The following is a 72,089-nucleotide window of genomic DNA, read 5'->3' as shown; positions in this document are numbered from 1 at the left end:
CAGTATGAGAGAGTGAGAGCAATAACACCAACTTTAATACACCTGCTCCCCATTCACACCTGAGACCTTGTAACACTAACGAGTCACATGACACCGGGGAGGGAAAATGGCTAACTGGACCCAATTTGGACATTTTCACTTAAGGGTGTACTGACTTTTGTTGCCAGTGGTTTAGACATTAATGGCTGTGTGTTGAGTTATTTTGAGGGAACAGCAAATTTACACTGTTATACAAGCTGTACACTCACTACTTTACATTGTAGCAAAGTGTAATTTCTTCAGTGTTGTCACAGGAAAAGATATAATAAAATATTTACAAAAATGTGAGGGGTGTACTCAGTTTCGTGAGATACTGTATATATACTATATTACCAAAAGTATAGGGATGACTGCCTTTACAAAGCAAGGTCCATAAAGACTTGGATGAGTGAGTTTGGAGTTAAGGAACTTGACTGGCCTGCAAAGAGTCCAGAACTCAATCCAATAGAACATCTTTGGTATGAATTAGAGTGGAGACTGTGAGCCAGACCTTTTCGTCCACATCAGCACCTTACCTCACAAATGCATTTTTGAAAGAATGGGCAAACATTCCCATAGACACACTCCTAAACCTTGTGGACAGCCTTCCCAGAAGAGTTGAAGCTGGTATAACTGCAAAGGGTGGGCCAACTCAATCTTTAACCCTACGAACTAGAACTGGGATGCCTTTAAAGTTCATGTGCGAGTAAAGTGTATTGTAAAAGTGTATAGTACTGTATATACAGTATCTCACAAAAGTGAGTACACCCCTCAATTTTTTGTAAAGATTTTATTATATCTTTTCATGTGACAACACTGAAGAAATGACACTGCTACAATGTAAAGTAGTGAGTATACAGCTTGTATAACAGTGTAAATTTGCTGTCAAATATAACTCAACACACAGCCATTAATGTGAGTACACACCTAAGTGACAATGTCCAAATTGGACCCAAAGTGTAAAAAATGTGAAGGGTGTACTCACTTTTGTGAGATACTGTACGTATTAGCTTAGCATATTCCTATAAAAAGAACACAGGATTCTCAAAGGTCCAGTTTGAATGGTGTCAGTAGAGCATTTTTATTATTTAATTTAATTTTTTATAATCTATTTTTTTTTCCATCGGAGAACCGTTGGGGGGCTTTGATGAAATATCAGGGGTCCAAACAGACCCCTGATGGCTCACTTATTAGACAGAGAAAGGTGCTGAAGACAAAGATTCTCCAGTTCCCTTTCTGCAACCTCAGTTGCAGTGAACAGTGAATGAGTGGGAAGTAATTTGTGCTGAGTGCCTTCCTATTTATTCACAAACTGAAGCATACTAAACACAATTTACTATGCTTCGTTTATGAATGAACATAGTGAGCAATCCCCCTGTGCGCCTGCAGCAGCTGGCAGGAGAGGAGGGGGATGTTGAAGGGGGGGGGGGATTGTAAGCAGCAGCAGCAATCTGCACTGCACAAGGTTATTAGGGTGTGCCCAGGCCCATCTGGCACGCCTGTGCATGCAACCTATTTTTCTATCACTCCTACTTCACTAATCTTTCTAGTTTACCCTCTTCCAGTCTCTAAACCAACACCTACTAGCATCACTTCTCCACCTCCCTTTGGAATGTGGATACCTCCCAGAAAGAATGATCCATAAATTGTGCATACAACCTCCCTCCTGCTTAGACCTGATCACAAATACAATAACTGACTACAATGTACAAATAAATGTAACTATTGTTTTGCAGTCTTTTTGTCCAGGTTGGCTTATATATTGTGTTTCATTATCCTGCAACTGGACAACTGTGTTATTTCTATGTTCTTTTCTGCTTTGTATGTTTTGTACTTTGCTGTCCAAATTGTATAACTCAATAAATATTATAAATATTATAATATTTAAAAAAAAAAATGTTTGGGGTTTAGATCCGCTTTACTGGCAGATTAATTTTAAATGAATAGCCCTCCCCCAACCTAAACACCAAAGCAGAGGCCATGAAAGCTTTTGTGTGCGGCCAAGCCGTATGATCTGTTTCCAGCACTTGTTCAGTACTGTATATCCAGGCTATCAGATTTAGATTATTCTGTGTGAAAGAACCATTCATTATAAAGGATCTAAAAAGATTTTTCATCAAAAGTGATATAATCGCAATGTGTGTGCAGGAGCCTTTCACCTCTGTGAACACCATCTGTTTCTTGCATTCCCTCTAGTATAATAGTGCAAGGTGGTCCGCAGTGGTCAAACCGGCTTGACAAAAAAATTGTATTTGTATTATCCATTTACTGATTATGTTTTTCAAGTGTTACATGAGAATTTAGTGTTGCTTTCAACAACAAAGGGTCCTGCACCATTTTTGTCCGAATGCAATGCAAATTCAGCCATACAATCTGTCATCGCACTACTTTTCATTTTTTACTTTTTTTTTTATAGGTCTCCTTATATGCTTAAAACATTTTTGGTTTATGTTTTATTTATTTTTACATAACTTTTATTGCTGTCCCATAGTGGATCAATAGCCTTTTCTGTGATAGCATATAGGTAATAGGTTCTCTTTATGGAGACATTCGAGGTCTTTTAGACCCTGGATGTCTCCTCTCTACTCCACTGCAGCTGTTGGAACACAGACCATGTTTCATCAGCTGCTTCCCCCAGCACTGATCCCAGAGAATGACAGCCCAGGAAGTGACATCATACACGTCACTTCCTCATCTATGTACAGGAGGGAGGCTGAGTGGACGGAGGTTGCATGGGGTGGGGGAACAATGTCACCAACGCTGTTATGAATGAATTAATTCATCCAAGCTGTGTTGCTTATGCTGTGATTGGCCCACAGCTATCACATTGTACCTGGGTCAATTACAGCACCCTGTACCATTGGCTGTAGCCAATCACAGATCACTAGTAATCACAGCTGTTCTAAATGTAACCCATTCACGACAGCACAAAACATTGCTGTTACAATGATCATCATTGTAACAGCAATCAAAGTGTAAAGAAAAGAAGAAAATCCCTGATCATTCCTCTAGAGTAGCAGTTTTTTTTTTCCTTCAACATTCTGTCACCAGTCATATGATTACGTTTGCTCTGGTAACAGTTTGTAAAAAAAAAAAAAAAAAAAAAAAAAAAAAGGTTGGCCGATTTTGCCAATATTTCGGGAAAGTGCTTGTACCGGAGTGATGCCTGCAGCTAGAGGCATCACCCCGGTACCGGCGTCCATAGCCGATGGTCAGCTGTCTTGTATTGACAACCGATACGGCTGAGAAGCCGCTCGGCTGTCATTACAAGGAGCGGGAGGGGAAGTCCCCCTCTCCCGCCACCTTCCGTGGCTCGCCCAGGTCTCCCATCCTACCAGGAGACAACCAGCCTGCATGGCCGCCGAAGACCCGATCAAAGCCGCATTCAGTTCTGATCGGGTCTCCATGCAAACACCCGGAAGTGATGTCATGACATCACTTCCGGGTACTCGCGCCAGATTAAAAAAATGACAGCATTCAAAACAGCCAAACTTGGCGTTTTGAATGCTTTTAAGTGCAGAGGAGGGGTTTGGGGTCTTTTAGACCCCCAGATCCCTCCACAAGAGTACCTGTCAAAGAAAAAAAAAAATTTTTAATGTACGAAAAATATTGGCCCATATCGGCTGATACCGATATGCATTGACAAAAATATCGGTATAGGCAACGAAAAATCAATATCGGTCAATCACTATTATAGACTACCCGCAACAGAGACAAAGGGTTAGGATTAGGCATCAGTGAGACGGGAACCGTCAACCTTGCTGTCTGTGTAACTAATGGAACTAAAGATGATGGATTTATAGCCATGATTTGGGGTGTGCGCTTATCCATTCTAATCATGTGTAGGGATCCGCTGCTCTCTACTGTCAACTGCTAGAATCACACTATAATGTATATTTATGTATGTCACTTCCTGGCTGAAATTGTTGGGGAAAAGATCCTGGAAAGAGGAAGTGGAGGGAGAGATAGTCTCAGCCACATGTCCTGTCTATGCTACTAAACCAGATCAGAAGAAGGGATTATTGCCAGATAACTAGGAATGTGTTCCAGGTAGGTTGGGTAACGACTGGAGGGTCTCATCATCCCAGATTTTGTGTTCAGGTCTCCAAAACAAAGACAGACACCACATCATCTCCAGGCTCCTGCAACAGGACTTTGCTGCAACATTCATCTTGGGGTTTCTCTATAAACAACTATACGTACCTGGGTATATGTGCACAACTCCACCTGGACTCCTATCAGGCCCTTACTGATAATATCTGTTTATATATTGAATATACTATATGTACTGTTATTTTCTTATATAAAGCTTGTGTTATTTCTATACTGGTGTGGATCCTTAAACGTATGGGTAATATTATATGCTGGTTGCAGTAGTTCTGCTTCCAAATACTTTGATTAGATTATTGATTCATTTTCCAAGAAGGGAATCCTTTTTGCTCAAAGAGGCCCTATCCTGGGTGGCGGCACCTACTTTATTATCAGTTCCACTCTTCCACTTAGCAAAGGTTCTGGTTCTCTTATTTACCTACAAGTTTTACGCAATATCCTGTTTGGGGAGCACCATAACTCACCCCTCCCCCCCCCCCCAAAAAAAAGAGGTCTACATTTGGCGGCACTGCTGAGACCACAGTGGCAGTATCAGTTGTATGGAGATGCAATAAAACCCAGAGTGAATCCCTCAACCTGCTCCTTAAGGGCATAACCTTCTCCTTGATGCATTGGTGGACTTACCCTGTACATTTCCTAAACAAAACTGTATCAGCTAGCTATTCCCATGGAATGGATAATGATAGTGAACACCCTAGTGACAATGCAAGTGATATTTTAGGTTTATGGGGACCAAAGAACACACTCTTCAATGTTTAAGGGAGTTGTCCTGTTCAGAAGATGGCAAACGACATTATGTCAATTAAAGTCTGTGGTTCTCAGTTGCGGAATCCGCCTGTATCAAGACACTCATGATTGAGTATGTGCAATGGACTACATACAGGTACTATCTAATCGCTTTGAGCCATACTATGATCACAATCAGATGGTTGCTGACGACCATATGTCTCATCATACAGAAGGCGAAGACGTTTCCACTTTTATTAATCAATTACAGCTTTTGTTGTCATGTTTAGTGTATCATACTGCTATTCTTCCTATTACAGTGGCTCATCATTCTCTTAAGATGGCCATAGATCATATGGGTCAGTTTTTGTTCATGCAACCAGCTGGTTGAACAAAAAAACTGATCCATACACAGCCATTTATACAGGAACATACAGTATGCATTGGGAATAGTGTGTTGGATTTTTTATGCTAGGATGGGAGATTTTTGTTGGGGGGAGGGGGGGGGGATTAGTGCTGGTAAAGAAGGGATTTGGAGTGGGGGGGGGGGATGTTTACTTGGAGGAAAAATTTTAGGGGTGGAGGATTTGTGCAGAGGGGGATTTCAGTAGGGGGGGGGGGGTGGATTTGTACTGGGAGGAGGAGGAAATGATGCTTAGTGGATAAGCATGCAGATTAGTTGACACATAATGCTCATACATCTTGCTTGGGGGCGCAGTTTGGCATGTTTGCCCTGGGCTCTAGATGGCCTTATTCTGGTACTGAGTGTGATGGTGTGAACAAGGCCAAAAGATAAATGGGCCCTTTAGGGATCATTCAGAAGGGTAATCAGACTGAGTCACTGTCTATTGTCTGAATCCACCTCAGAGCTGCGTGTAGGCTGCCCATAGAAGTGGATGCAGAGGCTGCACAGACAGTCACATGTCAAAATATGACATGCAGGCAGGAGCGGGTGCAGGGATCCAAATGCAGATACTGTGAGTTCAGATCCTCGCACCCACTCCAGTCCACATGTCCTGCATCTGCACCCACTTCTGTGGCCTGCCCGAAGACCCGAGGTGGATTCACATGCAGCAGACAGCGGCTCAGATGGCATGACGGGTCTGATCACCCATCTGAAGGAGCCTTTAAAAGTGTATCTAAACAGCTAAAACTTGTTTTTTGTTTTTGATTTTGGTGAGTGTTTGTTACAACCGATACACCACAAAAGAAAAGATGGGGCTTTAAATAGGCCGGTGGGAAAGGGAGGATCACAACTCTGACACAATTGTTTCAATAAAAAACAACATATTTATTAAATAAAAAAAATTATAAAATCACATAACAAGCATATGATAAAAGACGCAAAGAACACATGTGTAGAAATATACTCCCATTGGGAGTGCCGATACTTCTGTACCAGTAGATGATAGTGGTCTCTATAATTGTACGGTCTAGGGGTCCCCACCCAGCCGACGCGTTTCGCAGCAAGGCTTGCTGAGCTAGGGACAGCTTTGTGGCCATTTTCACTGTCCTGTTGACACAACAGGAAGGAAGAGCTTGTACACAGTAGTCTGCCACACTATATGCATGCGCACTGGTTTGCGTTGTGTAGTTGCTGATCGATGCATTATTTACTCCCCCCCCCCCCTTTTATACTTTATGTACTGCAGAGTCTAACAATGTGGTATATTGCAACACAAAACTCCACAATGGGTAAAAATGCAAAACATTCTATCCTACTTTTTTCAATGCTTGTCTGTGTGTTGAGAATGCATTTGTCAAAGCTGCCCCCATTGACATCTAAACATTTTCTTGCACAATATTCAGGGTGAATACCATTATTCTCAATGGGCCTATTCATACCTGAGCATTGTGCTGCCTGTAACCTGAAGCATCCAAAAGTACATGAGCTTCTTTAGGGCAGAGTTGCGTAACTTTGGCCCCATGGATTTTAACCACTTGCGGACCACCCACCTACATATACCGTACTTACGTGATCTTATAAACACTAACAAGGGAAAAAGTGATTACACCCGATAGGTGAACACTGCACATTTATCTGTATCCCCCAACCACTTTGCACTTTAATGTGTATAATTTTGAGGTGAGCACTACACACCTAGCATAATATTTATATGGAATAAAATATTTTATAGGTTTGATTATTTATTCACTAATGTCACTTTGTCTAATATATTTATTATGTCATTGTGTTTATATGTGTGGATACATATAATTTACTAACTATAACCTTTCGCACAATACCACATCACCCTTATTGCACTTTTTATCACTAGGCACTTTATATTTATATTTATTTATTCGTACTGTGAATGCATTGGAGATTTTATAATTTTGATATTTTAAGTGTATATGTACCATCTATTTATGTACCTTCTATTTATTTGAGTTATCCATTATAGTGACGCCATCACACTATCCCTATTGGGCAGCGCCAATTCCCTACCCCTTTATACACTCATTACTCAGATATAGCTTTTGCTATATTCTAGGGAGGCTGCAGCCCCTTCATCCCCTTACATCTCCATAGCGCGGGATTTTTTCTATTATTTAAATTCCGCCAAAAGAAAGCTCTATTTGTAGGAAAAAAAGGATATACATTTTATTTGTGTACAGCATTGCATGACCATGAAATTGTCAATTAAAATAACTCAGTGCCATATCGCCAAAAATGGCCAGGTCATGAAGGGGGTTAAATCTTCCGGAGGTCAAGTGGGTCATGAAAATGAATTTAATACTGGTCCCCTTCACAGAGATTATTATATTTGAATGGCCCTTTATAACTTCGACTCTTCTATATATCGCCGTGACATCTAGGAGACATTGATAGTATTTCCTGTTGTTGGGTTGTATATTTCACTAACAGGATGTCCATTTTTAAGTGTAGTAGGTATGATGATAAAGTTGTGAATACACTTTCTTTCCTATAAGAGCCATTGTATGGACATAGCACTGTTCCAAAATGGCCGATCTAAGTGAATGACTGCTTGATGCTTAGACCAAGGTGTGGTTGGTTTTTACTTTGTATATATAGTGGTGAGTCAGTACCCCAGGACGACGCCAATGTGTGACGAAACGCGTTGGGTAGAGTGACGTACTGACGTCACTGCGTTGTGTAGGTCCCAGAAGGACAGGCGTTTGTATTTCAGGCTTGTTTATCTATGCCTGTTTTTACAGCATTTCTTGTAAGTGTGATCTATTTTATTTAATAAAAAATGTTATGCTGTGGTGAGTTTTTGTCTTTTTGGGGTTTTCGTATGTCTAAATCAGCTCATGAGTGGCAGATACCTTTCCCTTCAACCCAAGTCCTGTTTGAATGGACAGAGGCCCTGGCTGGGTTTAGAGCCACAAGCGAGAGTGACCTTTTGTAACAGGATGTCAACACCAGCTGGTAAGCAGGCAATCTAAATGGTGGAGGCTTTCACTCAGGATCATGCACTTTTTTGGGTGATGAATAGTGTACATATCTAAATTGATTTTGGTTCATCACCGCTTGGACTTGTTTTCTAATTTTTCTAATTAAGGGCAACGCTATTGGACTATATGGTTCATGAGAATGCCTGAAATCAGTGGCAGAGTTGCGTAACATTGGCTCTATAGACTTTAATGAGAATGCCTGAAATCAGTGGCAGAGTTGTGTAACAATGGCCCTATAGACTTTAATGAGAATGCCTGAAATCAGTGGCAAAGCTAGATATTCTTTCACTGGGGGCAAAAACTCAGTTCAATCCTAAATTTCATTGTTTTCCAATTCCATCGAATTACATATTGATTGGATAAAAAAATAGATGTGTGCATTGTCCCTCTACTCTCCTAATGATCAGATTTATTCAAACCAGGGTGGAAAATTATCAATCATAGTTTGGCAACACTGAGATGTTTTGTTCATAAATTAGATTGTATTTTGATTGATCGCGTTATAAAGCCTAGTAAACACTATGAGAAAACTGGATGAACAGTTTCCACGAAGGTGCGTATCATGATGAAACTGCAAAATTATATAAACCACTTGCGGACTGCCCGCCTGTAATGTACTGTGGATGGGTGACCCATGCAGGCAAAGCAATGTACTGGTACGTCACTGCCTGCTTTAGGGTTTAGGGCGCACGTATGCGCACCCCTGCCGACATCTGCTGTGGTTGTACAGACCCGGTGTCTGTCAGCAAAGTACCGGCCAGTGATTAATGGCCGTGATCTGCTGATCAGCTGTGTCCAATCACAGCCCGGTGTCCTGTGTTGACAATAAACACAGGGCTCTGTACAGAGGGAACAATCTCTCTGTTTCTTATCCCTGCAAAGGATCTCTCTCCTGATGTTAACTCCTTCCCAGTCAGCGTTATTAGTACAGTGAATGTATATTTTTAGCAATGATCACTGTATTCGTGTCACTGGTGATGTCAGTTTCCCCCCCAGCATCAGTTAGTGTCAGAATTCCTGCCGCACTATTACAGTCTCATTATAAGTCGCTCATCACCGCCATAAGTAGTAAAAAATAAAAAATCCCACTATCAGTATACAGTGCCTGCGAAAGTATTCAGCCCCTTTGAACTTTGCGACCTTTTGCAACATTTCAGGCTTCAAACATATAGATATAAAACTGTAACTTTTTTGTGAAGAATCATTTTTTGTGGGACACATTTATGAAGTGGAACGAAATTTATTGGATATTTCAAACTTTGTTAACAAATAAAAAACTGAAAAATTGGGCGTGCAAAATTATTCAGCCCCTTTACTTTCAGTGCAACAAACTCTCTACAGAAGTTCAGTGAGGATCTCTGAATGATCCAATGTTGACCTAAATGACTAATGATGATAAATAGAATCCACCTGTGTGTAATCAAGTCTCCGTATAAATGCACCTGCACTGTGATAGTCTCAGAGGTCCGTTTAAAGCGCAGAGAGCATCATGAAGAACAAGGAACACACCAGGCAGGTCCGAGATACTGTTGTGGAGAAGTTTAAAGCCGGATTTGGATACAAAAAGATTTCCCAAGCTTTAAACATCCCAAGGAGCACTGTGCAAGTGATAATTTTGAAATGGAAGGAGTATCAGACCACTGCAAATCTAAGAAGACCTGGCCGTCCCTCTAAACTTTCAGCTCATACAAGGAGAAGACTGATCAGAGATGCAGCCAAGAAGCCCATGATCACTCTGGATGAACTGCAGAAATCTACAGCTGAGGTGGGAGACTCTGTCCATAGGACAACAATCAGTCGTATACTGCACAAATCTGGCCTTTATGGAAGAGTGGCAAGAAGAAAGCCATTTCTTAAAGATATCCATAAAAAGTGTTGTTTAAAGTTTGCCACAAGCCACCTGGGAGACACACCAAACATGTGGAAGAAGGTGCTCTGGTCAGATGAAACCAAAATCAAACTTTTTGGCAACAATGCAAAACGTTATGTTTGGCTTAAAAGCAACACAGCTCATCACCCTGAACACACCATCCCCACTGTCAAACATGGTGGTGGCAGCATCATGGTTTGGGCCTGCTTTTCTTCAGCAGGGACAGGGAAGATGGTTAAAATTGATGGGAAGATGGATGGAGCCAAATACAGGACCATTCTGGAAGAAAACCTAATGGAGTCTGCAAAAGACCTGAGACAGGGACGGAGATTTGTCTTCCAACCAGACAATGATCCAAAAGATAAAGCAAAATCTACAATGGAATGGTTCACATATAAACATATCCAGGTTTTAGAATGGCCAAGTCAAAGTCCGGACCTGAATCCAATCGAGAATCTGTGGAAAGAACTGAAAACTGCTGTTCACAAACTCTCTCCATCCAACCTCACTGAGCTCGAGCTGTTTTGCAAGGAGGAATGGGGCAAAAATTTCAGTCTCTCGATGTGCAAAACTGATAGAGACATACCCCAAGCGACTTACAGCTGTAATCGCAGCAAAAGGTGGCGCTTCAAAGTATTAACTTAAGGGGGCTGAATAATTTTGCACGCCCAATTTTTCAGTTTTTTATTTGTTAAAAAAGTTTGAATTATACAATAAATTTCGTTCCACTTCATGATTGTGTCCCACTTGTTGTTGATTCTTCACAGAAAATTACAGTTTTATATCTTTATGTTTGAAGCCTCGAATGTGGCAAAAGGTCGCAAAGTTCAAGGGGGCCGAATACTTTCGCAAGGCACTGTGTGTATATATATATATATATATATATATACACACACACACACATACCATAGTTTGGTTCCGCTATTACTTTCACATAAACCAATCAATATATACTTATTGGGAATTTTGTTTTCCAAACACATGCAGCAGAATACATTTGTGCAAAACTTATGAAGAAATTTGATATTTTTTTATTATGTTTTATAGCAGAAAGTAAAAAATATCTGCAGTATAGTTTTTTCAAAATTTTCGGTCTTTTTTCGATTATGTTGCAAAAATTAAAAAACCCAGTGTGGATCAACTACCACCAAAAGAAAGCTTTATTTGTGTGAAAATAAATTATATAAATTTTGTTTGGGTACAGTGTTGCATGACTGCGCAATTACCTGTTAAAATAGTGCAGTGCTGAATAGCAAAAAATGGCCTGGGAATAAGGGGGTAAAATCTTCCAGAGGTCAAGTGGGTAACTTGTACAAAATTCTTGAACAACATAGGCAAACATAGCTATGTACTAAGTGTAGTAGCAGAGAAAGTAATATTCCAGGCACTTGCATCAAATATATTTGATTATTTTTGTGCGATTACTGTACACATTGAACGAAAGTTGGACATTATGTTTAACTGCTTCTCAGCTGCGTCATTGTAAAATGATAGAGGGGCGGGAGCCCTATTGTTCTGGGAGGACTTCCTATGATGTCCTCCCAAGAACAGGCCTTCTCTGCGATCTGTCACCTGTTGCATCTACCGGATGATTGACACATCGGATGATTGATCACTATACCGACCCGCTGCCAGTGTCATGTGACCATTCTGACCAATCACAACAGATCACATGACAGTTGTAAACAATGAATCACTTTCTTTCATGCTATTCATTGTATACAATTGTGCTGCTAGCTGTGATTGATCACAGGGATCACATGGTACAGAAAGGGCCAATTTGTACTATGTGATTAGCTGTGACCAATCACAGCTAATCACAACAATAAACAGTCTCTACACACTTTCATTAACTGCTTTAAGATTGCCCGCCGCACATTTACTGTGGCAGGCTGCCTCTCCTGTGCGAACCGATGTAGCCCTACGTTGGTCGCGCGCCTGGTGCTGGAGAGGTGAGCTACTAGGCAGCAGGGATGCCGATGCATGGGGCGGCGCCCGCTATTGCCGTTGGGCACCCGCTGTCGCTCCCCGCTGATAGAGAAGAACGGTCAGCTGTTGTAAACACAGCTGACAGTTCTTCTCTCTGAAATGATCACAGAGCGCCTGTGATCCTTCTATATAGGATCACAGGTCTCTATGATCATTTCACAAGCCCATCCCCCACACAGTTAGTAAACACTTCCCTAGGCTCACACTTAACCCTTTGTTCACCCCTAGGTTAACCCCTTCCCTGCCAATGTCATTATTACAGTAACAATGCATATTTTTAGCACTGATTACTGTAGTAATGTACTGGTCCCCCCAAAAGTGTAAAAAATGTCAGTTAGGGGTCCGATCTGTCCGATCTGTCCGCGGAAATGTCGCAGTCCCCCTAAAAATCACAGATCGCTGCCATTACTAGTAAAAAAAAATGACATAAATCTTACACATAGTTAGTAGACGCGACAACATTTGCACAAACCAATCAAAATACGCTTATTGCAATTTTTTTTTTTTTACCAAAAATATGTAGCAGAAAACAAAATGGCCTAAAATGTTAAACAATTTAGATTTTTTTTTTTTTTTTTGAGAATGTCATATAGCAGAAAGTGAAAAATATTGTTTTTTTGTTTATAGCGCAAAAAATAAAAATCACACAGGTGATCAAATATAACCAAAATAAAGCTCTATTTGTGGAAAAAAAGGACATAAATTTTGTTTTGGTACAGTTGTCGCGTGACCGCGCAATTGTCTGTTAAAGTAACGCAGTGCTGAATCGCAAAATAGGGCCTGGTCAGAAAGGGGGCAAATCCTTCCGGGGCTAAAGTGGTTAAAAAAAAAAAAAAAAAATGAATATTATTATTTGTTTTGTACATACGGTCACCAGGTCCCTGGTCGCTGCCACACCAGTTATATGATAACACTGTACTGCACTGCTGACAGTATGTTAACATTTTTAAAAAAATATGAAAAATCTTTTTTTCTTCATTTTACCAAATCAATGACAAAAATTACAACTTCAAAAAATGCACCATTGCCTCTTACTAAATACCTTAGACTGTCTACTTTCCAAAAAGGTAATTTGGGGGGTAATTGTACTGTCCTGGCGTTTTCAGGCTTCAAGAAATTAGATAGGCCATCAGTACATCAGGATTGATCAATTTTCAGATACTGTATATACCATAGTTTGTCGACGCTATAACTTTCCTAAAGACTGAATAATATATTCAGTTATTTTCACCAAAGAAATATAGCATAATACACTGTGGCCTAAAATTATGAAGAAAGAATAAAGAATAAGAAAGAATATTTACAGTATGTCACAAAAGTGAGTACACCCCTCACATTTTTGTAAATATTTTATTATACCTGTTCATGTGACATCACTGAAGAAATGACACTTTGTTACTATGTAAGGTAGTAAGTATACAGCTTGTATAACAGTGTAAATTTGCTGTTCCCTCAAAATCTCTCAACACACAGCCATTAATGTCTAAACCACTGGCAACAAAAGTGAGTACACCCCTAAGTGCAAATGTCCAAATTGGGCCCAATTAGCCATTTTCCCTCTCCGGTGTCATGTGACTCGTTAGTGATACAAGGTCTCAGGTGTGAATGGGGAGCAGGTGTGTTAAATTTGGTGTTATCGCTCTCACTCTCGCATACTGGTCACTGGAAGTTCAACATGGCACCTCATGGCAGAGAACTCTCTGAGGATCTAAAAAAAAAACAATTGTTGCTCTACATAAAGTTAGCCTAGGCTACAAGAAGATTGCCAAGACCCTGAAACTGAGCTGCAGAGTGGTGGCCAAGACCATACAGAGGTTCAACAGGACAGGTTCTACTCAGAACAGGCCTCGCCATGGTCGACCAAAGAGGTTGAGTGCATGTGCTCAGCGTCATATCCAGAGGTTGTCTTTGGGAAGTAGACGTATGAGTGCTGCCAGCATTGCTGCAGAGGTTGAAGGGGTGGGGTGGGGGGGGGGGGTCAGCCTGTCAGTGCTCAGACCATACACCGCACACTGCATCAAATTGGTCTGCATTACTGTCGTCCCAGAAGGAAGCCTCTTCTAAAGATGATGCACAAGAAAGCTTGCAAACAGTTTGCTGAAGACAAGCAGACTAAGGACATGGATTACTGGAACCATGTCCTGTGGTCTGATGAGACCAAGATAAACTTTTTTGGTTGTTTGGTGGTATCAAGCGTGTGTGGCAGCAACCAGGTGAGGAGTACAAAGACAAGTGTGTCTTGCCTACAGTCAAGCATGGTGGTGGGAGTGTCATGGTCTGGGGCTGCATGAGTGCTGCCGGCACCGGGGAGCCACAGTTCATTGAGGGAACCATGAATGCCAACATGTACTGTGACATACTGAAGCAGAGCATGATCCCCTCCCTTCAGAGACTGGGCCGCAGGACAGTATTCCAACATAACGACCCCAAACACAGCTCCAAGATAACCACTGCCTTGCTAAAGAAGCTGAAGATAAGGGTGAGGGACTGGCCAAGCATGTCTCCAGACCTAAACCCTATTGAGCATTTGTGGGGCATCCCCAAACCAAAGGTGGAGGAGTGCATGGTCTCTAACATTCACCAGCTCTGTGATGTCATCATGGAGGAGTGTTAGAGGACTCCAGTGGCAACCTGTGAAGTTCTGGTGAACTCCATGCCCAAGAGGGTTAAGGCAGTGCTGGAAAATAATGGTGGCCACACAAAATATTGACTCTTTGGGAGCAATTTGGACATTTTCACTTAAGGGTGTACTCACTTTTGTTTCCAGCAGTTTAGACATTAATGGCTGTGTGTTGAATTATTTTGAGGGGACAGTAAGTTTACACTGTTATACAAGCTGTACACTCACTACTTTACATTGTAGCAAGGTGTAATTTCTTCAGTGTTGTCACATGAAAAGATATAATAAAATAGTTACAAAAATGGGAGGGGTGTACTCACTTTTGTGAGATACTGTATATATATATATATATATATATATATATATATATATATAAAAAAACGAAGAAAAAATCATTTTTTTCAAAATGTTTGGGCATTTTTTGTTTATTTAGCAAAAAAGAAAAAACCCAGTGGTGATTAAATAACACCAAAAGAAAGCTGTATTTGTGTGGATAGAAATGATAGAAATGTGTATATGGGTAAAGTGTTGCATGACCGTGCAATTGTCATTTAAAGTGCAACAGCGCGGAAACCTGAAAATTGGCCTGGGCAGGAAGGGGGTAAAAGTGCCTTGTATTGAAGTGGTTAATTATGATAAAACATTTCTAGCTTGCACCTTCACTTTTTTCAGTCCAAACAGTTGGAATTGGCTATGGAAAGCACTACTGTATACTAACAAACAGATAATCGACTGATGCTTCCTCTTACAGAAATTATTGTCTGATTTTCATATTGTGTGCTGGTCATAGTGAAAACAGAGATGTGATCCATTACTTATGCCTCGTTCACACAGTAGAATTACATGCATGTCCCGTGCAGAGTTGCAGAGGCGTTGTGTGCAGCCCCGTGCCGGCACTCCTATTGTTATCTATTGGGACGCAGCAGCTGCATGGACACAGCCACCGCTCCCAGTGTGACACCTGCGACACCAAATATTGACCGAAATCCACATCCCTGTGTGTGGCATATCGGTGGGTTGCATTGTCTACTATATATTCCTAGAGGTAGAGGAGATCGCCCATACATAGACCACCATAAATGGCCCACTTATGTTCCAGGGTGAATGAGGCCGTTGTCACCAGATCAGGTGACCCTATTGGATGATTATTAAATTTTATTATTCTTCCCAATGAAGAATTCCCTTTTCAGGAGGTCAAACTCTTTTATGTAACTAATAAAAAGATTGGTGTGGAGTTGCAGTGTGCTGGTGTGGAGCATCCTTCAGTGACAGCTCCCCCTAAATAGCTTGGCTAAGCTCCATGGTGATTGGAGGCCGTTGTCACCAGATCAGGTGACCCTATTGGTTGTATTTCCCCTACAATATTATATTATATTACCCAATGAATAATACCCTTTCCAGGGGCTTGAACCCTTCCACCTAATAGAAGGATTGGTGTGAAGCATGTGCTAGTCCCCCTAATTGGCCTGGTTACCCTCCATGGTGAATGAGGGCTGTTGTCACCAGATCAGGTGAACCTATAGCAGGATTTCCCCTCCAATATTATATTATTCTCCCCAATAAAAAATACAATTTCTAGGGGCTCAAACCCTTCCATGTACCTAATAGAAGGATTGGTGTGGAGTTGCAGTGTGCTGGTGTGGAGCATCCTCCAGTGACAGATCCCCCTCATTGGCCTGGCTATGCTCCATGGTGAATGAGGGCTGTTGTCACCAGATCAGGTGAACCTATTGGATGATTTCCCTCCAATATTATATTCTATTATTCTCCCCAATACAAATACACTTTGCGGGGGGTCAAACCCTTCCATGAAACTAATGGAAGGATTGGTGTGGAGCATCCTCTAGTGACAGATCCCCCTAAAATTGGTCTGGCTACGTTCCAAGGTGAATGGGGACCGTTGTCACCAGATCAGGTCACCCTATTGGATGATTTCCCCTCCAATATTATATATTATTATTCTCCCAATGAAAAATCCCCTTCCCAAGGGGTCAAACCCTTCCATGTAACTAATAGAAGGATTGTTGACTTGTGGAGCATCCTCCATTGACAGCTCCCCCTAAAATTGGCCTGGCTACACTCCAGGGTGAATGAGGGCCGTTGTCACCAGATCAGATGACCCTATTGGATGATTTCCCCTCTAATATTATATGATGTTATTCTCCCCAATGAAAAATTACTCTTCCAGGGGGTCAAACCCTTCCATGTAACTAATGGAAGGGTTGTTATGGAGCATCCTCCAGTGACAGCTCCCCCTAAAATTGGTCTGGCTATGCTCCAGGTTGAATGGGGGGCCGTTGTCACCAGATCAGGTCACCCTTTTGGATGATTTCCCCTCCAATATTATATGATGTTATTCTCCCCAATTAAAAATTACTCTTCCAGGGGGTCAAACCCTTCCATGTAACTAATAGAAGGATTGGTGTGCAGCATCCTCCAGTGACAGCTCCCCCTAATTGACCTGACTACGCTCCAGGGTGAATGGGGGCCGTTGTCACCAAATCAGGTGACCCTATTGGATAATTTCCTGTCCAATATTATATATTTTTATTCTCCCAATGAAAAATCGCCTTTCCAGGGGGTCAAATCCTTTCATGTAACTAATAGAAGGATTGGTGTGGAGCATCCTCCAGTGACAGCTTCCCCTAAAATTGGTCTGGCTACGCTCCAGGGTGAATGGGGACCGTTGTCACCAGATCAGGTCACCCTATTGGATGATTTCCCCTCCAATATTATATTTTATTATTCTCCCAAAGAAAAATCCCCTTCCCAGGGGGTCAAACCCTTCCATGTAACTAATAGAAGGATTGGTGTGCAGCATCCTCCAGTGACAGCTCCCCCCGCCATCCTCCGGTCTCCTCCCCCGGCCTCTCCTCTCTCCCCCCGCCATCCTCCGGTCTCCTCCCCCGGCCTCTCCTCTCTCCCTCCGCCATCCTCCGGTCTCCTCCCCCGGCCTCTCCTCTCTCCCTCCCTCTGCTGGCCTCTCCCGGTCCCCTCCTCCCGCCTGTCCCCGGGCAGGACTCGGAAGATGGCGGCGGATGATCGTGGCCGCTCGGACTCGGCTAAGGAGAAGAGAAGGGATCAGTTGAGCCGGTGGGGTGTCTGGGAGACGGAGCAATGTCTGAAGCTCGGCAGCTCCCGCCGGCCGCCCCGGGTCCGCTTCGCCCAGGGAGCCGTCTTCATGGCCGCCTGTTCGGCTGGAGACCGGGAGGAGGTTCGGGAGCTGCTGGCGGCCGGAGCCCCGATCAATGGCACCAACGTGGACGGGCTGACAGCTCTGCACCAGGTAGGGGGGACCTTCATCCTGGGAATGGGGGGTGGATTGGAATTTGGGGGAGCAGATTTTGGGGGGGTCTCATCCCTACAATCCGATCCTGACCTGTATGGGCGGTGCAGTTGAGGTTACGTTTGGTGGACTACAAGAATCAGAATGTCTTGTAACCCTTCACTGTGCCATCGAGGAACCAACAGTCCCAGCAGGACAAGACTTTGATCCCTCGATAGTTACAGATTGCCGGGATCTGTTATGGCACTCACACGTATCGATTGATCGATCAATCTAGATGACTCCAGAGACCCTCTGTCCTATCAATTATTGGGTGGTCTGTATCGATCAATCCATCCATCCATCCGATCAATCTAGATGACTCCAGAGATCCTCTGTCCCAACAATTATTGGGTGGTCTGTATCGATCGATCGATCCGAATCCGATCAATCTAGATGACTACAGAGACCCTCTGTCCCATCAATTATTGGGTGGTCTGTATCGATCGATCAATCTAGATGACTCCAGAGACCCTCTGTCCCATCAATTATTGGGTGATCTGGATCGATCGATCGATCGATCCGAATCTGATCAATCTAGATGACTCCAGAGACCCTCTGTCCCATCAATTATTGGGTGGTCTGTATTGATCAATCAATCTAGATGACTCCAGAGACCCTCTGTCCCATCAATTATTGGGTGGTCTGTATCGATCGATCAATCTAGATGACTCCAGAGACCCTCTGTCCCATCAATTTTAGGGGGGGTCTCTTCTACATTGAGGGAGTTTACTGATCCCCCAAGTGCCGGTGAACCCATCATGGGACCCACCTAGAGCTGGCCATACACACCTAGAAATTTGGCAAAATTTGAGGTGTTGGTGGCCCTCCCGACAGTAACAAACTTTGAGATTTCAAAGGAGCCAGGCAAGAAAAAGTCGGCCGATCATTGACTCTCCATTCAGACACGGTCACTGTCCAGGTATTCTGACAGCCACAGTTGCCGTGTGCAGGAGCTGGCAATGGAAGATTCCCCATCCATACGGTTTAGTGTGGATTTTGTTGAACAAGAGGAATCTTAAGTTGTATGGTCAGCCTTAGTCGGTTAATAGATAATCTTGTCCCTGGAATGGAGATCTGACCCTCCTGGGATGGAAATCCAATGGAGCTGTCAGTGGGCTTCCAAATAGTGACCTGGTTGGAAAGACTTTCCACCATGCCGAAAAAAATCCCCCCTTAGTTCCTCTATGTTCCCCATATGATCTGCAATGCTGACATTAAATGGGAAAATCTGCTAGTATATGGCCAGTCTGGGATTCTCCATTTCTTTTGGAACCTTCACCTTCCAGTATTTTTAAATCGGCATTGATAAAACGACCCCGAGATGACGAGATCCTCTGTCCTATCACCATGTGTCCTTGGTACTAGGCCCCCATAACTATCCCATATCTCCATATCTGGTAGCGTTCAGCCGCCGCCGGCACCACATCACACAGTTACACCTCCAATAACTTCTAGACGAACGTTTTATCCTTTCATAGTCAGCTGCTAGAGGAGATCACACACTTTTCTCCGCTAGCAGAAGACTTCAGATCTTTGCATTCCTCGTCCCTCTGACATTTTTTAGTGTTTAGCTGAAATGTTCCTCATCCACCGGCTACTTTTATTCATATGCTATTTGTATTGCTTGCTATGTGTCTTCTCTCGATATTCCACTCTTGGTCATTTTTCTCTCCCCCAGGCTTGTATTGATGAGAATATGGACATGGTTCAGTTTCTGGTTGAAAATGGAGCCACCGTCAACCAACAGGATAACGAGGGGTGGACCCCACTCCATGCGGCCGCGTCCTGTGGCTTTGTGCCCATTGCACAGTGAGTCTGGGGTAACGGCGCCCCCCCAATTCTCTATTGTATACCCATATCCAGGTTTTTCTTTTGTGGCCTCCTTAACTCTTCCATATACGTCCAGAAGCTTGTCAGACGGGATTAACCCCTTGTGGGCTGGGTGTGTGCATTCCTAGTTCTCAGTGTAAGTCGGGCTTGTTCAGCGAGTAATGACGAGCTCTAGAAGGGATTTATCCAGCAGTTAGGTTGGTTCAGGGATAGACCATTGCCATTTGGTTGTTTGATCGCTTTCTGCCTTTAGACCCCCCGTTCACACCTGTGCGACTTGCCTTGCGATTTGACAGGTCCAAGTCGCACTCTATTGTCGGCAATGTAACTGTTCAAAACGGCGTGACTTCGATTTGGCAGTTTTTGCGATAATATAAGGACCTACCTAATCAATCGGTATCCAATCATGCAGGCCCTTGTACTACATAGTTGTTGGTGGATCTTGAGAAGATTGTAATGTATATGGTGAGCTTTAGAGCCACGTGACTGCCAGGGAACTAGCATTTTTAGAAGGAGATGTTAGCAATGGATGCCTCTATACTGCTCTCACTCCAGATTTCTTTAAATTCGTACTTTAATTTTTAGCCCACGTTCACACAGAATCTGACTTCCCTTAAAGTCGCACGATTTCAAAGAGGCAAGTCAGTGCGACTTCAGGTGCGACTTGGCTGACATCTGTGCGACTTCAGGCTGCATTCACATGTCAGCGTATTGATCGCGGGCAGAATCACCACGATTCCGCCCGCGATCCGGAAATCATTGCAAATCGGCGGGACGACGTGATTTGCAATAGCACCCCAAACGCTGAGCGATGTTGCCACGACTTCCGCCTGCCGATTTGCGGTAACATCGCACAAAGAAAATTGCGGGACGCATTACGCTCCAAAGAAGCTCTTGTACTTTTTTGGGCTTAATGCGTCCCGCGATTTTTTTTTTTGCGCAATGTTACCGCGATTCGGCAGGCGAAAATCGAGGCAACATCGCACAGCCTTTGGGGTGCTATTGCAAATCACGGGCAACGCACAGGCGTCCTGCGATTTGCAATGATTTCCGGATCGCGGGCGGAATCGCGGTGATTTTGCCCGCGATCAATACGCTGACATGTGAATGCAGCCTGAAGTCGCACAGATGTCAGCCGAGTCGCACTGACCCGCCTCTTTAAAATCGTGCGACTTTAAGGGAAGTCGGATTCTGTGTGAACGTGGGCTAAAACATAAAGTATGAATTTATAGATATATGGAGTGATAGCAGTATGGAGGCATCCATTGCTAACATCTCCTTCTGAAAATGCTAGTTCCCTGGCAGTCGCTTGGCTCTAAAGTTCACAATATACATTACAATCTAATTGTACAATCTTCTTAAGATCCACCAACAACTATGTAGTACAAGGGCCTGCATGATTGGATACAAATAGATTAAATAGATTAGGTAGGTCCTTGTATTACACAGTACAGACAAATTGTAACTTTTATGATGACCCTAATGGGCCATACACACTATAAGATTTTCTGAAGACTTTTTCCTTTTAGACTTACCAAAACCATACAATATGAGGTCAAACCTAAACACTTTCAATTTGTATGCAATCTGGTAGGCCCTTGCACTACATATAAAAGGTAAATCTGAAGGAAATCTAACCACAAAAGTTGGATAGTGTGTATCCAGCTTAAGGCTCACCACGCACATTACAATCTCCATACTACTATTGCCTTTAGATCTGCCAGTTCTCTGTAATTTGAGGACCTATCTAAACTATCAAATTAATTTGTGTCCAAATAAGTAAGCCCTCATACTACATACTTGTTGGTAGATCCAAGAGTTTGTACAATTTGATTGCAAGGTGTAGCATAAGATTAAAGCTGGCCATGCATTATACAATTTTTCTTTTAGATTTACCAAAACGACATAATATGAGGTCAAACCTAAACACTTTCAATTTGTATGCAATCAGAAAGGCCCTTGCACTACATAGCTGATGGTAAATCTGAGGGAAATTGAATAATTGTATAATGTATGGCCAGCTTATCTTACATGTTGCAATCTGATCATACAATCTTTGAACAGTCTACGTAGTTTTGGTGGATCCAAAGTAATGCGTGGATCTATTGAAAATCTTCAATTCATCTGTCCAACCAGGCAGGCCTTTGCACTACTTGTAGGTAGATCTAAAGGAGATTGTACAGTGTGTGGTCAGCCTAATGGTGGCCTTACACTATACAATCTGATTGTACAATCTCTATACATCTATTATATCGTTTTGGTAAATCTAAAATGAGGAGTACACACCTAATCTATCCTATCAATCTGTATCCAATCCGGCACTACACACTTGTTAGTAGATCCAATGGAAATTGCACACTTAGATTGTTACGTTTGTGGTTAGCTTTTTACTTTGAGGTTTACCATGCATGCTACCATCTGATTTCGCAAATCGCCTTTAGATCTATGAACAAGTGTGTGAAGCAAGGCCCTGCTTGATTAAATACAGATAGATTGGATAGATTAGGTAGTGATAGGTTTGGGGATCCCAGTCAGAACCCCAATGAGTGAGCCCAACAGGAAGCTGTCAATGTATTGGACCAATCGTGTGCAGCCAGGGGCAATAGGTGGTATTGAATGCCTTGGTTGCTTGTGATTGGCTTGCTACGGTGCGATTGGCTTGCTATGGTGCGATTGGCCCGCTACAATGCGATTGGCCTGCTACAGTGCGATTGGCCCGCTACCGTGATTGGCCCGCTACCGTGATTGGCCCGCTACCGTAATTGGCCCGCAACAGTGCAATTGGCCCGCTACAGGGACTGCTTCCCGGTGGCTTCAGATTAGGATCTAAACCCTTTCGATCTCATGCCTTTTCTGAATCAAGGAATGTAGCTATGCCAGAAGATGAGCGCAACTACCAGGCAGATAGCATTTTTGGAGAACTCAGCAATTCTACCAGCACAGGGTTGCTTTGTCATCATGCAGAAACACCATCATAAAGCTCATGTTAACCAATCAGAAATCAGCATTTATTACTGCACTTAAATAATTAAGGACAGGCACTGCAGGATGGTTCATCAACATGCAGCCCCAATCAAGCTTTGTGGCATGGCTGCCGGGTCCAACAATGCAAACTGCGCATGTCAGTAACCCATGAAGACGCCAGCATTGCGTTGTGGGCTGCGGGGGATGGGGCCAGGGCTTGGATGGGCTCCAAGTCTGTTTCTGCCGTTAGCACGTGTTGGTGGACATTTTATTGCTTCGTCGGTTGGTAGCTTCTTTGTTTTGGCTGTTTACCTTTAACTTTATAAAAGCCAGATTTTTCATTCTGCTGCTTTTTGGGTCATATTACCAAAAAATTGTTCTAAATTCTGCAACATGAAACTTCAAATATTGTAAAAGCCTAAAGGCCCTTTCCCGCCACAAAGCTGTGCGCTTTAATGAATGCAATTTCAGGCTTTGGGGCACGTTGCGTTAGGCTGCGCATTCAAATAAGGCCGGGTTCACACGTGTCCGGCTATGGTTTGCAGTCCGGAGTCTGGGGCCTTTCTCTTTACTGGTTAAGGTGCAATTCAGGTGAAACATTTTTTCCTGAATTCACACCTGAACTGGACCCATAAAATGCACAGGACCCTTTACAGTCTCCCCGGACATGTGTGAACCGTCTCCATTGAAAGACAGTCACTTGGCATGTGAATTGCATGCGGTTAAAAATGCATCAAATTTGCATACATGTGAGCTCAGCCTAAATGGCTTACCGAACGTAATGGTCCATGTACATGCATATGTTTAAAGTTTCTCTAAATCCCAAACTTCCATTTTGGGTAGAGTAGGGGAGAATGAGGCCTTGTTTACACTTGCAACCGGTTGAGCCGCTTTTTTGCCGCTCACTATCTGCTCTATTCTGGGTAGAATAGGGTTAGGCCTTGTTTACATTTTGCATTTGGGGAGTGCTAAAAACATTCAGCTAAAACGCTTTTTTTTACCACTCCTGAACCGCTCCCACTTAAGCGGCAAAGGCAGCTGACAGGGGTGTACATCTTGTATGTGAGGGAAAATGTATCCCAACTATCACGCTATTCACACCTCAGCGTTTTTGAATCGTGGGCAGATTTGCTGTGATTCTGCCTGCAGCTTCAGCGTGCCCAGGTGTGAATGACAAATCGCAGCATGCACATTGCTGCTAATTCAAAGCGCTTAGGTGTGAATGATAAATCGCAGCATGCACATTTGAGATGCCATTCATTTAAATGGCACCTAAAATTGTGGTGCAGTTCTGCTGCGATAAATCGTGCTGCAGTCGCTGCAAGCCGCGTCATGTGAAGCATGTCGCCCAAAAGTAGCTCCTGCAATTTTTTGGGGCGACAGGCTTAATATGATGCGATTGCTGCGCTATTTATCGCACCAGAACTGCACCACCATTTTAGATGCTATTTAAATGAATGGCATCTCAAATGTCCATTCTGCGATTTAACCTTCACACCTGAGCGCTTTGAATTAGCGGCAAATCTGCCGGCGGTTTAAAATGCTGAGGTGTAAATGCAGCCTCTGTGTCAAAATGGGGCGATTTTTTTTTTCCCCTTCCTGTCTGGTAGACTCAACAGGAAGTGAGAGGAAATCTTTCCAGTGTGAGGGAAATCCATTCTTAGGCAGTTGTCATGGGAACAAGAAAAAATTTACCTCAGATTTTTAGATTTACCTTCTATTTAATTCCTGGTGATATTGGTGATCAGGACAATGGGTGACGGTGATGCACACAGCAATAAAACTGGACAGTGTTTCTTACCCCTCACTATGCTATCAAAATCTAAAAAAAAAAAGTTTTGCCTTTAGCTACACTTTACAGGTTCTTCTACATTCTGCACAATGCACTGCAATACGTTGTTGTGAGGCAGGGTGCAATTTAAAAATGATTGGCAAGGTGCGCTGTGGCGTGGTAATGTTTCTTGCAAATAAAGTATTTAAAGGTAAAATGTAGGAGGGAATGTCAGTTATGACATAGTTGATTGCTGGTATGTGGTTGTAACAGGTTATACCGGGGTGCATGGCTGACATCTTCACAGGCCTATGACGGCCTGGTATTTGAAGTCATTTACTGTCAACAACACCCTTTACAGGCCGAGTGATCTGCTAATTACAGGGATTTTTTAGACCTTTTTGTGTCATTAGGCTGGAGCCAAACATCTCTCATCCTGTCACTGGTGGTCTAATGGCTTCTGTATTACTTTGCTCACATAATTGTATACACCGTTTTTTCCTTGTGGAGTTTGTATATAGGAAACCTGTTTTGAGGTCAAATAAAACATAGTAACTATGTAGCTGCATAGAAAGTACCGCCTGATACTTCATAGTACCTGAAAGTATATGTAAACGTCATAGTTAAAAATCTCATATAAGCTTTAACATATTAAATGCCTCCCACTAGCCCTTTAAGGGACTCGTAACGCTGGAGGCCATTCCTGGACTACTCAATCACGTGATCATAGCAATTGGCAGTCATAGTGATTGATATGATCATGAGCCTGTCCTACCGCATTCCCTTTGTAAACAGTGATTGAAATCTGTAGTTGACCTGACCTGGGGGCACCAGGTTAGATCGGTCACAGTGCTTGGGGGGGAGAGGGGGGGGGGGTAGAGGTAGCACAGTTGCGGGGGGGGGGGGGGGCTCTGAGTGAGGGCAGTTGCAGTGAGTGAGGGCAGTCCCAGTGCAGGGTGAGGGGGGTTTGAGTGAGGGTGGTTGCAGTGCTGGGGGCGCTGAGTGAGGGTGGTCACAGTGCTGGGAGGGGGGCGTTGGGTGAGCCCAGTCACAGTTTTGGGGGAGGGGGGCGCTGGGTGAGCTCAGTCGCAGTGTTGGGGGAGGGGTCGCTGGGTGAGCCCAGTCAGTGTTTGGGGAGGGGGTCGCTGGGTGAGCCCAGTCACAGTGCTGGGGGAGGGGGGCGCTGGGTGAGCCCAGTCACAGTGCTGGGGAGGGGGTCGCTGGGTGAGCCCAGTCACAGTGCTGGGGGAGGGGTCGCTGGGTGAGCCCAGTCACAGTGCTGGGGGAGGGGGTCGCTGGGTGAGCCCAGTCACAGTGCCAGGGGAGGGGGTCGCTGGGTGAGCCCAGTCACAGTGCCGGGGGAGGGGGTCGCTGGGTGAGCCCGGTCACAGTGCCGGGGGAGGGGGTCGCTGGGTGAGCCCGGTCACAGTGCTGGGGGAGGGGGTCGCTGGGTGAGCCCGGTCACAGTGCCGGGGGGAGGGGGTCGCTGGGTGAGCCCGGTCACAGTGCCGGGGGGAGGGGGTCGCTGGGTGAGCCCGGTCACAGTGCCGGGGGGAGGGGGTCGCTGGGTGAGCCCCGGTCACAGTGCCGGGGGGAGGGGGTCGCTGGGTGAGCCCCGGTCACAGTGCCGGGGGGAGGGGGTCGCTGGGTGAGCCCCGGTCACAGTGCCAGGGGGAGGGGGTCGCTGGGTGAGCCCCGGTCACAGTGCCAGGGGGAGGGGGTCGCTGGGTGAGCCCCGGTCACAGTGCCGGGGGGAGGGGGTCGCTGGGTGAGCCCCGGTCACAGTGCCGGGGGGAGGGGGTCGCTGGGTGAGCCCGGTCACAGTGCCGGGGGGAGGGGGTCGCTGGGTGAGCCCGGTCACAGTGCCGGGGGAGGGGGTCGCTGGGTGAGCCCGGTCACAGTGCCGGGGGAGGGGGGTGCTGGGTGAGCCCGGTCACAGTGCCGGGGGAGGGGGGCGCTGGGTGAGGGCGGTTACACTGCTGGGGGGGGGGTCACTGAGTGTGGGCGGTCAGTGCTGGGGGGGGGGGCTTGAGTGAGGGCAGTCGCATTGCTGGGGGGGGTGCTGAGTGAGGGCAGTCGCAGTGCTGGGGGGATGCTGGGTGAGCCCAGTCACAGTGCTGGGGGGAGGGGAGCGCTGGGTGAGCCCAGTCACAGTGCCATGGGAGGGGGTGCTGAGTGAGCCCGGTCACAGTGCTGGGGGGGCTTTGAGCGTGGGCGGTTGCAGTGCTGGGGGATGCTTAGTGAGGGCAGTCGCAGTGCTGGGGGGGGGGGGGGGAGGGTGCTGAGTGAGCACAGCCACAGTGCTGGGGGGGGGGGCTTAGTGAGGGCGGTCGCAGTGCTGGGTGTGCCGAGCTGAGCGGAGTCACAGTGTCAGGGAGAGTTGCTAAATAAGCGCAGTCACAGTGCCGGGGGGGTGGGCGCTAAGTGAGCCCAGTTGCAGTGCTGGGGGCGCCGAGTGAGCGCAGTCACAGTGCCGGGGAGGGTCACTGAGTAAGTGCAGTCCTGGGGGGAGGGCGCTGAGTGAGTGTGGTCGCAGTGCAGGGGGGGGTGCCCAGTGAGCACGGCCCAGCATGAAACTGCAGCAGTATACATACAATGTATTTGGCAGCACGGCCTTAAAGCCCACTACAATGCTGCCGCATATACTGTATGCATATGGCTGATGTAGTTTGAGGGAAAAAAAAAAAACACCCTTTTCCAATTTATATCTTTTTACTTTTTGTTACTTAGACACAACAGGAAGTAATTTTGTTTGTGGGGTTTGTTGCATTACAGTGGCAGAAAAATCGCACCACGTTTGGGGTGCCATTGAGAAATGTTTACCGCGATTCTGAATCGTGGGCAGAATTGTGGGCGATTCCTCCCGCTATTCAAATCGCCCTGGTGTGCGTTGACTGGAAAAAGTGCCCTGAGTGGGAGACTTTATTTTTACGATGATGGCTCTAATTTTAGGATTTTCTGTTATTTTTAAGCCTGGTGATAGGGATCTATGAAGTGAAGTGCTCCATATGCAAGCATTTGGGATTGTAGAAGCGTGCCTTCCTATATGCAAATGCTGACATTAAAATACGTCACTATTTACACAGCGTCTTTGGGACTGTAGTGACTGCTAGGACCAAAGCCAGAAAGTGCCTGCTATGCAGCTGCAGTGTTTATTTGATTTATTTTTACTCCATTACAGGTTTACTTTATCTCTTCATACCACCCCCCCTCCCCCCCCCCCCATGGCCCTTTTACATTTGGGCTTTAATGCAGGGAGGCCGGGTGGCTTCCGGAACAAGTGACCACTGTGGCTCTCACTGCAGTCACATGATTGGGAGTCTGTCCTGCTGGCTCCCTATTAGAAACCATGACGGAGATCTGTCACAGCTAGCTTGGCTTGTATGCTGGGAGCGCTCCATGAATGCACCTCAGGCCTCTGTGGATGCATATCTGTGGTGGCTGGGGGTTAAAGCCCATTTATCCTGTCGTAGCATACATGCGTTTCTTGGTTGGGAAGAGGTTAAACCAGAGATAAAACTATGTAACATAATAATGTAACACTTTACTGATGTTGTAGGACTGATGTATTAAACTAGGTAAAGTGGAGGTGTGACACTTGGCAGCCAATCAGAATGTTGCTGTCATTTCTAGCTATCACTATAACAAATAGAATCTGACTGATTGCTTTAGGAAACACAGGAAGTCTCCTTTTCTGGATGTTACTTGTTAAATGAGAGCATACATGCCATTGGCTGCTGTGGACAACACCTCCCACTTTCCTCTTCCAGCATTTGTAACTAGGCCAAATAACCTGAAGCAGAACTAAAGAACTTCCATCCACAGATTTGGATAATTTTAATATGAATATTATTGTGTGGAGGACTGATGTATTCGAGTAACAAGTGCCCGGGTTACTCATAGAAGCCAGTCAGACACCAGCTGTCGTTTTTTAAGCAAATGTTGGGGAACGATAGGAAGGATCTGATTGGTTATTGTACTCAAGGCTTCCAATTTATATTTCTGTAGCTAGTCTCAACCAGGGTTCTGTGGAAAGCTAAGGTTCCTCCAGAGGTTGCATTGACCTCCCACCTGATGGGGCCTAGATAATTCTAGGACCAAAATCACTTGGCAAAGCCAGCAACATGACAGCAAAAGGGAAAATTATTCCTACTGACCATTAATATAAGAAGCTTTTTGCCATTAAGCCCCAATTAACTGGTTTTAGTAAGGATTCCCCCGAAAATGAACATTATATTGGGAGCTTCTCTGGTGTAAAAAAGTTGAGAAAGGGTGATGTAGACATAAACCCATACAGTTTATGGTGAGAAGACTAAAGCCATCTAAAAGCCCTCCCAACAGAATCCATGTGTAGCACACTAATGCCTAGTTTCCACTGAGTGGTACGGTATGGTTCGGTTCAGTACTGTATGGTTCGGTTCAGTACTGTATGGTTCGGTTCAGTACTGTATGGTTCGGTTCAGTACTGTATGGTTCGGTTCAGTACTGTATAGTTCGGTTCAGTACTGTATAGTTCAGTTCAGTTCTGTTCGGTACGGTTCTGTTCGGTACGGTTCTGTTCAGTACGGTACACCTTGCGTTTCTACTGCCAATAGTACCCTTTCATGATAGGCGTGGTGTAGCAGGGAAGCTGTGATAGACTATTCTCTGTCAACCAATCAAAGTTCTGCAGAGTGTAGCTCCACCCTGTTGGTACGGTACTAATGTGCTTGGTACCCCAACGAAAGGGTCCCAAAAAAGTGGTACGGTTCGGAATTGGGGTACCATTCACAATGGAAATGGCTTAACCACTTGCCGACCGCCGCAAACTGCGGCGTCAGCCCCTCACAGGCAAAGTGACGTACCGGTACGTCACTAGCCTGTAAGGCTATGGGGAGCGAGCTCGTGCGCCGCTGGAGGCGCGCTCCCGCGCAGTCACAGACCCCCCCCCCGCGCGTGTGAGCGGCGGACCCAATGTCCGCCGCTTACTCACGGTCGTCCGTGACAGCGGGAGAAAGGCAGGCGGCTGATGTAAACAAGCCGCCTGTCATTCTCCCCTGTGTAGGAACAGTGATCATACGGTTCTACTATGTAGGACCATTGATCACTGTTCCTACACCTCAAGCCACAGCCAATCACAGTTAGAATCACGCCCCTAGGGACACACACCACCCCTCCTCTCAAAAAAAGTTAACCCCTTAACTACCAGTGTCATTTTACAGTAACACTGCATATGTATAGCATGATTACTGCAGTAATGTCACTGGTAACCCCAAAAGTGTCAAAAATGTCAGTCAAGTGTCCGATCTGTCCGCTGCAATGTCGCAGTCCCGCAAAAAAAATCGCAGATCGGTGCCATTACTCGTTAAAAAAAAAAAAACAATAAAAATGACAAAAATCTTTCCCTTTGTTAGTAAACGCGATAACTTTTGCGCAAACCAATCAAAATACGCTTTTTGCGATTTTTTTTTTTTTTTTTTTTTTTTTTTTTTTTTTTTTTTACTAAACATATGTAGCATAAAACAAATTGGCCGAAAATGTTAAAAAATTTTGATTTTTTTACATTTTTTTTTTTGTGAAAAATTTTGTTATTTTTGCAAAATTGACGCTATTTTTTTGTTTATAGCGCATGATCAAAAAATCGCACAGGTGATCAAATACCACCAAAAGAAAGCTCTGTTTGTGGGAAAAAAAGGACTTCAAATTCGTTTAGGTACAGCGTCGCATGACCGCGCAATTGTCCGTTAAAGTCACGCAGTGCCGAATCGCAAAATAGGCCCTGGTCAGGAAGGGGGTAAAATCTTCCGGGGCTTAAGTGGTTAAATAGTGTACCGTGCCGAACCGAACCATACCAGAAAGCTCAGTGGAAACGAGCCATAAGGCCCAGTTAACACTTTGGTTGGGGGGGATGAGACAGTGAATGAAGTAGACAGGGCCAGAGAAAAGTGAAAAAGAGGAAGGGTGAGAGAAGAAGAGCGGGTCAGAGAAGGAGAGGGCATTTTTTCTACTTCTCTCCCTTCCTTTTTTCTGGCCGTCTCTTCTTCACTCACTGTCTCTTCTTCTCTTGCCCCGGGGGTTATACCCATATGCTGGTCACAAAAATGATTACGCATATTCCTGCAATGCATACGGTTGCGACATGGTGCTGCAGGCTTTTAGGGTTTAAAACAAGCGGCGAGGAGACGGCATAACTCCTCCTTGCTGCTTGTCAAACACCTTCTGAAAGCCATCTCAGATCGATCTTCAGAGTGATAATGCATGCGTAAACAAGCCCCAAAACCTGAGAATTTTTCCTCATTTCAAGACCGCATGCAAATCATTTCTATACACCCCAACAGCCAAATGCACGTCCAGAACTACTGGGGTTTAGTGCAAATAAAGCCTAAAACTTTAAAACCATTTTTTCCAAACTGCTAAAAGCTCTTTGAATCAGTGCATAGCTCAGTAAAGCCTCTTAGAAAAGAGGTATTTGCATGCCTCATTCCGTCACATTTCCCAAAAATAAGAGGATTATTCCTCATTTATGCCCCAACAGTCAGACGCAGTTCATCTGATATAGGGAAACTAGAACAAAACAGAATCTGTTGCCTATCAGAGGCTCTACATTCCAAGTATAACAAGAATTTGGTCGTTGTGGGCAATGGCTTGACTGCTTATGTCCTCCTAGCTCCAGATTTTGTAAATCAGCCTGTGTACTGGTTAAAATGGAACTCTTTGTTTTATGGGTGGAGTTGGGCAAACTCCATGACCTCAAAAAGCAGGTGTCGTAAGCCCCCTAGTGGATTATCCATAGGAACACACAGAGAGCGACCTCCAGAGAGGATCCAGGAAGTACAACTTAAGACATGGGTATTGGTAGGGGAACATGTCCCTCTTGGGGGGGGGGTCAAACGTAGACTTGCGCCACCCAAAACGAACCAAATTGGTCTACAGTTCTGCCCTTACACTCTTTATAATTTCAGTGCCAGAATACATAAACGAACAACCATGTTCCGATCTATTAACACCAGAGAAATGCCAAAGTTCCTTACTTGATATGTTTTTGCATAGTTTGAGAACACTTATGAACCACATGTAATGATCAAAGCATGAAAACTTTCCTCGATACCATCTGTTTTAGTTAACATAAGCAGTTTACTTTCGCTTACTAACAAGTTCGAAGTTGTTTATCCCAACTGCAGATGTTGCCTGTCTTCCACTGCTGTCACCAGTTCAGATATTTCACTTTCTTCTGAAATTTGTTTGCGTCTTTACACATGGCTTTGTTGTCCACTGTGATTGTACTCTTTGGACAGGTACTTGATCTCAAAGGGCGCCAGTGTTTCCATTGCAAATAGCGAAGGTGAACTTCCCCTGGATGTGGCCCATGAGAGTGCTATGGAGAAGCTGCTGAAGAGCGAGGTTAAAAAGCAAGGTAAGTGTCCACCTTCAAATGGAGGTATACAGACACCTCTATTGTCAAAAGTAATGGAGCAAAAATGGGAACGTCAGCAAAATCAGGTTTTACGTTTGTTAAAGATGCTTGATGTACACTATGGACCTCTACTTTAGATTCCAGAGACCTTTCAACATGCATGTATGTAAACTTGTACATATGCACGTAGATCAGCTTTGTCAGTTATCTTATAAATGTAAATTAATGCTTTATCTACTTCAGCTCCAGGACATTCACCCCCCCCCCCCTTCCTGACCAGGCCATTTTGCTATCTGGCACTGCGTTACTTTAACTCATGCTATACCCAAGTCAAATTTTTGTCCTTCCCCTCCCCCCCCACAAATAGAGCTTTCTTTTGGTGATATTTGATCACCTCTGCATTTTTTTTTTTTTTGGTTTCTTTTGCGCTATAAACATAGACAATATTTTTTACTTTCTGCTATAAAACCTATCCAAAAAAAAAATTTAAAAAATCGAATTTCTCTTTTGTTCATTGACGGACACAACTCCTGATTCTTCTTAACTATTGGGTTATACTACCCCCTTCAGGAGTAGGACACTAAGCAGGAAAAAACTTGACTTCGCCTATGGGCAGTCCCAGGGAGTATACTTTAAATGGAATTTTCTTTTCCTCTTTTATTATTTTGTTCCTGTGAGAACTACAATCAAGTGCCGGACTGGGCGACGAACTGGATAATCTAGATCCTTAGGGTTCCCCCAGTCCGGCCACTGAGCGCCTGCAGACCGCAGCTTCGGGCTAGGTCGGCTGCAACATAGCCCTAATGGACGGGGCCTGGCCTGCGAGTTAAAACGTCTGGTGAGGACTCATATGAACTGGCTTCGGCCTGAGTCGCACCGTTTCCTGTCCTGTCTGGACCTGGTGTGGTAAGTACTTGTCCTCCAACTACCCCTGGAGGGTTTTGGGATGGACATGGGCCCCTCCCTGGGACGGTCGGACAGCCCCCCCCCCCGGGTTCCCCTCCCTTCCCCCTAGCCCCTCTAAAATTTCAGTCACTGTGGGGCTGCTGACCGGGTTTTCCTGGTGCGCAGCGGGGGGTTATGCAGGGTTCCCTGCCACCTGGGGGTTGGTGACTAGGGCAGGGATGTCCTCTGGTCTCCCTGCGGCAGTTGCTGGGCTGGGGGAGCGGATGTTTTTACCATCCACAGGTATGCTCCTCACGCGGCCGGATCCTGTCAAAGATTTAGGCCACGGCTTTGCGTCCTATTCGTCGGAACCTATGTGAGCCGGCCACTGTGAGGATGGCTGAAGCCACTACCTCCCGTTTGGGCATCCGCCTTCCCTTCCCCTGCCCCTGGGTGGTCGGCTCCGCCGGGGCTCGTGTCCTGGCGCCCTCAAAATTTTAGGCTGCGGCTTGGGGCCTGCTAGGCCATGCGGTCGAGTCGGGCGCTGCTGTTGGGAGGGGCTACCCTAGTTTGTGTAGCTGAAGCCCCCACTCTCCCTTTTGCATCTGCCAGGCTGAGGATCCGTGCAATTGCGGCTGGGCCCCCACAAAAATTTAGGCCGCGGCTTGCAGCCTGCTGGGCTATATGGTCAGCTTGGCACCTCCCTTGGACCGAATGGTGCTGTGGGGGGCGCTTCATTAATACTAATAATATAATAACGGTCTTGCCCCATTATTGTGGCACCTGCCTTGTTTTAGCGAGGGTACCCTGCCTGCGAGTTTGCCTCACGGCGGGTGGCCCCCTTTTAAGAGGACTGTGTCCTATTATGTCCTCTATAGAGGGCTCAGAGGGCGATTTTTTCCCCCCCCCCTCCCCCCCAGTTGTTGGCGGGGTCCAATGGGTGGTCCATTTGTGGAACCTTGGTCAGCGTCCCCTTTGCGGGATCACAGTCGGCGGCCTCCCCTGATTGTTATGTTTTTAGGGTAAGCTCAGTTTATGGAGACCCTACTGGGTCTGCGCCCATGTACCCGGAGTGCTCAGATAGTGAGGATGATTCCTTTGCTCTTCTAGCTGCGCTTGAATAGGCGCTGGTGGATGCGCTGTTTATGGCAGTGCGTGAAACTTGAATGGAGGTCGCGGCTGATGCCACGTCGGAGGCCCTAGTTCTTTTTGGCACCCACAGGCTCTCCAAAGCGGCGAGGGTGTTCCTCTTTCCGCTTCCCTTGACAACATTGTCACAAAACAGTGGGGTTGTCCAAAACGCAGTGTGCGGTATCCTTATGAGGATTTACTGCGTAAAAGGTGGACGGTCCCACCTGTAGGTGGACTCGCCGGTTTCCAGGTCAAATTGAGTTACCATCATCCCCGATGAGGAGTCCCCGACCTTTACAGGTCTAGCTAATAGGAGGGAAGATGCTCTGGCCTGCCATATGTGCGCTGTGGCTGGTTCGGCAATTAGGCCGGTAATTACTAATGCCCTGGTGTCGCATTCTCTAAGCTTTTACGCCGGGACCTAGAGGGAGAATAGCTTCCCCCTGTCTTTGCGGGGCTGGCGGACCGGTTGGTCCAGGGGCTACAGTTTGTCTGTGATGCCTCTTTGGATAAGGCTCCTTTTTGATTTCTAGGCTGTCTGTATCAGCATTGGTCCTTCGGCGTATTGTCTGGCTGAAATGCTGACCTGCGGACTAGACTTCTAAGAAGGCCTTATCTGATCTCCCTCTTGTAGGGGATTGCCTGTTTGGAGCTTCTTTGGATGACATTGTTAAGGGTCTCACGGGGGGAAGAGTACACTTCTTCTGCATACTACCAAGGGCAAGGAGCCCCGTCGTAGACGTGGGCCATTCTCCTCGATTCCTAAGCGGCCACTTCGTCTTTCAGGATCCCAAGACAAGGGATCAAAAGTCAGGGCCTCCAACAAAGGCTCCATGAGGACCTGGTCTGGCAAGCCACGAGCGGGCTCTTCCAGACCTATGGACAAGGCTGCCTCTGCATGAAGGGGCACCCTCATCCGTATTTAGGGTGGGGGGACGTCTTTGTTGGTTTCCGGATCCATGGACCGCTCTGGTAGAGGGCAAGTGAGTCTACGAACTTATTCGGTCAAGCTACAAGATCGAGTTCGGTCTTGTTCTCCGGAATTTTTTTTTCCCTTCCAACTTGCATTTGTCCCCAGATCACTTATGGGGTCCCTTTTGGGCAGTGCAAGACTTGTTATTTCAAGGCATGATTGTTCCGGTTCCGACTTCAGAACATTTTCAAGGATTTTTTACTCAAACCTCTTTACAGTCTCCAGGAAGGACATGAAGGTACATCCAATTCTGGTCCTCCAGGCGCTAAGCTGCTTTGTGCGAGTACAGACGTTTCGCATTGGAGTCCATTCACATAGTAGTGGCGTCCCTGCATCAGGGGGATTTCTTCTCTCTTCTATCGACATCAAGGACGCCTACCTGCACATTCTAATATGTGCTGGCTGCCAGCACTTCCTCCGTTTTGCTGTGGAAGAGAAGCATTATCAGTTTGTGGCGCTGACCTTTGGTCTCATCTCCGCACCTCTGGTCTTCACAGGATTGTTGGCCCCGGTGCTGGCATTGTTTGAGTCAGCAGGGGATCGCAGTACTGGGGTACCTGGATGATCTTCTTCTGAGTGTGAAGTCTCCGACTGCTCTGATGGACTACTGGAGATTGCTCTGCAAACTCTGAGGGAGTTCGTGGGATCCTGAAAATTCAGGAGTCTGCTTAAGGATTCTGTCCACAAAAACTGGCTTATCTGGGTCTGACTCTGGACTCGGCCTCAGGAAAAACTCTAGATATTGCAGGAGGCAATTCAGCTTCTGTTGTTCAGCAGATGGTCATCCCTTCGGGCTTACATGTGCGTGCTGGACCTGATGGTGCCCACCCTCGAGGTGGTCTGTTTGCACAGTTCCACACAAGATCTCTGCTAAAGAGATTCTGGTGAAATGGGTCAAGGATCCACAGTCTCTAGAGGTGGCTTTGCGCTCTGACACTTCAACAGGGAAAATCTTTCTCATCCTGTACTGGACGGTTATCTCCACGGATGCCAGCCCTTCCGGAAGGGGAGGCGTCCTCAGCACAGGCTTGCTTAGGGGGCTTGGACTCTAGTGCAGGATTACACGTGTGTGTGTGTGTGTGTGTGTGTATGTATGTATATATATGTATATATATATATATATATATATATATATATATATATATATATATATATATATATATATATATATATATATATATATATATATATATATATATATATATATATATATATATATATATATGTGTGTGTGTATGTGTATATGTATGTATGTATGTATATATATATATATATATATATATATATATATACACACAGTGGGTGCGGAAAGTATTCAGACCCCCTTAAATTTTTCACTCTTTGTTATATTGCAGCCATTTGCTAAAATCATTTAGGTTCATTTTTCTTCCTCATGAATGTACACATAGCACCCCATACTGACAGAAAAACACAGAATTGTTGACATTGTTGCAGATTTATTAAAAAAGAAAAACTGAAATATCACATGGTCCTAAGTATTCAGACCCTTTGCTCAGTATTTAGTAGAAGCCCCCTTTTGATCTAATACAGCCAGGAGTCTTTTTGGGAAAGATGCAACAAGTCTTTCACACCTGGATTTGGGGATCCTCTGCCATTCCTCCTTGCAGATCCTCTCCAGTTCTGTCAGGTTGGATGGTAAACGTTGGTGGACAGCCATTTTTAGGTCTCTCCAGAGATGCTCAATTGGGTTTAAGTCAGGGCTCTGGCTGGGCCATTCAAGAACAGTCACGGAGTTGTTGTGAAGCCACTCCTTCGTTATTTTAGCTGTGTGCTTAGGGTCATTGTCCTGTTGGAAGGTAAACCTTCGGCCCAGTCTGAGGTCCAGAGCACTCTGGAGAAGGTTTTTGTCCAGGATATCCCTGTACTTGGCCGCATTCATCTTTCCCTTGATTGCAACCAGTTGTCCTGTCCCTGCAGCTGAAAAACACCCCCACAGCATGATACTGCCACCACCATCCTTCACTGTTGGGACTGTATTGGACAGGTGATGAGCAGTGCCTGGTTTTCTCCACACATACCGCTTAGAATTAAGGCCAAAAAGTTCTATTTTGGTCTCATCAGACCAGAGAATCTTATTTCTCACCATCTTGGAGTCCTTCAGGTGTTTTTTAGCAAACTCCATGCGGGCTTTCATGTGTCTTGAGGAGAGGCTTCCGTCGGGCCACTCTGCCATAAAGCCCCAACTGGTGGAGTGCTGCAGTGATGGTTGACTTTCTACAACTTTCTCCCATCTCCTGACTGCATCTCTGGAGCTCAGCCACAGTGATCTTTGGGTTCTTCTTTACCTACATTTACACCCGAACCCCCCCCCCCCCCCACCCCCTTAAGCTAAAAATCCTCGGTGCACATCATTAGGCGGAAAGTCGCATAAAATATTTTAGGGTTAACATTGCTCAGTAGGATTACTGTATGCTTTCACTTCGGGATTGAGGAGTGAGTCAGCCTGGATGTCTAAATGATAATTTATTTAAATAGAAATCAGTTTACCTGAGTTTTGCACCCTAGTTGAAAGACGCATCTGATTTAAAAGGCTCAGCCAGCAAACAAGGGGTGCAGGGTAGGTGTTTTCCATTCTGAAGTATCTGTGCTAAAACAAACTGGGACCCACTTTTAATAAGTGTACCGTAGATTAAGAATTATGTCATCATACCAGCGCTGATGAATATTTTTAGGATAGCTTTCATTTTAATTTTTAATAATCTCACATACATGCTAACATTATATTGCCCATGGCAAGTGGATGCACATACTGCAATGTGGTCAGCCAGTAATTGATCCTATGACTGACATTCCATTTGTTTAGGTGTGGATCTAGATGCTGCAAAGAGGGAGGAAGAGGAGCTGATGCTGAGAGATGCAAGGCGTTGGTTGAACAATGGAAAATTTGAGGATGTCCGACAGCCAACCACTGGAGCTACTCCTCTACATGTAGCTGCTGCAAAGGGCTACACTGAGGTCATTAGGTGAGACATCACTGAAATGTACTCTAAGGAGACAGGTGGTAGAGACAAGGATGGAGAAAATTTTTTTATTTATTTTTTTTATTTGTCAGAGAAGATTACAATTTATGGTAAATCATATAATATTCTAGTACTAATGATGAATTGGTTTGCTGTCCCCGAGTCAAGTTTTACAGTTAGAACTTTGTACAGATTTGGGTAAGGGCTGCGGTTGAAATGAACTGCATTGTGGGCACTGGGAATCTGGACCTTCATTGTGTGCACTATGGACTCTTTTTTTTTTTTTTTTAATTCTTTATTTAGAATTTTTAGCAAAATACAATATGCTTAAAAAAGGAAACGGAGAAAACAAATGTCACCACATTAGAGGGTAAGATCTCAACATTAGTAATAGGCAAACAAGACACAAGGAGAGAGCGAAATCCGTATGTATACAAATGAATGGATATAGTGCATATATAAAAGGGTCAACATGGTCAAGGTTAGTCTCTCCTTGCTATTGAGACCCCGTTGTGCAGCTGAAGTCGGAGTCAAGAATAACAGAAAAAAAAAAAAAAAAAGGGGATATGAAGGTAGATGAAAGAGGAAACACAATTGAAGGTTTGTCTGCCAAATCCAAAACGGGCACCCTCTGCACAAAATATCTTCCAAGTGGGGGAAGCGTTCCATTTACAGATATGTCGCAACTCCAAAAATAAGGGAACATAGCCGGTAGAGGTGAGGGGTCCAAGCCTACCACAACTGGAAGAGAAAGTATATTCTGTCCAGTAAAACCAGGTTTTATGAAATATTTATTATCTACCATTTGCAGAGGTGAGGATGTCCTCCATTCTGTAAATGTATCCAATCTTACCTAGCCAAAAACTGAATGGGGGGAGCCATAGACTGCTTCCAGAAAAGCAGAAGGCAGACCTTGGCAGCGTTAAGTAGCTGAATTGTGAGCAAGTGTTTATAACACTTGGGTGACTTGGGTGTCAAATTGAGCAGATATGCTGCAGGATCATCACACAAGTTTTAAATATTAGGCCCGGACCCGAGTCCAGAAGGTTTTCAAAACCAAACTACTCCAAAACACATGAAGATAAGTAACCTCATGCCGAGAACAGTGCCAACATTGAAAGGATGTGTGTGGAAAGACTTTGTGAAGGGCCATAGGGACCTTATACCAATGTGTCAAAATTTTAAAGCCCGTTTCTTGTATAGAGCTTGAAAGAGATGCACTATGGAACCTTCTGAACTGCATTGTGTGCAATGGGTAGTGTTTGACTACCACTGATAGAAGCAGGATTTTATTGAAGACCAAATTAATTTCCTCCAGCAGGCTGAAAATGTTGCAGAACATTGCCTTAGTACTGAAAACAGACTCTGGTTAATAGTATTCACCGGTCATATTTAAAATAGTTGTTTTTGCATTAAACAATTTGCTACTGACTTTTATTTTTACCTAGAGTTTTCTTTTAGGGAATATTCTGTGCTGGGAAATGACGTTTTATATTATCAGTATATCTGTTCATCCAGTTTTCCATTATGACCCAGCCTGTGTTTGGTCTTATTTTTTTAACTTGTGTATGTATCTCCGATGTCTAGCTCAGCTCATTCTTCTTATCTGTCTTAGGCTGCTCCTCCAGTTGGGGTTTGATGTGGACTCCCGTGACTTTGACGGATGGACACCTCTTCATGGTGCTGCTCATTGGGGCCAAGAGGAAGCTTGCCGACTCTTGTCTGAGGCTCTCTGTGACATGGAGGCTGTCAGCAAAGTGGTGAGGGGGTCAGCGGTCTCCTCACACTATACACTGGCTGCTTTTTCTTCCTCGGCTCAGCCATGGCTGCTTCTGTACACCTATGCAGTATACATCCAATGTGCGTCAGGTCTAGGCGCCCTTCTGGCTGCGTCTGCCATGTCTTTGGTGCTTTTGCCTTGCATGCTTTTTCTATTTTCCTCTTACTTCTGCAATATTGTGAACCATTGTTGCCCTTTTTTCTCACGTCTTAAAAGTATATCTAAACCCAGTAACAAAAATTTAGTTTATTACAGCTTACCCATCCTAATCCCCGGATACACAGTTTTTTTTTTTTTTTTTTCGTGTGAACCCCGCGGGTTGAACGAAAAAAAAACCTGTAATCTCTGATCAGAGCCGCTGTACTAACTATGCAGGTATGTTCAGCGATCTCTCCCACTGAGCTGTTGTGTTCAGACCCCCTTCCCGCCAGAACACTGCGATCACCGCTCCCTACTATTGGCTGAGAGTGCTGATCGAGAGTCGGTCAGATGCTGCTTTTCCAGCATGCACGTCTGACAGAAGCCGACCAAACGGCTGGCTCCTGTCGGACAGACCGACATACACACGGGTCCAATGTCTGCCGTTTTTTTTGTTTTTGTTAATCGGCCATTGTTTTCCGACATTCGGCCCATGAGTACAGGGCTTTAGACTTGGCTGCATTTGTTTTTCAATTTCAGGCTTGGTATATTTTCTGCAAGTACAGAAAATGCATGTTTACCTTGTCTTTTGTCACTTGCTGTGAATTGAAAAGAAATCAATTTTAGCAGCCTTCTAAACTGTAAACTACAAATCCCTTGCCAACCATGTAATAGAGATGTAGCATGGGTAATATATTAAAAGTTCAAATAAGGTGAGTGAGAACTTTGCGCCTCTGCGGATACTATGGAGTGAGTCTCCCAGGTACTGGTAAATGTGTTGGTATATAGAGAGGGAAGGAAGAAAAATGCAGGTATTTTATCTAAGGACAGGTAAGATGCAATCTATTATAATTTTGTGTTTGAATTTAAATACATTTTAATGCACAACTCTACCTGAGACAGGTTTGAAATTGTAGGGCAGGGCAGTGAAATAATGAACTTTAGTTAGTCTTTGTCACCTGTTTGTCCTGTTATGCCTAAGCAGGTAGTTTTAAAAGATCTGTTTCACCCTGCAATGCAGTGTTGAGCACTTTCTCATGATCATTGGAGTTTGTCTACAACTGTCTAAAGTTATCTACAGTTGGCAATAAATGTGTAAATGGACGCCTGCATTTAATAAAACTGAGATCAAAGTGCAAAGGCCAATAACAAGCATAAGCGATGTCCTTTCACTAAACTGCTAAAAGATAAAGTGTATTTATTATACACCATTGCATTTCCTAATGCCTTGCTGAAGAAGCTTCTACTAATACATTTTTTAGATCACAAAACTATTTACCAGCATTTCAAAAACCCACATAAACGTACAAGATAGGCAATTCTCCTTATAAATGCGTTTATCTGCCTTGCTTTCCAGTAGATCTAGCACTCTAGATGCACGCTTTAAGCCAATTTTCAATTTTCTGCAGTTTTTGTTCAGACAGCTCTTTCCACTTTTGTAGGGTCAGACTCCTTTTGACGTTGCAGATGACGGTTTAGAGTCTGCGCTGGAGAAGCTGAAGAACAAACAGAGTGCGGTGAGAAGATTTTGGATCTATTCATGGGGTTTAGTTCTACCTGTCAGTGGGACTAGGTTTTCTGACATTGACTTGCCTCTGAGGGACCTGCTGCTAAAACTTGGTTTACATACAATGTAACATTTACAGAGATAAAAATATTCAATCAGCTGAAGATTATTTGAGGACATTGTCCATGTGCTTGGCTGTAATGCTTATCCATTGGCTTCTTACTTTGGGTCACTTAGCGAGAACAAGTATGAAGATCAGAAATTTGGCATTCACTCGCTGTATGACTGCTCCAGGCTAGTCACCTCGGAAGGTTCTGAAACGACCAGGCAGATATTTTCAGAAAGATACCCAGCATGACAGCCTGCATAATTCTCTGAATACAAGATCCTTTTTAAGGACATTGACGTTAGTCTGTCCCAAGCCTAAGGCTTCATGTACATGGGACGTTGTTTAAAGTCCCTTGAATGCCTGAAATTTTTTTTTTTTTTAGGATGTTTAACCACTTAACCACAGGAGGATTTTGCTGTCTGGGCCACTTTTTGCGATTCGGCGCTGTGCAACTTTAACTGACAATTGCGCGGTCGTGGGATGCCGTACCTAAACGAAATTTACGTCCTTTTTTCCCCACAAACAGAGCTTTCTTTTGGTGGTATTTGATCACCTGTGCAATTTTTACTTTTTGCGCTATAAACAAAAAAAGAGCGTTTATTTTGAAAAAAATAACAATATTTTTAACATTTTTTTTTATATGAAATCCCCCCCCCCCCCCCCAAAAAATGTAAAAATCTATTTTTTTTTAAATTTTTGGCCAATTTGTTTTCTGCTACCTATGTTTGGTAAAAAAGAAAATCACAATAGGCGTATTTTGATTGGTTTGCGCAAAAGTTATTGCGTTTACTGACTAAGGGAAAGATTTCTGTCATTTTTGGTGTTTTTTTTTTTTTTTTTTTTTTTTTAACGAGTAATGGCGGCGATCTGCAATTTTTTTGTTTTTTTGCGGGACTGCCACATTGCGGCGGACAGATTGGACCCTTGACTGACATTTTTTACACTTTTGGGGGTACCAGTGACATTTCTACAGTAATCAGTGCTATAAATATGCACTGTTACTGTAAAAATGACACTGACAGGGAAGGGGTTAATTTTATTGGAGAGGGAGGGGTTAATGTATGCCTGGTGCTTACTAACGTGTGTGGGGGGAGGTGACTGAGTGACACAGGGACAGATCGCATGTTCAGCTATGCTGAACCCTGCAATCTGTCACTGTTTGTCGCTTAGGAGATCCGCCCGACGATCGAGGAAGAGCAGTGGCGGTCGCTGCCGTTCCTCCCCTGGCCCAACTCCCGCTGTGACTGAAAACAGCGGGAGCGCCGCCTACAGGGGGAGGAGTCCAGCGGCATAGGTCTACGTCGCTGGACGGAATCGAGCCACTTTGCCGCAGTACAGTCCCAGTGACTGGTCGGCAAGTGGTTAAAACGTTCGTTGTGCCGTGTTTGCACCCGTGTTTAGCGGGCGTTTGCGTTTAAAACCGTTCCTAGAGGTCAAAAAAATCATAACCCTTTAAAATGGAAAAACGCCAGTGCTAAACGCGGGTCATCGCGTTCGGTCGCGTTTTTGCATTTGAAACGCCGGGAAACACACGTTCGAACGCAAATAATTGCTTTCCAAAAAACGTCCCTGAACTCAACTGCCTGCAAATGACTGTAAACGACCCTGTGTACATGGACAGATAAGATAACAGAGGAGGGTTCAGGGGCTTCTGAAAAAAACACCCAACTGCTCCTAAACGGCCGTTTACAAGTTGCAGTGTACATGGACCCTAAAATAGACAGTTTATTAAACTCTGGGTTGCACTCCGCTACACTACACTATAACATATCTTTATAGAATGGGAAATGTTTTTCATTCACTGCAGAAAGTGTTCCAAAGACGTGTAATTACTGTATGTGTTACTCCTTTATATAAGGCATTATCGGAGTTTAATTTAAATGGCACTTTTTATCATTTTGTTCTTGGCTTCTTACTTCTTTGCAATATGTTCTAGTTACGTTTGGAGAAAATGAAGACTGCACCACAAATTATGACCCAGACAACCCCCCCAAACCAGAATGCAGCAAGTAGAACAAGAAGGTCGGTACTTGCCATACAGTTTTGGAGTGATGACTGCAGAATGTGTTGGAATGGACAGTGTGGCATGACGGCAATGCTGTGTGTTACACAATGATTGTGTTGCATGAAAGCGATGGCCACATGTGGGTCATGCAGTGTGTCACGGTGGAGGTGGTGGATGTCACAGTGATTTTTCACTGGTTTGTGTGCTGTGTCTTGCACTAGTTAGTGTCACGTGGGAGATTGTGGTGCACGACGAGGTTTGTTCACAGTGTGATCTTTTGTGTGTTCTCACTGTGTGTGTTGGGTGACACGTGGTGTGCTGCCCGGGGCACCATGCACTGACCCCTGCATGCTCCCTGCCTCCGCTCCTTTCTCAAATAGGAGTTCTATTTCTCGCCTGAGCAGCCAGGAGAAGTTTGCGCTACGTGTACAAGACAAAGAGCCCCGTGCTCAGCCCCTCGCCCCAACCATACCCACCACCCAGCCAATCGCCTCCAGTTCTGATGAGTCTGGTTCTGATGCTGAATCAGGTGAGCCTTCTTTTTGTGTATTTGTCCATACAGTAGGAAGGGATTTTGTTACCCGTATTTGAAGTTTATAGGATTTTGGGTTTTAATAAGGAATTGTTTAGCATTATTGTCTCTCCTTTCCCTGCTAAGATATTCCACCCAAAATTGATGGGTCAGATTTGGGTTATGGTGGTGGGTTGGTTTATTGCTTGGACTGCTGTTTGGCATCATTGTGGGTAGATCTCAAAGGAATTACAAGCCTTTGTTAAGACATTAAAAACATTGACTTGGTTTAATGCAAAGCCATAGTGCAGGGTTGAGGGCAACCTCAAATCAGGTAGGGATCCTTATGGTTTTTTGAGGTGTAGTGGAAGGAACCAGGGTGGGGGTTAGCTCTCATTTGGGATACTAGAGAAGTATATGATGATAAAGATGATAAATTATATTCTACCACTTTGGTATACATCAAAAATTACATCACTGCTGGGTGAGCTTACACTTGTAAAGAACAAGAAATGAGTGAAGGACCTCTCGCCATGTTCACTGTAGGTTTACATTCTTTTTCTAAGATATCTCTGTAAGAATTAAGGATAAGTTCACCATTGGGAACATGTTACATGCCCCATCCATTTTTAGGGTGAAACATGTAACACATTCCTGCTCCTGCAGCCTCTCCCCAATCCCACCTCTAATTGTGACAGCGGCCCAGGGATCTTCCTCCTGCACTAGCTGTCACAATTTAAAAAAAAAAAATTGGACTCCGCCAACCCGGCCACATCATTTATTCAGAGAGTTCTGTAAATGGGAGAACCACAGCTACCGTTAGCCATTTCGACTGACAGCCTCGTAGTTCTCAATGGACTACCAGGGCTCTGGTGAGGGCTCTAGGTAGTTCATTGCTTCCTGTCATCCAGTAACTGCCTGCCCCTACGAGTTTGAAAGGTGAACTTCTTCCTTAATTGCAAATACCTGTTGATCCTGACAGCATGTTCCTCTTCCTGGTAGTGGGAGACAATGCTAACCAGAGTCCAAATCCTGTGGCAGTGTTGTCAGCCATGTGTAGTCGGAATGCAAAGCTGTCAAGCAGCACTCCTATTGTCCTGCATAGTTAGCCTGACACAGCAAGCAGCCACACCTCCCAGCCCACCCAAGAATTGTTTAGAGATGTCTGTCATCCATCTGTCTTTTGATTGTAAAGTCTCGTTGTTATTTTTAACAAAAAAAAAAAACAAAAAAAATAAAAAAAAATGTCATGCTTGTTCTGTGCAGTGGATTTGCACAGAGCAACCCAGATCCTCCTCTTCTCGGGTCCCTCTTCAGGCACTCCTAGCCCCTCCCTCTTGTTGAGTGCCCCCACAGCAAGCAGCTTGCTATGGGGGCATTCAAGCCGAACCTCAGCTCCCTGTGTCCATTCAAATACGGGGCTGCAGCCCAGCCCTGCCCCACCCCATCTCTCTCCTGATTGGCTCACTGAATTTGATTGACAGCAGCAGGAGCCCATGGCGTCACACTGCCGTCTCCGTCAATGAAGAGGGAGAGTCTTGGGCAGCCAAGTCACTCCTGCAACATCGCTGGATTGAGATTATAGTATTAGGGGGGCTGCTGCAAACAGAAGGCTATGTATCTTAATCAATTCAGTAGCAGAGATTTGTGAAACATTGGGAGTTTAAAAAAGTGGAAGAGGAAAGAGGCTAGATGAATTCCCCTAGAATCCCTCACTATATATCAGTCTAGCAGCCATACATATCGGAGTCGTGTCTGGATCTATGAGCGAGTGAGGGTTTGATGCAGTCTAGTGATACTTGGTCCGTTCATGCAGAGGAGAGAACCCAGTCCATAGGAGTTATTACTTTATGCTCTTAGTGGCCCATCCATTAATTTGGAGGCCCACTTATTGCGGTAAGCTGCCATCTTGCCTATCCGCACGGGTGACTGTTTTATTTCCATTGCTTTTCACATCTTGGGATCTTCACCCTCTAGTGGACTCTTCACCATCTATATATACCGAATGGACTTATGACTTAGCGCAATTGATTCATTTTATTATATTGCATCGTTATCAATTGTATATCAATTTATCAACTTTTTAAGCTCAATTAATTTTGTTGTTCATAGCGCTGCACTACTTGACACACAATATGAATGGGATTACTATGAATCCAGTGTTCTAGCTGCTACCTTGTTTTATGTTAATTTATCATATACTTTTTTATTCATTGTTAAGAGCAGGATATCCCCCTTGATTTTATATGTATCTTAATGCATAGAATGCATTAAGATAAAAAAAAAAACAAAAAAAACTTCTGTCTTTAGAACCACTTTAAGTGCAGGTAAGGGGACAAACCCATGCACAGAAAAGTAGGCGCCACCCATAACCTCAGAAGTCCAAGCCCAGGATACAATGGGGGGCCACGTGATTACTAAATTCAATAATTTGTGATTACTAAACTTGATGAAGGCTTACATAAGGTTTAACCTTTCTTGTAAATCTTGTTTGATGTGTATTTCATGTTTTTAATATTGGCCACAATTTGCAGAAAAAGTAAAAGCTCAAGAAAGAATCAACAACCTGAACAATCAGTTGCGTAACCTTTCTGGAACAGCAGCAAAGAAGGTGAGAACAATCCCATCAAATGTTCTCTGTAGCCTTTTCTCCCCATGAAAGGGGCCAAGCAGAATACCCTGATACTTTTCCTCAAAAGCTTATATGTACACTGCTCTCTGTAGACTCCGACTGTCCAGGAACAGGAGAAATCTGAGCCTCCATTGGGCTCATGGAGAGCCTCTCTAAGGAAGACGGGTAGTTCTGGCGCACTAAGTTCTGGCACGACCTCCGAAGAAGGCAGGAGGGCAGCATTGCCTAAATCTGCCTCCAGCTCCCAGATAGCAGACAGAGTGTGTATTACCATGGACTAACCTCCTGGAACATTATTTCCATTCAATTTATTTATTTCCAGCTTTTACAAAACTTCTCTTTTCGGTGGACTTGGGGCCTTTTTACTTGTTTTCACCTTTAATTCCCATCTCTCTGCACTTTTTGACTTTGCTTCTAGGCTGCTTACTGCCACTGACTGTAAAATATTTCTTGTAGGAAAAGACTGGGGCTGAACTTCGTTTAGCACGGGTGACTCCAAGTCAGAAACTGCTTGGTAACCAGGAAAATGTGAGGTGAGTGGGTGTTACAAGGAACCTCACTTTTTCTGAGTTCCTGGTTGACTCGAGCTTCAGTACATTGTGTACCAGGACAAGCATGCATCAAGGGTCAGGGTGAACTAAAATAATGCAGATCTCTGTGCTTTTTCTGGGTCAGTAATAAAAAAAAAAGTTTTTAATGGAATAGCATGACAGGCAGGCAACAAGCATTTTTAGAAGAATTTAGCAATGGCAGCCTATATATTTCTCTTGGTAAATGTTTTCTTTAAAATAGGGCTTGCAGTGCTCCAGAAGAAGTAAGGAAACCTTTTCTTTGCTTTTGAACAACTGCCCTCCTTTGTTAGAATCCAGCTTATAAACATAACTTAAAAACATAAGCAGAATTTAGGCCCCATTCACACCCGTGCGTTTTTGGTGGTTTTAGATTCAGTGCATTTAAAAAAAATAAATATATATATATATATATATATATATATATATCTCTTGCTTGATACATCTTTAATGCATTTTCACCAAAATACGTGTTCTACAGGATTCAATGGTTATGCATGTAAAGCACACCTAAAACACACAGCACTGGTGTGAAATGAGCCTTAGGTCACCTAAGTAGCAATACCTAAAATCTTTCACAGATTAATAGAAGTGGGTTCCCAGAAACCTACCCTAGCTCATCCATCTAGTCTCGCTGCCATAACCTTGCTTTTTATCCCTGTTTCAATTGAAATATACATAATCTTAAGTTTACAAGAAGAATGTTATACTCAATACTAAAGGACAGAAAAGAGTGGGGCTTTACGGGCCAGTGGAAGGAGAAGGATCACACCAATATATGTAAAAATTACATTTTATTGAATTTACAAATAAAAAACATGGGCAATCAAGCGCATGTTAGCAAAGAAAATATAATACATAAAGGAATTATATATAAAACCAACTAGTAAGAGTCAAAGGAGTAGAAATACATCCCAGTAAGGAAAAAACCAAAGCCCGTGTAGGATGATATGTGGGTCTCAGATGGAGCACGGTCAATGTAGGTCCCCAGCAAGCCGACGCGTTTCGCTCAAGGCTTCCTCAGGGCCAGAGAGACCATGACAGACCGGTATTTCCCTTTTGTGACTCAGGAGGTGGCAGATTGTGGCAGAACGTAGGACAAAAATAGCGATAAACTCAGTAATCATATATAGCATCTGAGGCTCATATCTATTCTCATATTGTATGTAGATATGTATCCATCTCCCTATTCCAAGCTGGGGCGCCGCTTGATATATTTAAGTGGGTGGTATCCCATCACAACCAAGTAGGGGGGAAGCCACGGCTACAGCCAATTATCCAGAGGATCCAGTAATCAGATCTCTAGCGGCAGCACTTCATATATTTAATTTCTCCTTCTTAACCAGTCAAACAGATCAAAGGGAATAGTTTTTGTGCAGAGGGAGATGTCAAATAATTACAGCATATCTGCAGTATATAACTGGCCCCAGGCAGGTACAACACACCATCACAGCGTCCTATATTGGGGATAAGGGGGTACCAACATGTACCAGGCCACCAATAGTCCTTGGGTGTATCCCACGCTGACACACCTGCCTTAATGTTATACTCACATAGTGTAGTCATTGAAGATCTTTGTGTGTTTATTGTATTTCAATTGTACAGTATCAGTCAGTCACATTGCAACATCGCTTGCAGCTTATTATATTCATTCTTTTTTTTTTTTTTTTTTTTTACAGAGAATCTCAGTTTAGCCGTGGGTCATTCACCCGCCAGCGTAATGATGGAGATGAAGGACTCAATTCATTCCGTAGGCAGAGAGATTTCCTCTCATCAAGGCCCGAAACCACTCTTCCAAAAAGAGAACCATTATCAAGTAAACCAGAGGCTCCAGTGACAAGTGCAAATACGGCTAAGACCCAGGCAGACACCACACCAAATTCACTTGGAAGGTAACATCTTGTAATTGGCTTGATTATCCTTAATACTCCTCTTTTCTAAAGTCTGTAATGACACACATGATAATGGTTGGAAAGCTTCTTACATTATCTGGCACACTTGTATGAAAGGTAGAGTAACTTGAATAGCAACTAGACTTATACCCACTTTTGATAACCCCAAAAAAAGCTGTTCAATAATAGTTCAGTTTTTCTTTTATCTAAAAAAAAAAAAAAACTGAAAGACTATCAAGGTTTGTTGCCGCAGTTTACCTCCAGAAGATGCTAGTTACTTGGCCCTTGTAATACAGAAAATTGGTTATGGCCCAAAAAAGATGGGTTCTGTTTGCTGGAAAATGTTAGTGGATAACAGGCAGTTGAAAAGAGTCGCATTGTAATGTCCATAATTCTGGCTGCAGCTCCTTTGGCAGAGTATAGGCTAGTGCCTCTGTCTGTTGTAAAAGATGAAAGAAACAGGGGGCGCCACTATTGAAGTGTAGACTTTAATAAGGAAATTTTAAAGGGTTAAAAATACACTCACATGTGAAAAGCAAATAAAATCATAGAACATCCTTTTGTGGCATCTGCAGAGCTCTGCATGGTAGTGGCCAAGTTTAGCAGAGTAGCACCTGGAAGCAGCTGTGAAATCTATGCAGAGTTCACCATGGAAGTGTTGGAGCTGAAGTAGAAAGCGGCCAGGATCTTAATCACTACCCAAAACCAGCAGCAGCAAGAACGGGAACCAGAAGTGTAGTGATGTACCAGCGGGGTGATGTGGATGGGGGAAGGGGGCTTGAATGTGCATTTCGAGGTATCTGCCCCCCCCCCTTGTCAAGCCACCAGTTCACAGCCACTTTCAGGTGCTACTCTGCTATACCTGGACGCCGAGCTCTACAGATGCCACAGGAGGAGGTTACGTTCTTCTTTTTGCATGAGTGTAGTTTTAACCCTTTAACTATTCTTAATAAAATCTACAATTAGATGGTGGCTCCCCCTGTTTCTTTCTTCTTTTACTTGGACCTTGTGAGCATGTTTGTTCTAAGGTAGTGACTAAAAGTATGGAAGCTAGCCATGTGACTAGCATGTTCAGAAGGTCAGCAGTAACCCCTGCATTAAGGGGCTCCAGTGTCAGTAGGACAGTTTTCTTACATTCCTTACAGTAAATCCGCCATTGTAGGTTTCCCATTAAACCCAGCAAAATTAACACCCCCTGGAGACCCTAAGAACAGACTTCTGGTTCTCATTTCAGGTTCCAGCTTTCAAATTGTGTTCTGCTGCTCCATTGTCAATTGGCGGACCTGGAGCAGAGGACCATATCAAGTGTCCTTGGTGATCATCTAAATTTTGGAAGGAATTTGTTTTTTAGCAAATGGCAAGTACATAAAGTACGTATATTTTAGCTTTTGTCTTTCTTGTAGAAATACGGAGACTGCAAAAACCCTTAGTACAAATCTAGAACCTACAACCAACTCTGAGACCAAAGAGAGGCGCAGGTAGGCAGCCGACTGAGCTTTTGCTGTATTTTTCCAAATTTCTGGTTACCTGGAATGTAGTGATAACTTGCACTTTGGCTCGCTAAGAGATTCACATGGAGTGTTGTGACTTCAGGTCTTACTTGACTCCAGTGAGGGATGAGGAAGCGGAGGCACAGCGAAAGGCGCGGTCTCGTCATGCACGACAGTCCCGCCGTTCTACTCAGGTGAGCAGTTTCACCGTCACAAGCACTTTTCATTCTTTGTTATTGCTGTACAAACATTCTTTCCTCAACTGATTAGTCAGTTTATTTAGTTGCCAAGACTTTTGTTCTTGTCAGCTGCCCTGTACTTAAATCGTTTCTGGCTTTCAGCTGCAATATTTCCTGAAATGGTACAGCTCTTCTTATACCAGCTCCCATTGTGCATTAAATATGAATCTTCACTTCACTACTATTGAGAGATACACTGTCAAAACTGAACCAGATGAAAAGCAGCTAAGCCAGACAACCCCTTGCTCTCAAGGAGGGTAGCTCTGTGCACTGCATTAAAAAAGTGGTTACTAAGGAACTGCATGCATTTTTTTGATGAGATAATTTAGAGAGCTCTTCGGCTAAATACAGAACCCCACTTTTCTCTAGGTCAGTTTTTTAAGTCTTTACATTCTGCTTCTACAGGGAGTGACTCTCACTGATCTGAAAGAGGCAGAAAAAGTCATCAAAGGTCAGCAAGAAAACAAGCCATCAGAACCCGAGCCAGAGAAGAACCAAGAGGACACTACTAAAGACAACCAACCACAAGCTAGGAGTAGTCGGACTGTTGAAGAAGGGGTGCGTAATTTAATTTGGGGGAGAGGGAAGGAGGGCATTCTAGATTGAATTAGATCAGATCTTTTTGCCAATAGCGACTTCCTATTCTTTTGCAACAAGATGATTTTTTGATTCAGGGACTAACGTCTCGGAATCAAACGTTTGGATTCTGACACATTATCGGTTCCTGTACTGTTTCTGTTGTGCAGACAGAGGTCAGCTGGAGGTCTCGGCTTGCCAATTTGCAGAAGTCTGATCTTCTAGGACTGACTACTCCAGATTCTGCTCCAACCTCCTCTGGGTCCCATAGACGAGTTGTAGGCCAAAGCCTAGAAAGCAAAGGTTAGTGCTAATATCTAATTGGCTATTTTATTATGCACAACTGATTGGTTTTGGTGTACAGGAATTCAGTTGAATATCACCCACAGAGATGCAGAAGTCCCACGAGGATGAGAAAGAAAGCGATGAGAAAGGTGGTAGAAGCAAGGCTGGTGTGCGGGACCGAAGGAGACCGAGAGGGAAGAGGAGGTCTACCGGTGTCCCGCTGACCACTAGAGATGTAAGAATATAGAAATATGGGAAACTATGATCTATAGCATGACATTGAAAGTTCTTTAAAGAAGTACTGGACTTTTTAAGTCGTGTTAAAGGGTTGGATTTGTACATAGGTGTCAAAATATAGTGCTATTGAACTGTTTGTCACTCTTTGTATGACTTCCCTGACCCCAGACCCAGATCGAGGATATCAAGCTGGTCTGCTGGGCCTTTTGGATAGGTGGACCAGAGTATGCCTTGCCCCCATCGGGGGTGGGGGGGGCCCAGGGAAAGGGTCTTTCTTTTCGGGAGGGGGCAAAGACACACCCTGGTTCACTTTTTTGTGTGTAGGTTCACATGCAATTTTTGGTTAACTTTGGTGTTTTGTTTTTGCGCATACACTGCGAGCTGGGGGGGGGGAAATATTAAGTTGAATGACAATTTATTCCCTAACATTGCACTGTGCAATGTCAAAGTGAAGGTGGCCTGCAGGTCCTGGCTGCATTTTACATTGCAGTACTGTGTGACTTTGCTGTAACTCTTGATTGGGAGAGTCCCCATATCTGTCCTGTGACATTTGTCTCATTTTGGAGATGCCCACTTATAGATTGAACTGGCAAGCTCTCTAGTGCAATAATAATTAGTAATTTATTTTCTATTTATAGTCTCTTGCAGCTTGGGACATATGCTGTTCCTTGTTTTTATTTTACAGAGTGATGGAGAGGATTCAGAAGAAGATGATGAAGCAGAGGAGAGTTTGCGACCTCAGGTGCATTGACATTCTTACATCTTGTAATTGTAAATACGCAGCTCTTAAGTGGGCCAGTACTTGGTTGTGTTATAACACTAGTATTATATCTGTTAATGCTTCACGGCTCTGGTGATTTTATATGGGTAAGTAAGTGGCTTTAAATTATATGCTTATTATTACAACTTTGTACAATATTTCCTACAAGCTGTGTAATTTAATTTTTTATTTTTTTCCCAGGTAGATGGACTTAGTTCTCGGTAAGTGTTATGTGTATGTGCGTTTGCTTGTAAATACCTAATGCGTATTCCCTGCTTTACCATTCTGTGCCAAAACTGGTAAAATATATATTCAGGGTCATGTTCAGAGTGTGGTTGTAAATGGAGTTCACTCAGAACAGAGACCAGTCAGTAGTGGTGTACTGCAAGGCTCTGTACTGATCCTATTCTATTTAATCTTTATGTAAGCAATATAATTAAAGGTTTGTTGGACAAGGTATGTCTTTATGCGGATGACACAAGGGTGTGTAATAGGGTTGATATCCCTGGAGGTGTCTGTAACCTGGAACATGATTTGGCATTGCTGGAAGATTGGTCAAAGCAGTGGAAACTACAGTTCAATATTTTATAAATGTAAAATAATGCACCTAGGGAAAAGAATCCCCTAAGAGAGTACAACATTGGGGGTACAGTGTTAGGCAGCGCTACAAAAGAAAAAGATTTGGGGGTACTTATTTCAGATGATTGCAAAATGAGCAAACAGTGTGACCAGGCAGTGGGAAAGACGAATAGAATTCTAGGATGCATCACTAGAGGGATCACCAGCAGGAGGATGGAGGTCCTGATTCCCCTATATAGATCTTAAGTGAGACCTCAATTGGAATACGGTGTCCAGTTCTGGAGACCTCAATTAGAATACGGTGTCCAGTTCTGGAGACCTCACTTACACAAAGATATTGATAAGACCGAACGAGTCCAGAGACGGCTAACAAAAAATGGTGAGAGGCTTGGGGGCTAAAACCTATCGAGAGCGACTTCAGGAACTAAATATGTACAGTCTGGAGGAAAGAAGGGAAAGGGGGGACATGATTGAAACCTTTAAATACATGAAGGGGGTGAATAAGGTTCAGGGGGGCTGTTTTTCCATATAAAACCAAAATTAGGAACACGGGGACATGACCTCAAACTAACTGGATGAAATTTCGTTCAAAACTAAACTTAGGATTATTTTACTGAAAGGCTAGTTGATGTTTGGAATAAACTTCCAGCAGAGGTAGTTAGACAGCCAACTGTAAATGGTTTGAACAAACCTAGATCTACATTCAGACAAAAAAAAGTTAACGAAAAAAAGAAAAACGAGCAGACTTGATGGACTACTTAAGCCTCGTACACACGCACCGATTGTTGGCCGACCGATCGGCCGTCTTTTGTCCAGTGTTGTTGTGTTGGTTGAAATGTGCTCTAGACTGCACACTAATTTTGTCGGCCAACAACAACCAACTGCAGAAGTGATGTCATGTTCTGGTTTACTTTCCGTGTGTTTTTTCTTCTCTGAGCATGCCCAGTCTTGCTCATCTGACTTTTGTCTGCCGAAATCTGTACTGACTGACGAACAATCGGCCGTTCTGGTGACGGCCAACAAAAATTTTATAGCATGCACACCAGATTTTGTTCGGCCGAAAAGTCGCAGTCGGTTGTCGGAAGCATCATACTAACAAGCCGACAATCGGCCGATCGGACGTTGGCCCGAAAATTTACGGCCAACAATCGGTGCGTGTGTACGAGGCTTTAGTCTTTTTTTTTTTTTTTCTGCTGTTACTTTACATGTTTCTATGAGTTCTTCTGAGATCACAAATCTTATTTTGAAGGTACTGAGCATATGGATGCTAGATTTTAATACTAAAGCTTGCTAGTAATATATGCTTTTTGAGATCTGTTTACATAGGTGTATACCAGGAGCTGTCAACTCTCCATTACTCACTGCTGCTAGTGAAGGGATGGGGTGTGTTGAAGGGGGGTTGGCATGTGTTGGACAGGACTTTTCTATGAGGTTTATCAATTTCCGCTTCTGATACTTTGGGAGTTTTTACAAAGTGTCAACACAACAAGGGATATGCCCATTCTGCATTTTTATCTTTCAGAACGGACGCGGTTTCCAACGCACACTCGGCAAGCCGCATAGAAGCAGCCATTGCGGCTGAACATCGGGACACTAAGGACTTCAAAAAAGTAGGTTCAGAGCAAAAGTTCAAATATTATCTGTTTATATTATAAACTATATTCATTCCCAACCAAACTAACCTTTCAAGAAGAGGATAGGCAAAGCACCACTGAGTGGCGTTCTTTTGCCAAGCTGATGCTGTGAGATGCTTTGGATGAAAAAATTAAAATAGACCTCACCTACACGTTCCACAATGCTGTGTCGGACCTCTTCAACTAGTAACTGTGCCCTTTGTTGCATTGTCGCATGTGGTGGGAGGATGCTTGGAGTGTTTCCTAAAAGTACTGGGTTCCTTGGGCTTTCCCTGTAGTAACGGTTTGTTAAAGTTGCTGTAAACCTCAGACTTGAAATCTGAACAAAGCATATCCCTCTATAGTGTGTACGTGTCTCAATTAAGAGCACCAAGTGTCACCTTTTGTTCCTCTGCTATCAGCATTAGTCACTTCTGACAAGTTTTCCTGACACCAAGAGAAAAATGGTGACAGGGGAGGTACCTCCCAGCTAATTGAAAGCCTCAGTTCTGTTTCAGTGAGGTGTGTGTGTGTGTGTGTGTGTGTGTGTGTGTGTGTGTGTGTGTGTGTGTGTGTGTGTGTGTGTGTGTGTGTGTGTGTGTGTGTGTGTGTGTGTGTGTGTGTGTGTGTGTGTGTGTGTGTGTGTGTGTGTGTGTGTGTGTGTGTGTGTGTGTGTGTGTGTGTGTGTGTGTGTGTGTGTGTGTGTGTGTGTGTGTGTGTGTGTGTGTGTGTGTGTGTGTGTGTGTGTGTGTGTGTGTGTGTGTGTGTGTGTGTGTGTGTGTGTGTGTGTGTGTGTGTGTGTGTGTGTGTGTGTTTCCCTCCAATCAGCTGTCAGAGCTCTCCTCACTAAGCTCTGCAGAGTGTAACTGCAGCTCTCCTTTTTTTCTGAACTTTAGACAAGCTCTAAATATTCAGCACTTTGGCTGTAGAAAGGAAAGGGCTGCAGATAGACTGGTATAATTTATGTAGGAGGATTTGTTTCATCTCTGTGTATCACCTGAGGCCAGTCACTTCACTGGGTATATGTGAGGGTTTACAACCACTTTAAAGGATAAGTCCACCCTAAAACTAAAATCCCTGCATCTGTAGACCTCCAAGATCTAAGACTAACCTGTCTAGCTCTGTACGGAAGTAGTTGGTATACACACCTTTTTTGAAGCCGATCCGACCCGATCTCCAGTGGTGGAAGCTGTGCAGAGGACACGGCCGACAACGGCTGTCAAATGAATAGGAAATGACGTCACCCATAGACTTAATATGGTGCTTCAGTTGTCTGCTGTGTCCTCTGCACCTGCCTCCACAGCGAAGCCATGGCTGACAACTCAGCATGGGATCGGGTTGGATCGGCTTCAAAAAAGGTATGCATACTGATTTCTTCTTTACAAGGCTAGATAGGTTAATGTTAGATTGTGGATGTCTGTAGATGCAGGGATTTTAGTGTTAGGGTGAACTTAACCTTTTAAGGCAACAATCAGCATTTGGAAGGGCCTAGACTTCCCTTGAAAAGCTTAAAGGGAGGCTGGATTGTGACAAGTTTGCTTTAAAGTGCAACTCCAGACCACTGGATTAAAAAAGGTAACCCACTTAACTTTATCTAAATATTTACCCTAAAACCACCAGAATATGGGCAGGATTTTGCAGACTCCTATTACATGTGTATGTGCTGTGCAGACTTACTCTATAGCTTCAATGGTTGTTGATATGGCTGCAGTAAACTTGTAGAGATAGCAGTAATTGTCTTGCTTTTCTTTCAAGTCATTCTGAAGATAAAAATATGGACAGTCATAGGAATATAGTTAGCTGGACATCCATTTACATAAGATCTGTCAAGATAAAAATACGTGTCCTCAGAGCCCATATAAATGCAACACTGCAGTGTTCCGTAAATGACATGCTGCTCCTGTTATAAAAGTTTCCGCAAAAGCATGATTTGCTGAAAAGAAAAAAAAAAAAAATAAGTTTCCCAAAATGTAATCCTCCTCTCTTAACTGCTGCCTGGCCAGGCTTGCACATGGATGTCATTGCAGCATAGTTTCATCGGATTTTTTTGTGTTTTCAGTTGTATGAAGATTTAATGAGAGACAATGGACGTCTTCGCTCACAGCTGCTAAACACCCAGAACCTGGTGAATGAGACGAAAGCAGAATTAGAAAGAGCAACACAGGTAAGGGAATGGCAGTCAGTATGGGAGGCTCAGTGCTGAGTCAATACTGAGTCTACTGTTTGCATTGCATTTGGCAACATGAATAAATTTAGGTTCAAGTGCATTAATAATCTCTAAATAAATATAAGAATATTCTTTATTTTACTTGTTGAAACGTAAAATAATGTTGTTATTATTTTACTTGTTGAGTCATAATGTAGTCATTACTTGTTGTATCGTAAAAAATTGTTCACAGTAAGGTTTATAATCCCCAGTTTGGCATTGGCTCAAAAAGTCCAGGTGTGTCAGATGTGCCCCCTCCCCAGCAGCACATAGCCAACTTTCTTTGGTTCTGCTGCTAGGAGACAGGAAAGAAATACTTGCTCAAACTCTGATTAGGGTGACTTGTAGCTTAGATGGCATTCCTTTCATTGCTCCCAGTGGCTGAACTGAGCGGAGGTCTCTCTCTATCTGTGCCTGCTTGTGACAGTGCTGGTCCAAGCACCAGCTTTGTTGCATTGGAGGGTAGGGAGCGAGTCCCATGCTTCTTTATACCTGCAAATACTTGGTATTTTCTTCCCTACTAGTATCTGAGCAGAGTGGCTTGTGTACTGACATGTAGGTGAACCTGTTTCACCTTGCCCTGTCTAGGCAGAATACATGTTTGCTATATAATGGAACTCCAGAAACCGCTAAATACACCAGTTGGGTGTTGATTGCAACTGTTTTAGCAGATACCAACAGTTTATGTCCAGTGTCATACACTACTAAAAATGTCACTCTAGACTATGTTACTGGTGTATATTATGCACTGGAAAATTACACCCCACATCCACTTTCTGATTGTATGGTCCAATTTGCTCAAAAAGTGCATAACTATACAATCACCACACATTTCTTTAATAGAAAAAAGAAAAAAAACAATTTTCATCCAATCACTGTTTGGTACTACCTCTTTCATACTAAAATGAGCCCTCTCTGCTGTATATTCAGCATCCTCTGATTCATATATTGACTGTTCCTCCCTGCAGTCCATTGTTTAGATCGATGTCAGTGCATCACATGAAATTCACATATATATGTTCCAGTGCTAATTTATAAGATTGTAGAGTTTGTGGCATTGTTGGAAAACATAAAGGAGCTTTCACAACCAGAGTTTAATGTATGTGGCTGCTTAGAGGGACTGAACTCTGGAAGCTGTGCCCTTAAGAGGCAGGTAATTGGAAAATAACTAGTCACCAGTATTGCCCGTGGTCTCCCTGCAGATGATTTTTCCCAATTACTGACTTTTCATATCTTGTTCTGCATGGTCTCTTGTGGCGCTTTTCCACTGCATGGAACCGAACGGTTCGGCTCCCTTTTGTGCTTTTCCACTGCTGGTACCGCATGGTATAGTGTAGGAACGGTTCGGTACGGTACGGCGGCGCTTTTCCACTGCATGGAACCGAACGGTACCGCTCTAAAAAACAGTACCTATTAGATTGTGGTTCCAACAGGTACCATACCCGGTACCATATCCCACAATCCTTTGCATGCAGTCACTACTAGCCACTGATTGGTCAGAGAATCCCACCCACCCCGTTGTTATCCCACCCACTTAACTTTAGTACTACTTTAGTGGAAAAGCAAACCGTACCGTACCAACACCGTACCAGCAGTGGAAAAGCAAACCGGGCCAAGCAGGGCCGAGTAGAGCCGAGCCGGTACTTGCAGTGGAAAAGTGCCATTGGTGGCCTCCATATTGGTAGAGGCAGGACTTTGCTTTCTCATGTTAGAGCCTTTAGCAAGGAGAACAGTGAGCATCACAGTAGATCTCCTAAGACTAGTAGTAAGATAATTATACTGCAGATACAGTATACAGCTATGGGGCTGTACACTCACATTCCAAGACGTTCACTGATATTTTGTGGGATGAATTTCAGAAAAAGATTTTTTTTTTCTTGGGTACTACTTAGTCACCAATAATTTTTTTTATTATTATTAATATTATTGTTTTATAAATGCTTCCTATAACATTGCAATCTTCACTTTTTGAGTTTTTCTTAGTCCTTTCTGTTTACAATCAAATGTAATTTTTAAATTATGAACAATAACCTCCAGCATTTTTGTCATTCTTTCAGAGGCAGGAAAGGTGCGTTGACAGATCGTTTCTTATCGATACTGAGAAAAAAGTAAGCCATTTTTTACTTGGTGGCACTTGTATACTATGTATGTATAAAGATCCATGTTTTTTTTTTTTTTTTTTTTTTTTTTTTTTAAATAATTTTTATTTTTTTATATTTTAGGAAAAGATGATCCTGGAACGCAGAGTATCTGAGCTACAAGAAGAGCTGAAGGTGAGATTGGTTGCAGGAAAGAAATTTGCTCCGTGTATGGCTGGTCCTACACTGTTTTAGGTGACTGTGGCTGGGAACAGTTACCAATGGATTGCTGAAGGCTTCACCAAGTTAATTCTGTCTGTTGATGTACTCCTAAAGCTATTTTGGGTGGACAATTCCCTTAATGGGGTTATTAATTTTACAGGAGAACTCTTAATTTGTGCCTCGTTTTATGTCGCTTTTTTCCCAGGCTAGTGATTGTGTAAATACTTTGCATGCAGCTTTTTAGAAATAATGTAGTCTAAACAATATTCCTTTTCATTAACTTGAGATTCCTTCTCCCCAAAGGTTCTTGGAGACCTGAAGGCTGATAACCAGCGCTTGAAAGATGAGAATGGAGCTCTAATTCGAGTCATCAGCAAGCTTTCTAAATAGCACACTTGTCGTAGGACTGGTCCCTGTTTCCTACTCTTCTGGGTTTCACAGTACTGGGACAGACCAGGTGGGCAAGCATAGATTACTACAGGTAGCCGGGATATCGAGGATATGCAAACGTCTCCCCTCCCGTCTGTCACGTCACCACTTTTCCACTCAGCCACCCCTGAGGACTGTCTGGAATTCGTCCCATCAGAGCACACTTTACCTTCCAGGAACATTGTGGATAACACCCCGAACAGCCAAGCTCACCTGGAAAGAAAGGCATTGTATATCTGCAGTTAAATGACATTGCTTTTTGGACATGTTTTACAAAGCAGAGTGAACGTTTATAACTGATCACTGCTGTAAAAATTCTAGTTCTAATGCCCATCTGTACAAATACCATCAGCTGCCATCATACAGTGGTTGGAAGAAGTAGAACAGCAAGGAATTAAATAAGTCACGTGACCTCTTATCAGCTGTCACTTGTGGGTTACGTGGTTTCCTCAACTGCCGCTTAGGACTAGAAAGGTGAAACCTGTCTCAATATGAAACATAAGATTGGTTTAACTTGTTTGCCCTAAACAGACGCCTTGTAGTGTCATCTACAGATCTTGGAGGGCATTTTCTTCAATACCGCACTCTTGGCTGGAGAAAAAGAACCAACATTATCGAGAGTATATATCAGATTTTGTTGGACACAGGAAAGATCTGCCATGTCTTTGATATGAAATCTGCCCATGTTGTAAAGTGTTCTATAGAAATCTTCAAAGCCGTTGGAGAAACCATCTTTAGGCACTGGAAATTCCAGTTTCAAAAATGATGCAGTGCTTGCATGTAAAGACAGCTGCACAAATGTTAGCCATCTTATCACCGATGACCACCCCCTTGGTTTGTGGAGTACTGTGGAATTGTGGAAGAAGGATGTAGACTTTGGGGAGGCCAAAGTTGGAATGTTTTAGAGGGATGGGGACCACCGATGTGAAGGGTTGGCTGCTGTATTATGTCCTGACCACTGTGTTCTACCCCCTGTGTGCACAGCGAGATAGGATGGAGCACAGATACCATGAGTGGGGGAGCACCTTTGACCAGCCAGATTCGGCGTTGTGGAAAGAGCACAAATTTTGTATGACCTTGTTTTCTTTTGGTTTGAATTTACCCCAATACTGTTTTTTCTTTTGATGTCACGTTGTGGAGCAAAGCTGTCGGGTATGGGTAGGTAACACAGTATGTTCTGTTTCTTGAGCACATTTTGCAACACTAGACTATGATGTATTTTTTATTCCCCCCCTTTTTTGTGAGGTTTTGTTGCTCATCAGGGAGAGAAAATTTTATTTATTTTAATTAATATATATTTTAATAGGGTAGCAATGATAACTCTCCTCTGAAAGTGTAAATGTTAGATCCATCCCTGAAAGCATAGCAGCACTGTTGGTGTAAGTGTTCATTTTATGATGTATTTTTTGTTTAAAGTGTACCTGTTATTATGTACTACATAGACAGCCATGTACTGGGCTAGACCATGGATGTGTAGCAGTGAGCCCCAAGGGGTAATCAGGTGTGCAACACATTGGCCTTGCTCCTTGCACCATATGTTAGGACACATGCACACATCTTTTTATTCTGTTTTTGTCTTTTATTAAACCTTATTTTTTTTTTCCTTACAAAATAAAATAGAATATAAAAAGGCTTCTTGTTTTCCCAGTTTTTCAAGCGAGCCTTTGCTCCCCGTCTCAGTGACTATGCCACACGTTTCTGTTGGCCACTGAGGCAGCCAATTATAGTTATGGGTATTTAGGAATGTTGGGGGTGGGAGGGAGCAGGCAGGCTTAGACACAATTTAAAAGGTTGGAAGCTTTTCCAGTTTAGAATGGCCCAGCATTCAATGTAGATGGGGGGGGGGGGGGGGCGATGAAACCGGCTACAGCACTTGTATCAGCTTAGAGCTTTTTTTTTATTTTATTTTTTCAAAGTGATTTAGTCACTTAAGGATCCAATCACACTAGCGCGACTCAAGTCGCCTGACAAGTCGCGGTCGGTCGCTCGCCATAGAGTAGTACAGGACCCATTCTAATAGGAGTGACACAAGTCGCTCCGACTTAGCAAATGGGTCCTGTACTACTTTGGGGTGACCTGGAGGCGGCTTGCATTGACTTCAATTATATGAAGTCCGTGCAAGTCGCGCCGAGGTCGCGGTGCACAGGTCGCCCCAGCAAGTCGTGTCGCCCCTGTCTGAATGGGCTCTTAAAGCTGAAGTATGCTGCACTTTTGATCAACCCTTTTTATGGTTTCATTTGTAAGTCAATAGAAAAACAGCTCCAATTTTTTTTTTTTTTGTAAAAGATTTATTTTGTTTTTTGCAAAATATTGCATACAAAAACACCAAAGCAGTTGCCATTTTAATATGTTCCTTAAATTAATTTTAGTACTTTTTTTAGAGCAGTAACCAAAATTAAAAAGTAGCGAAGGCTGATTAAATCAGATGGAGCATGCAAGTATTGCTAAAAATGATTAACCGATTTAAAGTTTAAAATTGCAGGATTAAACATGCAATAAAACAGCAGATTTTTTTTTTTCATTTCATTGTGACTTACATTCTCTTATCAGCCTAGCAGATTTTTTTTCCATTTCATTGTGACTTCCATACCCTTATCAGCCTTCTCCTTTGGTAATCCTCTTACTGTGGAGTTGCATATACTATAGTATCTGTATTATTACATCTATGTAATTAGAAATTATCCCAAATACACAAATATGGAGACGTCACACTCTGCTGGGTGAAGTAAATGGTGAAAAATCTAGGGTGATAGGTGTATACTGCACGGTGGGATATGGAAATACTTTTTGTATTTTTTTTTCTTAATGATTTAAATGTTGGTTTAGCCCTCTATATGACTTTCTAAAGTGTATGCATGACATGTGCACTTTAATCAAATTGTATGTAACAAGCAAGAATAAAGGTTCCCCCATAAATGCATACAAGTACTTCATAAGAAGCAGCTCGTTAAGCTTGGCTGGTATTTTAAGCCTGAATTAACCACCTCGATGCTGAATGGTTGCCGAATGCACATAACTCAGGTTAGCGCTGCAATTCACTTTGATTCGCCAAAACTTTACTTTGCAGAGTTGTGTCGCAGTGCTATGTGCTCCATTGACTTTAGAAGTACCAGTTAAACGGAGAAAAACCAAGAAAGTTACCTGAGCTACTCACACTCCTACACTCGTTAAAGACCAGAGTTGCTCAGAGGAGCTGTATACTTTGAGTGTAGAGCAATTAGAAGCAAAGAGAAGAAAATACATTTATCCATTCATTCTAGGGCTCATACACAGTCGATCAGGACCGTACACTTCTCAGATCAGTGTATTTCTGCAACGGGTAAGGCCAGGCGTTTCTGATCAGCCACAGACGGTAAGCCTGTTCAGATTGACAGACTGACACTGTTCACAGCTGTCCAGGTGTAATTTCACATGGAGCTATTACCTGTTGTTGGGGAAGAATGTGCACCCCTAGAAGCTGACAATTTATGTCTAGTGGTGCTCATGTGTCTCTAACCACAGGTAATAATTCTATGTGCAATTACATGTGAACAGCTGTGGACAATGTCAGAGTGTCATTGATTTGTACAGGCATCCTGTCAACGACTGTTTACATACCCCTGGCTGTTCTTGTCAGGGGTATGCAAGGAGTTTCTGGCAGGAATCCTGATACACTAATCTGAGTTCTGTATGGCTCTAATTCACATGTGCCCATAACCAGAAAAATTGGAGGTGTATGTGAGCTGGTCTGTGCATTTTGGGGCATGCTGGAGCTTGACCGATTACTAAACATCAAACGCTGCATCCATTACAGTGTCATCATATGTTCAGAAGAGCCCTTATGCTTGCAAGTTTACATTTCCAGTAAGTCCAAACTTCAAAACTCCCAGTGCATTAACATGTAGAATAGGGCCTGAGCTTTGGAGGCTAGTTTCATTGTTCAAACAAAAGTAACATGCTTTTGAAAGGTACACACACCATAAACTTCACATAAAGGATAGGTAAAAATATAACACAAGTTGCCATATTTTAACATTTCTGGTCACTATTAGAGGATTCATTTCCTGTGATTTTTCAGAGTTTAACATATATGTTTTGTTTGCCATGGTAAATATATTCCTAAGAGCCCATTCACATTGAGGCGACACGACTTCGGGGGGCGACCTGTGAAGTCGCGTGCACCGCTGTGCACCACGACTTCGGCGCGACTTGCAGAGACTTCACATAATGGAAGTCTATGCAAGTCGCTCCGAGGTCGCCGCAAAGTAGTACAGGACCCTTTTTCTAAGTCGAAGTGACTTGTGTCACTCCTATTAGAACGGGTCCTGTAATGCTCAATGGACCGCGACATACCGCGACTTGTCGGGCTGACAAGTCGCCTGAAAAGTCGCGCTAATGTGAATGGGCTCTAAACGCATCAGCTGACTTCCTACAAGTACATTTTTAGATCCCAAACCTCAGCCTCTCACCAACCTAAAATAAGTGCTCTGGAAGTTTTATCAATTTGTTCAAGCTTTATTAACACTTTTATATTGACCTGTCCAGATGCCATTTGAAGGAGAACTGTCATGACTGCCATTGCTGACTACTTCTTTGTAAAAATGTTACTTGCCTGGCTGCCATGTTAATCCTTTTTTTCCAAATGAATTGTGTACCTGACCTGAATTAAGCATGAGCATAAGGCGGCTTTTTTTTTTAAACACGGGAACCCTTGAAGTCTCAGGGGACCCTACTAAATTGTTACATCTAAATCTCATGAGACATAGGAGCGTTGAGTAAGTTGTAGATAAAAGAATGGGACATACCTAGTGTATTTGACACCGGAAGCAAAGAACTTTTTACATTTACTCCAATGAAAATTGTATTGACCCCTTACATTGGTGGAGAAATGTCCCTTTACATTGGTGGTTTGTGGAAAAGTGCTTTCATAACATTTGGCGATCACTGTAGCAGTCCCATACATTTGTAGCCATTAGGAGAAGGACCCACTTATAATAATGGTCAGTGGAGAAGGATCCCCTTACATTGATACGTGGGAACACCACCTCCCCCTCCCCTTTACGGACAGATAATTGAAGTAGGTACTACTAATTGAAGTAGGTTACTGAGAAACAGAAATTTGTCTTTTGCTCAAGGAACCTGGTTTAGAAAGGTTGGCATAGGACCCCTCTGGCTGCTGCCTGCCATTTTTAATCTGCAGATTTGTCGTGGGTCAGTTCTTAGAAGTCCTGAAGCCAGGGAATAAACATAACACCTAGGCAACTAGCTTTTTCAAAAATTAGTCAGCAATGGTAGCCTTTCCTTATTTTTGGTTCAATTAGTAGCAATTGTGTTTTAGATTTTGTGCGTTGTAATGCCAAAACTTACAACCAAAGTGCCATAAGCCATTCTTGTACAAAGATTCCGGGTACTGAGGGGCATTAATTAAATCCGATTCACTGGATATGTGCTTTTATTTGAATCAACCAGTTGCAGTCTAGCTCTTGTCTTTTTTAGTACTGTTTAGGTGTTCCGTAATATGCTGAAAAGCACTTTCTACAACTTGTAGGCTTATTCAGCCAGGAAAATTAAGTAACCTATTGCATCCTATTTGAATATAGCCTTTCTCTCAGATGACCTCTGATTTGGTACCCTTTGCACTTCTTTACAGATAAGTTTGTGGCTGATTAAAGGGCAACACATATGAATGTGTTAGGTTGGAATTCGGGTGACTAAGACATCAACTATTTCTTGCAGCCTGCTCTTCCAGTTCTCCATGGTTATCCATGGATTGAGTGATTGTTTCTGGAAAGACCATTAGAAGATCTAAACCCCGGAGCTTCAAGCTTTGTTTGGTAATGGCCCCTTTAAGGGGACAAGACATGCAAATAAATATATGTATCGGTGTATGGCAGTCAACCAATACTATCAGGAGGCTGCTTTGCAAGAAATCCACCAGGTTGGAAAAGTTTGAACTTTTCAATTGTTTCCAAAGGCATTATTAGGTCAGTAGAGCATAACAGGAGCTGTACTAGCCAAGAATATATTAGGGCCGTATGTAGATGATGACTCCATTTGATGTTCTTGCTTTTAGATTGAAGAAAGGCACAGAGGCTTTTGGGAAATGCCACTTGATTATAAGAGGAACCAGTCTGGAGGAACAGGTTAAAGTGTATCGAAGTCCACTAAAATGTAAATAATATATTGTATCTTGCCAGTCCTTTAGATTTAACGGCTGTATTTTTTTTTCTTGTTTTGGCAAGTACAGAAAATTTCTGTTCTTGCCAGAATTGCAGTGTCATTGCTACTTCCTGTAAGCTGAAGAGACGACAAGCCAATAATACCTTTTTAATGTAAATAACCACCCCCAATGTTAATGGGGTTGCAAAAAAAGGCATGCTTAAAGTCCAGCCTGTTTGACAACCATGCCCCCCCCCCCAATAGATACAGTGAATAAATGGGCATAGCTATCCAGGGACAGAAAGTGGTATTCGCATGTTTACCAGATGAAAATAAAGGAAAGATACGAATGTAGCCACTGCGTCTATGTACTGGTAAGATGCAGTGTATAAAATATTTGTTCTTAGATTTAGATATGCAAAGCTAAAGAGTATCTAAAGTCCTATTTTTCATTTTCCTTCCATACCATGCAAGTAAATAGTATATTTAGTCTTTTGTATTCATATTTTTGATACATCCCATATCTTGTCCTATCTTTTAGGACCTATTCCCCCTTATGATTAGGGCCATCACTGGATTCCTGCATCTAGAATCACGGTTGGTTGTGAAGAAATGCAGGCGGGAAGCTTGTACAGAGCAATGACAGGCTGGCAGGAGTTGCAGCTGTTTGCATCTGTTCACACATCTAGAAGTTACCTATGCTTAGTGGCAGATGATTGGTCCTAAATGCGGTCTGTCTGCCTCAAGGATCTTTTCCTATCCACAGGTAACTGCTGAGGTGCGAATATATGCAAACAGCCAGGGCTGCTGATAGAAATTGCGGGGCCCCGTGCAGATTACCTGACAGGGCCTCCCCAAGAAAATAATAAAGCTATATTTTGCTAAAAATACAATGAAATCATTATTAGCAGACACAAATACAACCAAACTCACAGAATTCCTGCTAAATCTAAAAGCCAAAAATGAGTGAATAAAAATGAAGATGAGATGAAAAAAATATATAGTCTGGGCAGTTGGAGCTCGGGATCAAAGAGACAGAGGAAGAGAAACAAAGATACAGAGAAAACAAACTTAGGAGCAGAGCTAACATTAGAGCCAGGGCTGGGAGGGGGGACTGGCACAGGCAGGGGGATTAGTGAGGGACAACTGTCTTTCTCAGCAGATAAAAGCTGGCAGCAGAGAGAGGGGGAGAGACCAGCTGCTGGAGGAAGAGTTCTGCAATTGTGTCCATCACTAATCCCCCCTCCCTGTGTGCTCGGGCCCCCTACAAGAGGACCAGTGGTCCCACCCCCTATCCGCGGCCCTGCAAACAGCGGTGGACAGTCTTGACTCATGTCAGCCTGTCATTGCTTTTTACAGTCTACTTGCTTTTTGCAACCACCTGTGATTCCAGTCTTAAGAATCTGACAGTCATGATTCAAAATTTGAATGAGCTAAGGTCTTAAAAATTTTGTAGTTAGGGTGACTGCAAGGAGCTGATGAGCACATAATTTTCTAGTGATCTACAAGCTGCTGCTGCACTGTATTTCTCATCAGCATTTTGAAGGAATGAGATCTAGCCAACGTGGCTGTGGGAGGAGGTGATAGAAGTGGCTTGACAGGCAGGGAATGTGCGGGCTTCCAGTTTTTTTCAACACTAAATTGCTTGCCCGCTCGCACTTCCTCATGACTGCTGTAGTTCAGGCGACAATAGCAGAGGCTGACAATGCTGCAATGATTTTGCTGCAGAAAAGCGTCTCTTCATTTACAATTTTACCATAGCCCCTTCATCCCAGGAGATTACCCCATGCAGGATGAGCCAGTGGACCTTGCGCATTCGCAGTGGGGAGCCGGCATGTGACAGCTGACTCCCAAATCCAAGATGGCGGCTTAGGGCCTAACAAGCGATAAAGGCTACAGCCACTAGGAAGACAGTGCTGTAGTTAAAGTGGTGGTAAAGTCAGAAGGTTTTTTAATCCTCTTGTATTCTATTCATTAATATAAAAAGCTTTGTGTGCAGCAGCCCCCCTAATACTTACCTGAGCTCATCTCGATTCAGCAATATGCACGAGTGCCTCGGTCGTCCGGGACTCTCCCTCCTGATTGGCTGAGACTCCGCAGTGGTGCCATTGGCTCCCACTGTCGCTCAATCAGATTTCCCATAGCCCCTTCATCCCAGGAGATTACCCCATGCAGGATGAGCCAGTGGACCTTGCACATTCGCAGTGGGGAGCTGGCATGTGACAGCTGACTCCCAAATCCAAGATGGCGGTTTAGGGCCTAAAAAGCAATAAAGGCTAAAGCCACTAGGAAGACAGTGCTGTAGTTAAAGTGGTGGTAAAGTCAGAAGGTTTTTTAATCCTCTTGTATTCTATTCATTAATATAAAAAGCTTTGTGTGCAGCAGCCCCCCTAATACTTACCTGAGCTCATCTCGATTCAGCGATATGCACGAGTGCCTCGGTCGTCCGGGACTCTCCCTCCTTATTGGCTGAGACTCCGCAGTGGTGCCATTTGCTCCTGCTGTCCCGCAATCAGTCACTTAGCCAATGAGGTGAGAGACGAGTTGGGGCCCGAACCTTGGCTCCATGTCTGAATGGACACAGAGCTGCAGCTCGGGTTCCCCCATAGCAAGCTGCTTGCTGTAGGGGCACTCAACAGGAGTGAGGGACCCAAAAAGAGGAGGATCCGGGCTGCTCTGTGCAAAACCAACACATAGAGCAGAGGTAAGTATAACTTATTTTTAAAGAAAAAAAAAAAGAGACTTTAATAGATGGATAAGTATGTCGTTCGTAAAAGTCAGCAGGTAAAGTACTTGTAGCTGCTGACTTTTATTTTTGTAAAGATATACAAAGTTCCTCTTTAAGAAACCTTTTCCTCCCTAGACTGGTTGACTGTGATGAAGTAATTTACCATGAAATGTGTTGTGCCCTGTTGTGTCTACAAAAGCACTTGCGGGTTTCATTCGTTAATTAGGAGAAGAACTTCAACTTTTGTCATATCTACTTATTATCTTTACTAAATTTTTAGTTCCATTTCTGCTGAGCTGTCTCACAGATCATTATGCGGAGTACACTGGACTTGCCTTTTATTAGCTGATGTCAGGGAACATACAAAGATCTGATCGTAAGGTATTCACGTCAATCCTATCTTGACATGTTACATTCCCTGCCCCTCTCCCTTTTCATCCTTGGATATTATTAGTTCTTTGAGTTGTCTTTTTAAGCCGTTGTCAGTTACCCGTGTTTATAAGCTAATCAAGGGCGTGATGTGCAGATGGATGAGTTGTCAGCGGCTTCTTGTACAGAAAACGGAGTAGCCAACGACGAGGCAGAAATCTGCATTCGTCCAAAGAAATTCTTTTAGCTGCAACAGGAAGCAGAACAGTGAGAAAAAGCAAGAGTCTGGAATCTAACAAATTTCCTGGCATTCAACCAAGTGAGGCAAGGCAGGGGCTGCAGAAGTTGCTTCCTAAGCCCAGGTCCTAAAGAGAAAGACATCAGAGACTCGTATGCCCCCCCCCCCCCCCCACCCTTTCCAGTTCACAGATCAAATTCCCCTAACTCCTTTCCCCTAAATCAGCGTGCACCCAGTTTACTTCTGCCTGTGTTATGTTTTCACTCACGTGTTATTAATATTTTGTGCAATATATTATATTTATAAATGGTTTCATCAAACACTGCGTTTTTGTTCATGCTGCAGTACTGCCTTTTTTTGCTTTGATATTGTTTATATAATTTATAAATGCACTGTTTTTTTGTTTGTTTTTTGTTTTATTTTTTTTTTTCCAAGGCACTTATTTTGTGTGTGTGTGCGCGTGTGTGTGTTTTGCTCATCTGCCAAAATTGTGACGTGTAGACCCGATTCCACGCGTCCATGTGACCATACCCAGTTCTGTCCTGTTGCGTCAAATACAGGCACTTGGTCCTCTAGCTGCTGATCTCTATCTTATGATCAGAGATGGAGTACATCACTAACTGGAGTGCCAAGAGTTTGGCCGTGATTGGCATAACCTCCGGTTCATGTTTCATTCCATTTGTATCCTGTTGTGTAAGTTTGTTCTCAACAGCCTTGTGTGTCTTACTGGTGGTGGGATCATCCCATCCTAAAACGTACAAATAAACTCACTTTGAAACATGTACCGTGTGACCTGTGTACTGGATTTACTTGGTGGGGTTTTATTTTCAGCATCTGTGCCCTGGTGAGGAGCATTAAAGTCTTGCAGGGCAGAGGTCCTGGGTTCAGTTTGCACCAGGGGCATTACATGCCAGGAGCTTGTATTTTCTCTATGCTTGCATGAGTTTTTTTCTAAGTGCCCTGGCACACACACAAACAAACTGAAAAAATATATTGGAAGGTTGACTCTGCCAATTAAGAACTGGCTTTAACAATATGGTCTTTCAATAGAAGAATATAACACAATTTGTGCAAATACACAACAGAATACTTGCAGGTGCTATCAACTTCCAATGGAGATGGAACAATGCGAAAAGGGGCCCTTTCTAAGTGTGTGGCATCTGTGAGGGATGTATTCAAGGTAAACCCAAGATGGTCACTATGAAGAGAGCACAGTGCCTTAACTTGATATTACTGCAAATCTGCTAAGGCCTGCAATTTTTTTACCCCAATGCCTCGGGTACCTATGTATTGGATAATCGATTTTTTACATGCCAGCATTAAAACTAAAGGCACTTTTCCACTGCAAGTACCGGCTAGTACCGGCTCAGCTCTACTCGGCCCTGCTTGGCCCGGTTTGCTTTTCCACTGCTGGTACCGCATGGTATAGTGTCGGAACGGTTCGGTACGGTACGGTATAGGTTTGCTTTTCCACTAAAGTAGTACTAAAGTTAAGTGGGTGGGATAACAACGGGGTGGGTGGGATTCTCTGACCAATCAGTGGCTAGTAGTGACTGCATGCAAAGGATTGTGGGATATGGTACCAGTTTGGTACCTGTTGGAACCACAATCGAGTAGGTACTGTTTTTTCAGAGCCGTACCGTACCGTTCGGTTTCATGCAGTGGAAAAGCAAACCTATACCGTACCGTACCGAACCGTTCCGACCCTATACCATGCGGTACCAGCAGTGGAAAAGTACAAAAGCGTGCCGAACCGTTACGGTTCCATGCAGTGGAAAAGCGCCATATCTGAAAGGTAAAGTTACAAATAACATGTACACGCTGAGAAAAACAAGTCAAAGAAGCAAACTGTTAAAAAGTAAAAGATTATATATAAATACACACACTATAATACCAAAAGTATTGGGGCGCCTGCCTTTACACGCACAGGGACTTTAATGGCATCCCAGTCCTAGTCCGTAGGGTTCAATATTGAGTTGGCCCACCCTTGGCAGCTCTAACAGCTTCAACTCTTCTGTGAAGGCTGTCTACAAGGTTTAGGAGTGTGTCTATGGGAATATCCATTCTTCTAGAAGCACAGATGTTAGGTCAGGCACTGATGTTGGATGAGAGATTCTGGCTCGCAGTCTCTGCTTGAATTCATCCCAAAGGTGTTCTATCGGGTTGAGGTCAGGACTCTGTGCAGGCCAGTCAAGTTCCTCCACCCCAAACTCGCTCATCCATGTATGCTGATGCCTTAAGAGCTTCCTTCACTAGAACCAAGGGGCCAAGCCCATCCTCTGAAAAACAGCCCCATACCATAATCCCCCCCCCCTCTCCCCACCAATGATTTGGACCAATGCACAAAGCAAGGTCCATACAGACATGGAGGAGTGAGTTTGGGGTGGAGGAACTTGACTGGCTTGCACACAGTCCTGACCTCAACTTGATAGAACATCTTTGGGATGAATTTGAGTGCAGACTGCGAGCCAGGCCTTCTCGTCCAACATCAGTGCCTGACCTCACAAATGCGCTTCTGGGTGAATGGTCAAACATTCCTATATGCACACTCCTAAACCTTGTAGACAGCCTTTCCAGAAGTTGAAGCTGGTATAGCTGCAAAGGGTGAGCCAACTCAATATTGAACTCTACAGACGAAGACTGGGATATTATTAAAGTTCATGTGCGTATAAAGGCAGGCGTCCCAATAAATTTGACAATATAAAAAATATATAGTTCCATCCATAGGAATGAAATGCCTTTTAGCTTTT

At 43.7% G+C, this 72,089-nt stretch overlaps 1 protein-coding gene across 1 annotated transcript; it reads left to right on the top strand.

Moving 5' to 3' along the window:
- The first annotated feature begins 17,658 nt into the window (after positions 1 to 17,658).
- On the top strand, positions 17,659 to 60,370 carry LOC309565275 (protein phosphatase 1 regulatory subunit 12A-like). The gene is made up of 24 exons (XM_082270169.1): positions 17,659 to 18,039; positions 19,760 to 19,890; positions 31,921 to 32,039; positions 37,853 to 38,012; positions 39,625 to 39,769; positions 41,370 to 41,444; positions 43,480 to 43,565; positions 43,929 to 44,077; positions 46,594 to 46,670; positions 46,784 to 46,951; positions 47,148 to 47,224; positions 48,940 to 49,152; positions 50,556 to 50,630; positions 50,746 to 50,836; positions 51,287 to 51,439; positions 51,628 to 51,760; positions 51,847 to 51,977; positions 52,665 to 52,721; positions 52,941 to 52,960; positions 54,841 to 54,928; positions 56,991 to 57,095; positions 59,195 to 59,245; positions 59,360 to 59,410; positions 59,741 to 60,370. The coding sequence occupies exons 1-24, from the start codon at positions 17,782 to 17,784 to the stop codon at positions 59,825 to 59,827; spliced, it is 2,700 nt and encodes an 899-aa protein (XP_082126295.1). The 5' UTR covers positions 17,659 to 17,781; the 3' UTR covers positions 59,828 to 60,370.
- Positions 60,371 to 72,089: the final 11,719 nt, after the last annotated feature.

Source organism: Pelophylax lessonae, assembly GCF_965119305.1.
Source record: "Pelophylax lessonae genome assembly, chromosome: 10".
Lineage (NCBI taxonomy): Eukaryota > Metazoa > Chordata > Amphibia > Anura > Ranidae > Pelophylax > Pelophylax lessonae.
The sequence above is the reverse complement of the archived record's forward strand: the minus strand, read 5'-3'. Positions and strand labels throughout refer to the sequence as shown.

Excerpts from the sequence above, each read along its gene's own strand:
- LOC309565275 (XM_082270169.1), top strand. The coding sequence starts at position 17,782 with ATGGCGGCGGATGATCGTGGCCGCTCGGACTCGGCTAAGGAGAAGAGA. Across the intron at positions 19,891-31,920 it reads GGCTTTGTGCCCATTGCACA|GTACTTGATCTCAAAGGGCG; the intron begins GTGAGTCTGGGG and ends CTCTTTGGACAG. Across the intron at positions 50,837-51,286 it reads AGTCCCGCCGTTCTACTCAG|GGAGTGACTCTCACTGATCT; the intron begins GTGAGCAGTTTC and ends CTGCTTCTACAG.